Raw genomic sequence first — 62,610 nt, forward strand, 5'->3', positions numbered from 1 at the left:
TGGGGAAAGAGGAAAATGTCCAAAGTACCCTTAATAAAACACTAAAAATTTGTCACCCAGTTGTTATGGGTCACCTTACGAATCATAACGACTGACTACGAGTCATCCCCTAAACTCGTAGTTTGGATAGTGTCCCAAGCATACCTTCTACTGACCCTATGAGTTGTACCCTACGACTCATACATGGACCTTATGACTCGTAGGGTCCTAGTCATAACCACAATAGTAACATTAGACAACTATTCTTGTTTGGCTACGGAAAGCACAATATAACCTGTAAAAAGTCATTACGACTCGTGACATTCCAGTCGTAGTCACAACAGAAACATGGGCATTCCTCACTAGTCACTCTATGACTCAAGCCCTGCAACCCTTAAGGAGACCTTACGACTTATTAGGTCAGCCATATTCTGAGTAGTAGGCTCAAAACTAAAGAAATTTTCAGAGGCAAAAAGCTAGGGTGTTACATCTCCCAACCACAAAACATAAACCCTTTTTTCACATATTTACCATTTTTTTAATTTAGACAAAAACAAGAAGCTAACTAACATTTGATATCCTATAACAATACTTCACCCTAAATAACGGGAAGATTTACCACCCCACACTTAAAATCACACTTTGTCTCCAAAGTATAACTAAAAGCAGAGATGTAAATTCCCCTAAGGCCTCTAAGCTTATCTAGCACCATCTTTTACATCAATGAGGTCCAATGAACCCCACACCCAGGCTTTTCATGCTTCTTAGATTAGATTTTCGGTACTCAGACTTCCCTTCAAAGTGCGAATCAAACAAAAAATAAAAATAAACGTGAACTAAAAATTAGAATACAAAATAAATACCTATCTTAACTTGGGTTTCTTTCCTAAAAGTGTTTGATTTAGTGTTACGGCACGACCCACATCACTACTCTTCATCCATGTTCCTTTAACCTTTTCCTTCTACTCAGAGGTTATTTTCTTACACTTTTCAGACCTCTTGAGTGCTTACTCTGTCTGCAACTTTCTCAACACTTGACTTGTCAGACTCTTCTTTTAGCTTCTCAGTTTTGGGCTTAATATATGGCTTGGGCAACTCTATGAGATAGTCTAAAGAGGTTATTAGTGGTTACACTCTACCATCCCACACTCATCTACTTTCATAGTTGTAATCATGCATCAATCCTATAGTGTGAAGGTGGATTAAGTGGTTTGTATACTATAATGACCACCTCTTCATAATTAAATCTCATTGTTAGAGTGCCCTCTCTAATATTATTAAGTGCTCCACGATTGCCAAGAAAGGATAACCCAGTATGATTGGTATATCACCTATATCATAATCAAGAATAATAAAATCAACAGGAATAATGAACTTACCAACTTTAATAAGCACGTTCTCAATAATTTCTTCAGGCACTACTTTTGTTCTATCCGCCATTTGGAGAACCATAAAACATGGCATGAAATTTATTATCACCCTCAATTCACTCAAAGCATGGACTATATCACTTTCACTAATTTGTATGGGGAGGGTGAAGCTCTATGGATCCTCAAGATGTTTTTGCATTTTGCTCATCACCACTGAATTGCACTTTTCAGTAATTTCCACCGTATCAATATCACCCAGTCTGATCTTATTGGTCACCACATCCTTTAAGTACTTAGTGTACTTAGTTATACCCTATAAAATATCTAACAATGGGAAATTAATGTGAAGTTCTCTAAATGTGTTAAAGAACTTATTAAAATACTCATCCTTCTTATCCTTTTTGAACTTTTGAGGGAATGGTAGTGGTGATATTTCTTGTGCACGCTCAACTGCCTTTGTTTTTGGGTAGTCAAACTTTCCCAAATTTTCAACATCTTTGGCAGCAACTTGCTTCTCCACTACCTGCTGTGGGACTAACTCTGTTTGTACCTATGGCTTTATCTTTTAAGGCTTGTTAATGAGAACTCTACCACTCTTCAAAGTGATTGCCTTAACCTTTTTTAGATTCTCTATGTCACTTGGAAAATACCTTTGAGGTTTGGTATTCTAGGCCTAAGCTAACTGTCCCAACCATGTCTCCAAGTTTTTCTAGGCCAGTTGCTTATTTTTAATCTCTGCAGCATCTTTTTCAATGTCTTCTCAATATTACTAGAATGGGTATTCTGTTGCTGAAGTTGCTAAGTCTGAGCCAAATTGTTGCATTACGAGTAATTGGGTTGGCTCTTCCAATGATGATTGTAGGCATTACCATAATTTTGAGTACCCATCTGTGCATTGTTGATAATGGTAAATCACCACTCATTTACATCCAAATTCGTGCACACTACTATGGTTAAATGGTGTTAATGAGACAAATTTGTCATTTTTCTGCACTAATTCCCATGTTTTGTAGGCATACAGGTGATGGGAAGAAAAAAAGTAAAATGATCTAAAATTAGGTCAAAAAGGGAAGAGTTAATGAAAAAGCTAGAAAAGTAGTAGCAGGAACTAATCCTCAAATACTGCAATCGCGGTCTGAGGTTCACGATTGTGACAACCCCAAATCAATCAAAGATAGCGATCAGGATGAGTTCACCATTATCGCAATCAAGCACATTCAATCACAATGAAGCAGAAAATAGTTTGGGGCCAGATTTGTAATTTCCCATAGCTTGTTCCAATCTTTCAAATGATAAAAACCCTTTCACTTTGGGATATCTCCAACTAGAATTCAAGTTTTGGTTTTGTAAAACCCTACTTAATTAGGAAACATTATTGTGGTTAATTTTCCAAGTGAACTTAGTTGTAATTGAAGTTGAATTAGAGAATGCTCGTGCTTGTATCTTTAATGGAAGTATTGAATGACAATTTTGTTATATTTCTTTTCTCAAATTTCATAAGCAGCTAATCATCTATCTTAAGGTTATTTTGGAATAGCGTGAAAATATATGTGAGTTTTGATTACTAGTGTAGATTCTTTGTTAATGATGTTGGGTTTGACTAATACTTGTTTGTTGAATTGAAATTTGTGGGTGAAAACCCCAAATTCCAAAATTCTCACATAATCCTTGAAAGTGGGATATGAGTATGCTTTTAGATCCTATATCATCCTTGAAAGAGGGATATGGGTGACAAGGTATTTCAGAATAATCATTAGATATTAGCTTATTTCTTTACATTGTCTTAGAAATAAGGATAGATTGGGAATTTGCTATGTCTTAGGATCTTCCTAGAAATAGGTATGCCCAATTGAGGCTTTAGGTTGATTTTTTTGCCACACCCATGAGGTATCCAAAAGGGTCCATGTTTGATATTTTGGTGTTCGGTTGAAAATCTAATATCAAAACCCCTAACCTAGACTACCCATGTAGTCATTAACTAGAGTTTGCATTTTATTCTCATGTACTCATGCACTATTTTTCTCTATGAAAACATAATCCTAAGACTATTCTATTGTTAGAATCTTATCTATAATTGTTTCCCTTATTTGTTATTTCAAGTAGTTTTAGTTAAACAATCTTTCAAACCATACCCCCAATTTTAATTTTTGTGCTTTATTATTTTGCCTTGTGGGTATATACTTAGTAGCTTTCAACACCCATAGGATTCGAACACTAGTTACACTCCTTACGGATTCAACCTCAACTCAAGTTAAGTTATTATATTTAACAATAATTTCCTTGCCCATAAATCATAAAGTAAGTTGAGCATGTTCAAAATAGCACCATTGATGGGGAGTGGCACTTAGTTTTCACTCATGCGATGTTGATAGTATCTTTGAGTTTACCCATAGTGGTTTTATGTATTTTGGTTATTGTTTTTTGTTTTCTTAGGTGATTTTAATATTGTCCACGACATAATGAGTAATAATGCAAGTAATGTCGAAACCTTTGATGGGCCCTTTAATGATAAGAAGGAACTGCATGATATGAGATATGCGAAAGCTATCTGTATCACACCAAATCAAGAGAATAGGGTATTCCATGTCTCAAGCATTATGTTACATATGCTTCAAATGAATGGTCTCTTTGAGGGTCAAGCTCATGAAGACTCAAACTTTCACTTGATGAATTTTATGGAAGTATGCGCCTCTTTTGATATTGCTCACATATCACAAAAGTCCATACGATTTTGCCTCTTTCCATATTCTCTAACGGGTGAGGTAGTGTTGTGGAAAAGTTCTCTCCCTGTTAGGTCCATCACATTGTGGGATAAACTTACCGATACTTTCCTAGATCGATATTTCCTACAATCAATGATGTTGCAATTGCGAGATGAAATCACAAATTTTTGTCAACTAAATAGAGAGCCTATATATGAGGTGTGAAAAGATTTAGTAGGAAGCTTTTGCAATGCCCCAACCACAAGGTGCCAAAGAAGATGCTTTTCCAAATATTATATTGGGCTTTGGATCACCTAAATAAAACTGCGGTGGATAATGCAGCTGATGGGTCACTTGTGAAGCTGTCATATAGCGTGGCTTCAACCTTGCTTGAGGAAGTCACAAAGAAAAATAGAGGGTGGCACACCCAGGAAACCGAGGTAGCTAAAGGGTCCCTTATCACCTCCTATGTTGATAAAGAGTAAAGAAAGAAAGATTAAGAGAGGTAGGAAAACATGACCCAAATAATGACACAATTGGAACTCCTTACAAAGCATGTGATGGGTGCACCCACAAAAATGATAAATGTCGTGGCATCCAAGGGATATGATGAAGAATAAGACAAGAGGCTTGATTATTAAATTAGTTACTTGGCTAACTACCCGAAGGGTTCCCGCCTGACCTACCAAAGGCAAAGTGGGAACCAAGGTTGGACCGATCATGAAATAGTATAAGAATGGAATTAAAGGGATATAGGTCGTAATTAGAGGTACAAGGAAGGGAGTATGGTAGATATGTTCCCCCCATGACTAAGTAAAAAGAAAAGAGTCAAACCCCATTGATCCCAAAAAGTTCAAGATCGAGGTTATGTTAGCAAGAATCTTGATGAGAGTAGAGGAGATCGACAAAATGGTTCGAGAATTAAAAGGTGACTTTTCTCAGATCAATCAAATGTTTGTTACTCATTCCACCTTAATCATACAACTGGAGACTCAAATTGTCCAAATCTCCACTCAATTTAATGAAAGACAAAAAAAGAGCCTTCCCAGTGATACCATTGTGAATCCAAAAATTAATGACCAAGTATTGGCAATTGTCACTAGGAGTGGAAAAACCCTTGATTATAATATGGTTAACATTGAAAAAGATAATAAGGTTGAACAAACAAATGTGAAGAAGAAGCATATTATTGAGTCAAACAAGGAGGCTTCAAAGTCTCAAGAAGGGGATGAAGAAGAACCAATGACGATTGAAGAGATGTTTGATGAGGAGAAAGCTCCTATATTAGTTGAGAGTGATGAACCGCAACATGATCCATTGCTTACCATGAAGGTTCCTCCTCCATTCCATCAAAGAATCAAGAAAAAAGAGAATAATGTCAAATTCAAGACGTTCTTACAATCTTCCAATTAATATCCCATTGCTAGAGGTCATTCAAGAGATCCTTGGGTGTGCTAAGATAATGAAGAAGTTGATGTCAAAGAAACGCCTTGTTGATGGTGAAACCACAGAAGTTACCCACGGGTGTAGCACTATCATGACTAGTGCCATGGCAAAAAATAAAGAGGATCTTAGGGCATTTACAATCCCTTGCACAATTGGGACACACAAATTTAAAAAAACCTTGTGTAACCTTGGTGCTAGCATACAACTCATTCCCTATGCAGTTTATCGAAGACTTGGTTTGAGAACACCTATTCAAACAATAATAAGGCTATTGATGGCAGACTGATCTATCAAAAGACCGACTGGAGTCTAATTTGATGTTTTAGTGAAGGTTGATCACTTTATTCTTCTAACGAACTTTGTTGTACTTGATTGTGAAATCGACCAAGAGATACCTATTACCCTTGGGATACCTTTCCTTGAAACCATAAGAGAAATTGTTGATATAGAGAAAGGAGAAATTAAATTTTTGCTCCAAAATAATGTAATGTCCTTTTGGGTTTGCAAAATTAAGAAACAACTCATGGAACTATAAGCGATGTCCGTCATTGATGTGGTGGAAAAATAGGTGGATGAATGGTACCTCAATGATCTACCTTGAAAGTTGAAGAATGTCGTGCTACGATGATAAATTAGGCGCTGAATAGGAAGCAACCCATCAATGCCACGAAAATGGCCCGTATCTTTTATTTTTTATTAGAAGAGTAGGTTTTATTTTTTTTATGATTAATCCATGAAATTGTGCTACTATGAGGTATTTTGAATGAGGTTTAGTAAGGGAAAGTATGGTGCATTTGAGTAGTGGACTTAACAAGGGAAAATAAAGGACCAAAAATTTGGCCTTAGTTACAGCGATTGCGGTACGCGTGTGACCGCGATTGTGATTTGTATGTAAATGTGATTGTGGAACTGTGGTTGCGATCACAGTCAAGTCAGATTTAAAGATGAATAGTCCACTTATTTTTCCCCCACACTCCTTGAAAATTTTCTCTCAAAATTCACCCATTTTGGTCATATTTTGTGCACCCAATTGTACATTGCATCCTCCCCTGCATCCCCCAATTTGGTATGTGGTTCAAATTCTCTTTTTATGCGTATATATAGACCTTAGAATTCATCTCTTAGGAATGTCCTAAAATTTAAATTTTCATGCAAAATCTTTGTTTAATTATTTTTGCTTGGTGTGGTTAGTAGTTGTTATTTGTGTGCACATATTTGGGGATTTCTTGAATACCCAAAATTGTTCAAAATGATAGAAATAGAATGTGCACACCAAGTGTTTGATTAAATGCCCGAACAAAGTTCTTACTAGTTCTCCCATGTTCTAAGGGCATGATCGAACATCTAAGGACTAAGTTCACATTCATAATGTAAATTTTTAATTTAAAATACAAATGGGCATTGAAATTGGAAGTTTTGCATTTTGAAAACTTTTGTATGATATGCCACAGTTATCACGATCACTAAGTGGCTCGCAATTGTGGCATTTGAGGCTGTTTTTCAACCTAGATAAAAAATCTTTCAAGTCTATTTCTTATCCAGAAATTGCCAAGACACGACTTGATTGGCCTAATTGAATAACAAAGCATAGTTTTCACATATAAATATTGATAATTAATTCTTTTATGTTGTTCTCAGGTATCTAAAGCTCAAATTGGGAGACTTTAACCAAACTCACTTCATGGCCGCAGAGTTCCAAACTTTATACTATGTTGACCTCTTGAAGACAAAGCTACTTCTAGAGAGAGTTATATTCGTAGATAAAGTGTCGGAGAAGCTCCCGATATTTCATGAAAGACTTGTAGCCATAAGATGGAGGTATTTTACCCCGGATCCATGTTTGGTGAATGAACATTGGGTAAGGGAATTCTATGCTAACCTAAGTATAGTATCCTTCTCTGAATCAGTTGTAAGAATCTAGGGGAAGAATGTTCACTTTGGGGACGAACAAATTAATGATCTATATGGGCTACCGAATGAGGACATAGAACAATTCGAGGCAAAGGAGTGTGAACCAAGAAGTTGGTTAGTCAAAAATTTGTACCCTAGTAGAGAGGTCTCTTGTACTGCCACCAAGATGGGGATATCATTGCATAACTTTACGGCTGAGGCAAGGATATGGTTATCTATCATTTGTAGCCGGGTCTCCCGATGCACTCACATTACCTATGTTCTAAAAGTGGGATCATGGATGGTTTCATGTATCTTGGACAACATTTCTTTGAATATTGGACAACTTAGGCTCTTAGATATTAGAAGTTTCAAGAATCGAGGTGGATCCCTACTTTTGCTCCCTTCTTTGATCACAGAGTTGTGCAATAGAGTCAGGGTTGAGAAGTACCTCAAGGACACATTGGTATGCCCGAAGACCCCTATATATCCTCTTAAGATTTGGGGTGAGAGTATACCTAGTAAGATCAAGAAGAGGAAGATCGACTTAGGCAAGTTGATAGATGATAACACAGACTCTTGCAGGCATCCACAATAGGGCCTTTTAAGGAGATCTCAATTGAGATGAGAGAAATCAAAGATCCTATGGTTGGGTTGCCTATGGGGCCGAGAGATCCTTCCACCACCTTTTACTCCTATATTGCTCATTCTGATTAAGAGAAATACCTGAAGGACCAGAAAAAGTAGGAGGCCACTATTTCAAGGCTTGAGAGGGCCTACTCATCTTTTGCACAATCACACAGGGAGCTTAAGGACTCTCATAAGAAGATGAAAAAGAGGTAGAAGAAGAGAGATAAATTCTTCATGAAGATTTAGAAGGGGGTGAAGGGCCTTTAGAAGGTCCTAAAACCCAAAGACAGACTTTCTTCCCCTAGAGTTTATGGTAATGATGAGGTCCTAGCTGAGTATTGATAGAGGTGATGTTGAGACCAAGAGCGACAACAGTTTTTGATGCGGTTACAGGGAGCACCCTGTTACTCTCTTTATGCTTTCTTGATTTTCGGTGAGGTCACAGTAAGCTTTTATTTGGGGGTGCCTGTCTCCATATTCATTTATTTTGCCTTGGTCTATATTCTTGAGATATTTTTTGGATATTTTTATGTTGATTTGGATAATTTTTATTTTGGGTTGTAATAATTGAGCACCCCAATGATTCCTAGATTTTATGGATTAGTTGTTTGTTTCATTCTTAGATTTTTATTTTATCATTATCTTATTTATGATGATGCCAGATGAGCCTTCCCCTATGATAGATTGAGTGACAACATTCTTAAGGGAAAATCATCCTAATTGAATTTGGATCCATCGATGCAGGGGAAGTCTGAGTACCCATAGGATTGGAGTTTTGGGATCACCCTTATACCTATGGTGAAGTTGAGTAGCCATATGGTTTTCCCTGATGAGAGACAAAATGTGACACAACAGCTTGGTTTTGTGCAATCAATAAAAAAATTTGCGTGGTGTAAATGCAAAGTAAACACCCTCTTTGTCCAATTTTTTTTGAAAACCAAAGGCATGGACGTGAATAATTTTGTAACTATACTTTACCTATATTTGTGACTCCGAAGTCATTAATTTGTAATATATGGTAAATACCTCCTTTTGTATCTAGTAGGAAATGCAATTGAGCCTCCTTGAAAAGTTTGCATGACATATGCGGTGAGCATAGTTGTTTAACTCTCATACATACTTCTATCATCTAGAACATTCCTTGTTAGTTTCTCAAGGCTAATTGTGATTATGCTTGGTTGGTGAAATGATCTTAGGTCTTTTTTGTGAGCATAGGAAGCCACTTTAGCCTAGATAGCCTACCCATACATAGAATAGTATCCTTAGTTACCCATCTTGAGCCTAAACCACATTACAAGCCTTGAACCATTTGAAGTTTGTTCCTCTTTTGAACCCTACCATCCTTGAACTTATAAAAATGAAACATGAGGCCAAATTCCTAAGTTGGGGGTGGTAAGTCTTGGAAGAGGTGACCTTGGGCCATGATATTATAAGTGGATGACTAAAAGGCTAAGCAAAAAGACAAAGTGAAAAAGTGAAAAAGAAAGGAATCATCAAAAGAAGGAATGGCATAAATTATAAAAAATAGTCTAAAATAAAATGCTTTCAAAGAGATAGGTAAATCAAGGTAGCGTAAGTAGGTATGTGTGAATTTAGGAAACAAATAAAGTGGTCCATGGTAAAAAGTTTGGTTAAATGGTGTGATATAGATGTTAAAGGAGGGTGTAGACACTTTGTTCCTAAATGATATCATACCCTTTCCCGAACCTATGTTACAATCTTGAAAAAGCCCTTCGAGATATCCAACCAAATGTATTCTTAGTAGTGGCGATTGAAAATAAGGGCAAGCATATGGAATGGTACTTGTTAGCATAGAGAGAGTCTTTATGATAGTGAGTGTTTGCACTTAAATACCTTGTTGCATAATAGGTAATTTGGTGTGTTGGATTTTCTTATTATGAGCAAGCATGTTGACTAATTGAGGCGGGGGAAATTGCAATCTTTCGAGAATCAGGTATAGGAGAATAATTGAGTCACTATAGATAGGTAGTCACTTCTAGATAGTTTTTCTTTAAATTCTTTTGCATCTTTGAGATTGTGCTTTATGTTGAATGAAGTTGTGAGAATAGCTTTTACCATGTTTGAGAGCTACTTATTGGTGTTAACCAATTTTGAAGTCATTGTAATCATTTGGTCATATAAAGAGGCTTAAATTTGGATAGTCTCATTGAGTAAGAAATTGTGTTTCTTAAGGACAAGCAAAGGTTTAAGTTGGGGGTGTCGATGACTGGTAAATTTACCGCTCACTTATCTCCAAATTCGTGTACACTACTATGGTTAAATGGTGTTAATAAGACAAATTTGTTATTGGAATGCACTAATTCCTATGTTTTACAGGCATACAGGTGACGGAAAGAAAAGAAGTGAAATAAGCTTAAAAGAGATCAAAATAGGAAGAGTTAGTGCAAAAACTGGAAAAGCAGGAGCAGGAATTAAGCCTCTATTATCACAATCGCGGTCTGAGGGTCATGATTGTGACCAACCCAAATCTGTCAAAAATAGTGATCATGATGGCTTCACCGCGATCACAGAGGAGATCGTGATGAAGCAGAAAATAGCACAAAGGCAGGTTTGTAGTTTCCCACAGCTAGTTCCAATCTTTAAAATTGCACAGGGGCAGATTTGTAGATTTTAAAATGAATAGAGGTAGCATAAATTATTAATGTTAAAATATAATTTTAAAGTTATTGAGTAAATAAGTGATAATGTGAATGAAACTGACAACTCATGCCTCTATTTTCTCTTCTTTATCAAATTCTTTTGGCAAAATAATTTATTGGACCCTGTACTTGTATGTCTTTGTATTAAGGACCCTTCTACTCACCCTTTTACTACTGGATACATAAATTGAATAAGACATAATATTTTTAACCTCTTTTATGGCTACTCGGTGTGCATCTAGTACAATTGCTTACGTTTACATCATTTTTTAATACCACCTAAGAGATTAAATATTTAAAAAAATAATTAAATCACATACCCCTCACCCCCCAGTCCACTTCTTATGTTATTCATACCTACCATCTACTTTGTTCCTCTTTCCCTCATCTCTTTTTCTTCATTCACTAGGTCCCCTCTCATGCCCCCTCCCCAACATCCTCCCATCCACATTTTTTTCCTCTTCTTCATCAAACCCTCCACCCCACCCCACCCCCTCTTTTCTCTGTTATTCTTCTTCTTAGATCCCTTCTTCCTCCTTATTTCTTCTTCAGATTCCTTTTACTACAAAGTTAGTGAAACTTGGGGAAGAGATTATAAAAAAATTTCAAAGTAGAAATAATTTTATTATACTCTTTATTATTCGTAGTATTTGATGGTAGAAGAAGGGCTTGAAAGTTTTTTGTGATTTTATTTTGTTTTCTTTAATTTAGTTTCAAGGAGTAACAATATTTTCTCTTTAATTTAGTAAAGAAAAGATTTGTATTTTTTGATTGAAAATTTGGTTTAATTAAATATGACTTTCAAATTAGAGAGAAAAATAAAAAACACAAAATAAATTAAAACTTTGAAGGTCGTGAAAATAGAGGAAGAATTGAGGAAGGGTGGAATCGAAAAGTTTGATCGAGTGAACGAAGAACTATGAAAAAATTGGATTTTGGTGACAGGGCCAAATCAAAACATATTTTAGTTGAAGGGATTGAAAGGTGGGGTAAGGAAAAGAGGGTGGGGGTGGAAGAAAGAAGGTTGTCGGGCATTTTAAAATTTTTTGGTCCTTTTATTTATTTTAATTATTTTTAGTCAAAAATCTCACGTGTATGCGTCTTATATTCGTGATTTCAGTATTTATTCCAATGTAACCATTAACTTGCCAAATAAGCTTGTTCAACGGTCATAGGATTTAAAATATTGCATTTTAATGGGTTTAAGAGTTCAGCAAACAAAAAGATAAGTAAGAGGGTCCAGAATACAAACACAAATAAGTATAGGTCCAGTAGATATTTTGCCAATTCTTTTTAGAGCAAGACAAGTGGATCGCTTATATTAGTCATTATCGAATCAAATGTTGTAAATGCAGCTAGTCATAATCACATGATGAACGACTGATTTCTTTTGGGAGCAAAGCATGTGAAATATTGAAATCAAACATTGTCAAGTTAGGAAATAAACATATTTTTCAAATGGATTAAAATACCACATCCTACATATAGCATTTTAAAAGCAATACTCTTCATTTCCATAGTTAAATAACAAGTATTTATTCAATTTTGAGAGGATCATAAAAGTACAAGTGATGATGGAAGCCAACAAGGTGGAGATCATATCCAAAAAAATGATCAAATCATCCTTCCCAACTTCTCCTCTGCTTAGAATCCACAAACTATCATTTCTTGATCAAATCTCACCTCCAGTTTTCATCCCTCTAATTTTCTTCTATCAACTTTTTCGCAAATTAGTGTCTTTGAAGCAATCTCTATCTGATGCTTTAAGTTGATTCTTCCCGTTAGCTGGAAGGCTCGACGATAAAAAATATTTCATCGATTGCAATGATGCTGGAGCTGATTTTATTGTTGCTCAAGGTCATGGTTATAACTTCTCAGAGTATGTAGAAACTCCAAAAATGGAGAAACTAAGAGATTTCCTCCCAAAAGTAGAAAAGGATGATGATGATGATGATGATGATTATGATGATGTCCTTCTAGCAGCCCAAGTTAATTTATTTGATACAAGGCCACGGAGGGGACTCGAAAATTGTGCAACCTTATTTTAACCTGGCAACTACTCTTTTTCCACTGATAGACTTGTCTAATTCAAGTTTTAATACATCCTTAGGGATGAAAAAGGAAAAGTTCTAACAAAGAGGAGATTTGTTTTTTATAAGGAAAAGCTTGATGCCCTCAAGAAATCAGCTTCATCAGGATCACAAGAGAAAGATCCCACTCGCGTGGAAGCTCTATCAACCTTTATATGGGAGGAGACTTGGAAATTGAACAAAGATTCTAACAAGAAGATGTTCGTGCATGCAGTGAATTAAAGGTCGAGAATGAATCCAACCATACTAGACTACTTCTTTGGGAACTTATAGACAGCTGCGTTGGCATTTTCAGAAATGGTTGAAAGTAGTACAAGACACGATTTGATATACCAGCTAAGAAGTGAAATAAGGAAAATCAATAGTGATTACATTAGGAAATTAAAGAACAGACTAGACTTCTTGAAACATATGGGAAAGTTAGCTAAGATGTTTTTAAAAGGGAAGTTGAGTTTTGTAATTTTACAAGCTGGTGTAGGTTTCCTGTGTATAAAGTGGATTTCAGAAGGGGAAAGCCAGTATGGGTATGTACGACCATTTTTCGTATGAGAATATAATCATCTTTCTGCGCATAAAATACGGGGAAGGAATAGAAGCATGGGTTAACATGCTCGAAGATGATGATAACTTTATCGGAAATAACCTCTCTTACCTTCACAAAGTAGGAGCAAGATTTTTTGTTGGTAAATAAATATTTTATTTCACCAAAAGGATATTTTCAAGTTCCAAACAGGGTTAAACCCCCTGTTTCTCATACAGGAAATCAAAACTTTACCAACTCTAGGACCTCACCTATCAGTTAGGGATTCTAATCTAATAATAACTAACAAAGAGACGTTCTATCAAAATTACGATCAAGAAATTATAGCAACAATCAGGTGACTTCTTCATGGTACTGTAACTTGTTGTAGAGGAACTTCCCATTTCCTGTATGTTTGGCTTTGGATATTGACATGGATGGAAATTTCCCGATAAACCTGGTCCTAATTATACCTTCCCTATTAGAATAGGATAAGGTTCCTGGTTCTCCACATTGTATTGATCACCATCGCAAATATATAGCTAATGATGGAGCTTTTGGATAATCCTCCCTTTGTTTGTTTGGTCACCCACTTTAATTCAGTTGTCCAGTAACCTACATTCCTCTGTACTCCTATCCATTGCAGCAATCTGCTCTACAGTCTTCTAATGACATTACACTTCATGAATAGATGATCATGGGTCTCATCAGCATTTCGATAGAACACACATTCAACAGGTATTTGTATCCCAATTCTTGCTAGTCTTTCCACTATAGGGATCCTGTGGTGTAATGCTATCCATAATGTGAACTTATGCCTGGGATGTATACATGGGCTTAACATAATACCTTTCCAAGGGAATTTTGGATATTGAGGTGACAACGCATCATAAAGCTTTTTAATCAGGAACTTTGAGCCTTTGACACATGATGCCAGTCTAGTCTGCAAGTCTTCTTGTAATCCATGGGCCCTCATAATCTGTTGTATTGAATCAATGATCTTCCTGATAACCAGAGTAGAATTTTTTGGGCTTGCATAGGACTCTATAGAATTATTTTTTATGTAATAGATATGAACCCATTTAATCCAAAGACAGTCATTCTTGTCAGCAAGATCCCAGAGCTGTTTTGTAATAGCAGTTGCATTCCAAAGGTATAAGTTCATGACATTTAGACCCCCTGCGGCCTTTGGAAGGAAAATCTTTTCCCAATCCACAAGTGCTTTTTTAGAAGTCAGTATATTTCCAGTCTACAAAAAAAACTCTACACAACCTATTTATCATCTTCATAATTTTCTTTGGTAGCAAGAATATCTGTGTATAGTAAGTTTGGATAATAAACACCACAACCTTTATTAGCTGGAGTCTTCCTGCATATAAGATTAACTTTGCACTCCAATATGTCATTCTTTCAACAACCTTTTCCACCAAGGGCATGCGTTGATCTATAGTAATCTTTTTTGAGGAAAGAGGTACACCTAGATATTTAAGGGGAATACCCTCCTCCTTGTAGCCCAGATACTCAAGGATTTGTTGCTTTTCCTGAGGTTTACACTCGAGAAATAGACTGAGTTTTTGTCAATATTTGCTTGAAAGCCAGATGCCTTGTAGAACCTATAGAAAGCCTCCTAGATGAGAGTGATTGAGGGTAATTTAGCTTTACAGAATAGGAGCAGATGTGCTTAACCCTAAGTTTTTTGCATCTAGGGTGGTATTGGAAGCCCTTTTCTCTGTCTATGCAGCTTAAATCTATTTAAGTACTCCATAACTATCACAAAAAAGTAGGGTGACATGGGGTCACCTTGTCTTATACCTATTTTCCCTTGGAAAGGTTTTGTAAGTCCCCCATTTAGGATCAAGGAATAGGATACAGAACTTATGCACTCCATGACCCAGCTTATGAACTTCGTAGGAAATCCTAGCTTAGCTAGCATACCCTTGAGAAAGAACCATTCTACTGAGTCATAAGATTTTCTAAGATCCACTTTCAACACACACCTAGGGGAAAGACCCTTTATAGAGTACCGCTTGAAGAGTTCATGACTAAATAGGATATTATCAATAATACTTCTGCCTTCAACAAATGAAGATTGTGAGGGTACTATAATAGATCTTATAACCTTCTTCAACCTATTGGTGAGGATCTTTGCTATCAGTTTATAAAAGGTTGTGCAGCAGGCTATAGGTCTATCGTCTTTCACCATAGTAGGGTTATCATATTTAGGTATCAAAGTCATAGTTGTAAAGCTAAAAGATTTCAGCATTTTTCCTGACACAAAAAACTCATGAACTACCTTCAGCATAATATTTTTCAGGACAGTTCCAGCCTTCTATTCCTTTATCCTGGTTTCTACGCAACCTATTATATCTATCTTATGCTTCCTTAGAAAGACCTTCACCTCTTTATGTTTCAGGGGATGGTCTAGTCCCCTGACATTCTATGTGGATATAATCATACATTAGGAGCTTCACCAGGCAGCCTTGAAGGGTTCTCTTCAGCAGGGATGTGCAGCAAGGGGGGAAATTTATTTCCTGTGCTGGTACTAGGCATATCCTTATCAGTAATTACCACTACTTATGAGGAGTTTGGTTTAGTTCTTACCTCTTTCCCCAGGGGGTCCATGAAAGGATCAGCTATGGTTTTATTTATAGCTACTGCATTCACCTTTCTATGTTGCCATTGTTGTTATTGAGGTCTCTTTCATCTTTTATTTCTTCTCTTTTTTTTTGTGCTTCCTTGAAATCCTCTTCCTCATGTTTCTCAGTTTCTTCTTTAGTGCAGCATCCCTCATATGTGTGGCCAAACTTCAAATAGTGGCCACAATATTTTGATCTCTATTCATACTCTACCAATAGCTAAAAAACAACCGTTGGAGTGATCATCTCGATGACTTCAATTAAAGGTTGCGCTACATCAGTTTCTACCAACACCCTTGCATAAGATATTCTTTCCATTGTGGCAGTAAATTGGTCAGTGTGTTTAGATTTGCCTGTAGCACTTTCTATCTTACTCAGTGTTTCACAGGACCAATAACCAACAGGTAAACCTGGGAATGTAACCCATAGTGGGATGGTAGTGATACAGTTAGGGTCAAATTCAAAATCAATATCCCACGTTTGCACAATGAATGGTTTGTTATGGAAAGTATAAGGCCCTCTCATTAGTACTCTATCACACTTCTCAGCCGATGCAAATCTAAATATAAAACACCCATTGTCAAGACCGAGCACTTGGGGTTTCACCGGACACTTCCAGACATTCATAATGTAAGCTTCCATGGATTTCATATAGGGGGTATCCCCAATTACATAACCTATCAGTGAATGTTTCCAGTACTCTATTTGGATACATATATCATCCTTAACAATACGTACAGATATCTTACCTTGCTTCGAAGTTGGTGGAACATACGATAGCGATTTTCCTTTGTGGCTAGCTCGATTCTCACCATACTCCGGTTTGACTATAAGGGAATTGTTGGTAGAATTAGTCACTGTGGAAAATTAAAGGCATCGATTTGCTTGTGGCCCAATCGAGTCCCAAAAGTTTTGCATATGCAGCGACCTAGGTGAATTAGAATTTGTTGACGTATCCTCCTCTTTCTCAGGAATAGATTGAAATTTTGGGGGAAGGAAATTTCCAAAAGTGATCGATGGTAGATTGCAGCTAATTCCATCGTGTGGTGTAACTAACTTCACCAGAGATCTGGCAGAATTATTCAATCGAGTCATGATGTATTGTTCAGCAGCGGTGCGTATTAGCGTCCTTGCTAAAATGCTCTGAGAGAACCTTCCGTAGGAGCAAGGTTACGTAGACACCACTCTTGTCAAATACATTATACTGATATGTTAGTCTGTGTAACCACTATTTTGTATCGTGATTAATTATTACAGCATTACTTCTTCTATTAATTAACAAAAAAGGGTCAAAAATATCCTAAAACTATTTGAAATGGATCAAAAATATACCTCGTTAGTATTTTGGCTATAAAATATTTCTCCGTTAAATATTTGGCTCAAAAATACCCCTCTCTCTAACAGAATTCCATCAGGAATGCCTCAAAAATACCCCTCTCTCTAATAGAATTCCATCAGGAATGCCGCCTGAAATTAAAAAACCACCTCAATCTTCCATATCAGCATCCACATGTATAATTTCTTTTTAAAACTCATCAACCTATGACCCGACCCACTAACCAAACAAATAGATCCTATAACAAATAGAGGCACTACAAGAAAGAAGGCATTTCCCAACAAAATTTTTTGTTGCCATATATCGAATATTGTTGCCAAAATTTGACAACAATAAGAAAGTTGTTCGTTGCAATAAATGCCGATGCGAAAAGTTTTTGCAACAACAAAATATATTGTTGCCAAAAATGACTTAACGCAACCAAGATATTGTTGCCTTACATTCATATAGTTGTGACTTATAGAAGTTTTCACTACAAAATTTAAAGTTGCTACAAATTAACTTATTTACCAACAATATTAGTTGTTGCAAAAACTTGAGAAAAAATTAGTTAGTAGGCAATTAGAAAGTTTTTTAGCAACTATAATTTTTATTGCAATAAATTAAATATTTTCTATAAAGTTTTAGCAACAATTTGTGAGTAGTTGCTACATACACAAAACACATTTTAAATATAATTTTATAAAAATACTAAAAATTATATAATTTGCAAAGCTCAATAAATATATAAGATTGATGAACTAGATATTTTCTACTTTCAAAATATTAAGTACTATATGTCTTTAACTTGTAAAAAAAATATAAATTGATCATTATGATCCTATACTAAGTAATTGAAAAAAAAAAAAAAATCTTCTCCGATAGCACTTGTGTTATTACTTGATTTAAATCTTCATCTTCTTCTCTAGCTCTTCAATTTTTTACTCAAGCGATGCTTTTTCACTCAAAAGTCTCTTCTTTGTCTCTTATGCAGTACGCAACATAGAACGAACTTTCAACTCTTCTTGAAACTTTTCTAAGACCTGTCAGTGAAAGATTCATGAGTTTGTATTTTGCGGATTACAGACAAATTTGGACATAGGTCAAATTCATAGCTCTACCTGATTATTTGCTTCAACCAACTCTTTTGGATTTTTTTTTTCAAACCCTGAGGATCCAGCAACTATGAAAATCGCAATTCTAAGTTTCGCTTCTCTGTTAAAGCAACCTATCAAGAATGAATCAATAAAATGAGATGATTTTCGCTTTAATAAATAAAATTTAATAACGTTCAACAAATACCTGAAGCTCTGCATTTTTTTCATTGCACAAAGATCTGAATATATCACAATCACAATCAGCCACTTCTAAATTTTGCTTCTCAAAAGTCAAGTTGTCGTTTAAGCGATCCAGTTCTTTTTGCATCTCTGATTTTTGCTTTTGCTTTCCTTGTAAATCTTCCATCAACTGTTCACCAACACAGAGACCATAAGTCATAAGTAAATACATACCAAAAATATATTTCATTGTGCTTAATAAAGATCAGATGCATGGTATTACTGAGAATAATAAAGAAAAACAAGCGCAAGATTAGCACTTTTATTTCGTACTTTCTTTAAAAAGTGGACAAATCAGATATTTCTAGCTCAAAAACTTAATAAATAGTACGTCTGCCCTCTTATATGATGGCAAGCAGTTACACTCAAAGAAGTGTCATAATAGCCTAGTTCACTATTTGTCAAATTAGTATCATTAGGTTCATAACAAGCTATTTCTAAAAAATCACCCAGATTACAGTGGCAAACCCAAGCACAACGGCAGTAATTTTCTAAACCCCTGATAGCATTTCAATCCACATTGCACAGTTAATAAAATACCCACATGCTATACTTCACGAAAACACCATACTTAGCACAAAATAAGTTTTCTTCAGCCTTGACCACCACAATGACACAAACTTTTCACTAGAAGCACAACTAAAGAGAAACAAAAAAACTCCACTAGCATTTCAACCACATTGCCTGTTAAAAAAATATTCATACGCTACACTTCAAGATAATTTGAGGATATATGAATTTTACTTACCCGGCTGTCATCCATAAAACTTGCAGGACTTGTCTCATATGAAGTAGTTGACTTTGTAACCATACTGAAAATTGTAGCCAGAAGCGAAAGTCCATTCTGTTAAATATAGTACATAAATTAACTCAGTCCGTTGTAAAAAAAGATAATAGAACGAAAAAAAGGCAGAGATGCAAGGAGAGTGGAAAAAATAAAAGTAATAATGTAACATTTACTAGTTTAGCGCCGTATACTAAGCAAATACCTTAGAACTTTGCATATGAGAAACTAGTGCCATTACGCTCTTAGTAATGCATCCAACTTTTATCCATTATATACTTATTAGGTAAGTACCTACAGAGAGATCCATATCAATAAACATAAAATTATATGAATTTTTCTTAGTAAAAAAATAAATAAAATAAATTTTAGAAAAAGCCTTCATATTATAAAAAGTTAAAATAAAGGCCAAAAAGAGTTTCAAGACAAAAAAAATAATGATTCAAGTGGTTAAACTCAATATATAAAATATATGTTAACTAAAGGTGAGGATCCAGTAAGAATGAAGTTGCAAATATAAGTTACAGCCTTCCCAAACCTTAATGCTCTGAACATGTCACTAAATTTGCTTGAAGGTCCTATACCTTCTGATATTGGCGGCTTTCATTTACTAGCACTAGACCTATCTCATATTTTCTTATCTGGAGGAGTTCCTAGCGTTCTGGCGATTGGTTTTCCAACACTAACTTACCTTCGCTTGTCAAACAACAAGTTGACAGGGCAAATATTTTTGAAATATGTCATACCACGTCAAAATGTAAGAAAACATGATCTGGAAAAAAGTTTTCCTTCGTATCAAACACACCCAGAGACATTAAGTTCCTCAAATGTAATTCTTATGTTTGTTCGCTTAAGAGAAAGTACTTGAACCCATTATAAGTTTGGTGTGATCTATAAGTCAAGATGAATTAAATGAAAAGGCTTGGTGAAGTGAACAACACTCCAAAAAAAAAAGGTAATTTCCAGTGTCTAGCCATTGGGCTTATAGAATAATGAAATGTTTGCTTAAGAGGTAAGACAGACTTAAGAATTGAAATGGACTTTATTTTTGCAAAATCCATATAACCTAATATATCATGCCAAGCTAAGTCACGACTCAAATTATTAGTTGAATTAGATGAGTTCATAAAACCATTAGCAACAGGCACATTAGCATTATTAATAAGTGAAGAATTTGAAATAGAGGAAGTAAATTTATTTGATTAGGAACGGACAAGAATTCAGCAGTATTAGAGACAGTAGAACTGAAATTACCAGTAGAAATAGTATAACTAGGTTCAGTTCAGAACTTGCAAACAAGGAAAAGAAAAATTTACAGAAAAAGGTTCAATGTTGGCAGCAGAAACAAAAGTTACTGAAAGCTGGGAGAATGGTGGTTGGGAGATGTTGTAACCATTCACCTGAGGAACCCAACGTCTATTGGATAGTTTCAGTGTGAATAACAGTTTCAGCAATTTCCTTATCGAGACCATTCAGAACCCACACAATTACCATGTCCTTAAATATAATTCAAGCATCATATACAGCATCACTTGTAGGCGGTTTACATTGCTTATCGAGACATTAAGCAATGTAACTAAACCTAGTTATACCAAATACACCCAGAGACATTAAGTTCCTCACATGTCCTATTGAATTTGGCAATTGCCCTGTCAACGCATTTACATCAAGATGTAAGAACTCTAGGTTCTTGTTACTGCAGCTGGACAACCCTTCCACTAGTCGACTTATGTCTCCATTAATTTTATTCCGCTTTAGATACAACTCCAGCAGATTACTGAGTTTACCCCACTCAACATTTGACATTGGGCCTTGAATGTCACTGTTTTCTATATCAAGTGTTTCAAGGGTGGTGACATTTGACAGCCGTTAGGCAAAATAGAATTAACAAAGTTATTCTGCCGAAGGAAGAGATAAGAAAGAGAAGTCATATTCCAATATGGGAAGGAGGAAGGGATATAGTGAAGACTAGAGTTACCCAAACACAGTCACTAATGATGGCAGCTTATTACAAACTTCAAGCCAGCGTTTCACCAACGAAAGGTTCACATTAGAAAGATCAAGATACTTAAAAGAAGACAGACTGGAAACCCAATTCAAATCTTTGGCTCAACTACTTTCAATAGTATGGTAAGGATAGGAATACACGTTTAGGCTTAAATACTGCAATCTGATAGATTTCAAAGTGAAGGAGGAATACTAATAAGGGTTAATTGACTGAGGTTAAGATACTGTAAATTTTCAAGTGAACCCAAGAAACTGGGAGTGGAAAGTCCATGGAAATCATTTCCACTTGAGGACTCTTGGTATTTCTTATAACCTGATATACTGATATATGCATAGACAAAAGTATAAATTAGGAACTGAACATTCATTGAATGATACAATTACCACCATTGGGACTTCTAAGAACTTGGCTCTGTTGCACTATACATATAACTGCCAACACGTGAACAAAAACTGAATAACATTCTTGAAAATTAGCTGACCCCAGAAACACCCACCACACCTTTTGTAATGTTGCTTTGTCTAGACAAAAACCCCCCACCTCCACCCCCACACATGCAGACAAACACACACCATTATTAGTCTACCTTTACCTCTCCTGAAATCATCCATATACAACCTCTCATACATAAGAGTATAATATATGTTAAAAGAGAAAGCAACTAACAATATCAATCCCAATCTCTCTTTTCAAATCTGAAAACTAAAAACAATCCCAATAATATACTATCACTGTTATCAATTCGGAACTTCCTACATATCAAATATCAGGTAACAACTTGAATAAGAGCAATAGGAAGTGTTATTATTACCTTGTATGCTGTGGCAACAAACAAAAGCTCTAACGTCAACAAATTCTTCTAACTCAAACACTACTTCTCAAACTTCATAATCAAATCAGAAAGAAACAACCAAGGAGAACGGAAGGCAATATTAGTGACTCTCTAAAACAAGAAAAATCTAATAAAATTGAACAAATAAAATCTTAAAGTCAATAGAACTACAGGCCCTGCAGAATAAAATAGAGCCCATGCATCACTTGTTCAACTTCAACAAGCAGCTTCTTCACATCTCCAAGGGCCAACCGTAGGTCGACCTCTTATGTACAATATTTGCCTACTGATACGTTGTATTCCTAACTACAGAATGTGATGTATATCCTCCTTGTTATTGCATTGGAGTCAACTAGGCACTGTCATGAATCTGACAACTAGTTCTAGTGATACTTTGATTTTAAGGAGGTTTCAAACAAATAATAAAAGGTGGCATTTCTTGCTTATTCGGAAACAACCTTTCTACTTAATTTGAGCTAGTGGTATGGATTGTGGACACTTTACCCACCCCAAACCTTACTTTATGAGAATACACTGGGTATATTGTTGTGGGTAATCAATCAACCCCTCAAAGACTCTCCGTCACAGGATTTTCCTTTTAGCTGCAGAACGAGATTTCTTTGCAACTGATAATAGTGATGGCAACACATGTGATATTCATCTAAGAAGAAACTAATAAGATTGGGAGTTGGAGGAACTTACTGATCTATACAGGTTACGGACAGACTGCTCAATCCCAACTTTCAGACAACTTAAGGTGGGGGGAACTCAAAGAAAGGCTCTTCATAGTGAAAGCAGGCTACAATCACCTGAATGCAGCAGAGGGAGTGGCAATACCTTGGCCGTGGAAGTTGGTTTGTTATACAAAATTACCACCAAAGTTTAATGTTTCACTTGGACAGTCCTTCATAGTGCCATTTTAACCCAGCAAAACCTAAGGAAGAGAGAAATTCCAGTGGTGCACAGGTGCTTTGTGTGCCAAAACAACTTAGAACCTATAAACTGTTTGCTATTGCACTGCCCTGTGGCCGCTAATGTTTGGACTATGTTTTTGGCTATTTCTGGAATTAGTTTATGACCTTTCTCAACCTAAAGCAAGCAGTTGAAAGCTGGAGTTTATCGAAAGTGAATAAGACCATCAATAAGATCTGGCAGATACCCCAACTTGTACTTTTTGGTGTTTATGGTATGAAAGAAACTTCGGAGTGGAACACCCAATTATCACTTCAAATCGAATTAGCAACTTCAAATCGAAATTGAACATAAAATTCATAAAGAAATAAAATAATAAAGAGAGAACGTACCAAGGACAGTGAACTGAATAGATAAGGAATTGATTAGCAGAGAGTAACGAAATGTAAAGCCGCAATAGAGAAATCCTAGAAGAGATCGATGCAATGGAAAAAGAAAAACCTTATTTTGGAGGAGGTTTTTGAGGGATTTGCCGCCTTTACTGATTTTTTGGCGGAAAATTGAAAAAAAAAATTAATGAGTTTAACGCTAATTAAGAGGGTTAGTAATAAAAAAAATATTATTGATAAATATTTTATAAAAAAATAATAATTAAAATAAGTTGTTGTCCTTTTATTAAAATTAGGCAATAAAATTATGATTGTTGTGAAAAAATTGTTACAATTTTTTTCATATTAACTGTAGAATATAGCAACAAAATAAATTTTTTTGGCAACAATATAAAAATCGTGATTAAAAATTACAAGATGCAGCAACAATAAAATTAAGTTGTTGCCATTTATTGATTTAAGCCAACAATAATGTTGTCGCCACTTAAAAGTTGTTGCTACTTGTACATTTTCTTGTAGTGAGGGTATCTCGATCAGCAGCCATTTGCTCTCTCAACTATTTCACCATCATCTTTTGAAATTCAATTCCATCTAATGTGACTAGGCCCTGAATTTGGATCATAAAATCTTTGCAACAAAGAAATAACTATTGATTTTCTGCTCCCACTTACTCCCACGAGAACAACCATCTATCATGAAGGGATACATTTATTCATCACAATTATTGTCAAATCGCGTTATAAGACGGGAAAATATTTTTGTGAATAATGCACTAAAATTTACCTCACCAGAGCTAATGGCAAGGCATAGATCTTTTAGGACTTGAGCCTCAGATCGACTTGGATAATTGAAACTGACATGTTGAAACTCAATGTTTCCCTTCACATTGTCCAGTGTCATTTTCGAGTTACCACTCGAGTTTATCTTGGATTGACTATCAAGAAGTGCAAGATAGAAGATGCACCAGTTTTGGCTTTGGGTTCCGGAACAAGGCCGATTGATCGAGAAAGTGTGTTAACTGTAAAGACAAGACCATAAAAAACCCGAAATTCAAAACTAGGAAAGTCCAAATAACAGAGAAGGAACTTGTAAAGAGAGACTTGACACAAGTTTTATCTTTCCCTCTCGAGACTCACCCGAAGAACCTCAGCAAATGTGACCTTACCGGACTCAATCAATCTAGCAGCAGCATAAAAGCTGACGACATAAGCATAGTACCAACAGAACATTGAAAAACCAAAGCTTGCAGCACTCAATAGTCCTTTTATTCCAGCTCTAACTGGACCTTCACATTTTCTTTTGTACAATTGCACCACTTTCTCTTCTGCAGAGAAAAAAGCCACTATTCTAATACTTCCAACTGCTTCACTAGCAACTTATGGGCTAATGAATTTAAAAAAAATAAAAAAAAATTATACATGTGGATGTTGATGTGGAAGGTTGAGGTAGCTTTTTTAATTCAGGAGTGTCCTTGGTGAAATTTCGTTTGGAGGTATTTTTGAGTTAAATATTTAACGAAAGGATATTTTTGAACTAAAAAAGTAACGAGGAATATTTTTAATTTATTTCAGATAGTTCAGGATATTTTTGACATTTTCTGGTTAATTAATGTTTTTGGCATGAACTATGTGTATAAAAAAAAAGGACGCAGTAGAAGTATGAAATATTGTTGTCTATGCTTGTCATTCTTCTAGTAGCTAGAGATAGTAAAGTAATTAGGGAAAATAGTGAATTGGCTGAAGTGTTGTTTAATTCTATTTTTTATCCTTGTGTTGTTCGATATATCTCATCAAACCTTCAATTTAACTTAGTGTGCCTTTTTGGTCCCTAGCTAATCAAGACTCCGCTAGAATGTAAAATGAAATTTAGCTTTCTATTCATACTGATTGTTATCCATATTTTTCATTTAAAATAAGAGCAATTTAAAGCTTGAGATCAACATTAAAGGTGTTTTTAATAATGGGGTTTTCCAATTTTCCATGATTGGTCAAAATTTTGGTAGAATATTTTCTCCAGGAAAATTACTTAGTTAAAAATGAAGAAAATAACTCGCTAATGAAAGTAGTAAAAATAAGTTCCATAAGTGACATTCAATGTTAATCACGTCGTCCCCAACCTCTAATACCCTCATCTTCACCCAACCTTCCGCATTCTCTCCACCCAACAGCCCTATACAGAGGCGGACCTACATTCATTCGTGGGGTGCTCCGACACCCACTAAACTTGACGCAGAATAGTTAAAATTATATTAAAAAAAATACTAAAATAGATATATATAATATATAAAAACACCCACTAAGCAAAACATTGATTGAGTGTATTGGTATTTAGGTTGACTTTAAGTTTTTCCACTAGAAGGGATGTCCTGGGTTCAAACCTCATTGAAGTGAATTTATTTTTTTTAAATTTTTTAAGCACCCATTATCCTTAAATCTTGAATTCGTCACTGCCCCTATAACCACTGCACCACTTATGGTATCTATTTATCTAAATTATATATAAATATTTCTACAATAATATTCTCAAAAGACAAATAAATAATTAAGAAATTCATTTAGTTTTTACGAAAAACATTTTCGAAAAAATATTTTTCACAAAAAACATTTTTCTTCATAGCAAACAAACTAATTGTTGTCGTTCTTCATTAGTATTTAAGAAGATATTGAGTTTCTTGACTTTTCCACATAGTGGGTATTTGGATAGGCTTATATTTTGGTCTAAATAGCTTTTAAGCTATTTTTTATCTTTTAAAGTGCTTGGCAAGTTTCAAAATTGTTTCAAAAAAAATCAAAATTTACTTTTTATAAGCCAAAAACTAAAAGCTCCAATTTCCAACTTATTTTTTTGGCTTATAAGTCATTCTATTTTGACCAATTAAAAGATATTTTTGTCCCTCAAAATTCTCCCTTATTTCAAAATTACCCCTGTGTAGCCCCAAAATAACTTTTAATGCTTAATGCTTGTGAGTCCAGAACCAAAATATGTCATCAAACTAAAAAAAAACTATCAAAATATATCATGTATTTTAATTGTGAACAAAATAGGCTTAATTCATTTTTTAAGTGAGTTATACCTCTTTTTCTTAACGGTATATTGGCTAACGGCGTTACTTTCATAAGAAGTGTATAACTCACTTATTTATTGAGTTATTCATTTTATTTGTACATAACTTACAAAAAAGTGAGTTATGCCAATGGAAGTTATATAACTCACTAAAAGGGTGAGTTATCCTTTTTGGTTTATACATAACACACAAAAAAGTGAGTTATGCCATTAAAAGTTATATTACTCACTAAAAAGGTGAGTTATCCTTTTTATTTTATACATAACTCACCAAAAAAGTTAGTTATATTTATTTTTATAATTTATGTAAATTTTTATAAAACTCACATATTATGTGTGTTCAATTTATTATTTTTAATTGTTATTTAAAAAAAAAAAATCACATGTTTGTTTTCTTTTTTTAAATCTATTTTGATTTTTTTAAATCTACTTTTATCTTATAAAACTATTATATGACTCTATTTTTATCATATAAAACTCACTAATTATGTGATTTATTAAAATATAAAATAAGTAACTCACTTTTTAAGTAAGTTATCAATTGAATATAACTCTTAAAATATATGAGATAAGTGCATAACTTTATTAGTGATGTTAAATATGAATTTGGTGCTAAAAATGTATGAGTTATGCAAAACAAATTATATACTATACAATTAGACGTGAGGATGGAGCATATGCTCATTACTTGTTATATACTATACAATTAATTTTTATCTTTTTTTAAAGAACACATAGAGAAACTTGTTACATTTACTTTCGAAATATATCGTACAAAGTTGACATGTCCATCAAAAACTTCAATCAGTCACAAAAAGTATAACCATTAGTAAAAATGTAAACAAAGAATGTGAGCTTTTCTTTAAACTCACTTTTTTTGTTTACACTTTTACTAATGGTTATACTTTTTGTGATCGACTGACGTTTTTTAGGGACATATCAACTTTGTACGATATATTTCGAAAGTAAATGTAGCAAGTTTCTCTGTGTTCTTTTTAAAAAGAAAATGATTTTAGTTGTATAGTATATAACAATTAATGAGCATATACTCCATCATCACATCTAATTGTATAGTATATAATTTATTTTGCATAACTCATATATTTTTTGCACCATGTTCATATATCACATCACTAATAAAGTTATGTACTTATCTCACATATTTTAAGAGCTATATTCAATTGATAACTCACTAAGTGAGTTACTTATTTTATGTTTGAATAAATCACATAATTAGTGAGTTTTAATATGATAATAATAGAGGCATATGATAGTTTTATAAGCTAAAATAAATTTAAAAAAATTAAAATAGATTGTAAAAAAAGAAAAATAAATATGTGAGCTTTTAAAATAAAAAATAAAAAATGATAAATGAATGCACACATAATATGTGGGTTTTATAAAAATTCACACAAATTGTAAAAATAATTATAACTCGCTTTTCTGGTGAGTTATGTATAAATTAAAAAGGATAACTCACCTTTTAGTGAGTTATATAATTTTTATTGGCATAACTCACTTTTTTGTGAGTTATGTACAAAAAAAAATGAATAACTCACTAAATAAGTGAGTTATACACTTTCTTATGAAAGTAACACCGTGAACCAATATACCGTTAAAGATAACTCACTTAAAAAGTGAGTTAAGCCTATTTTGATCACAATTTAAATACATGACATATTTTGGTTCAATGCTTTTATTAATTGAATATTTTTCACTTTTTGTATTTATGGAAAAACTTAATTCTAATTATATTAGTACCTCTTTTGTATGAAACTTCTAATTTATGAAATATAATTTTTTATATATTCTTCTTCTTCTTTAATATATATTCTTTTAAATTTTTGTACAACATATGAATTTCTATAATAAAAAAATAACTCACCAACCAAAATATATGGAGAATACTCAGTGAAGATATACAACTTTATGGACGATTAGTGAATGATCCATCTATATTTCATGACACAATATTCGTATTTGCCAATGTTTTAATAGTGATAGTCATTACTCAATCAACGAGTATTATATTTTCTAATAAAGAGTTTTTTTATCAAACAAATAGTATCATTTGTGATCAACTATTAATCTATTAATGTAATTATAATGATTAGTAAAATTTATATTTTGCTTAATGATTTAAACTCTTTTAACAAAAAAAATATTTTTTTGCGCACAAATTAAGTCATTCATGAAAATATTTTTTTTTATATATATGTATATTAATTTTAATTTGAATCATTTTAGAAATAAAAATTAATAATAATCAACTCTATATATTGTTAAGAACTTTAAGGATATTTTAAATATTTTGACCAAAAAATTGCTTAAAAATACTTGTATATCAAACACATCAATAACCTTTTTTCAGTTTCAGACTTTCAGCACTTTTATCCAATACACATAACTGTTTTATTTTAAAATAAGTTCAGAACTTTCTAGAACACTGAACTTTTTAAAAGTTATTTTTTCGGCCTATCCAAACGGCCCATAGTTGCCTATTTAATTTCAATGGTGCAATAAGCATTCCCACGTTCAGAGCTTTTCATCCATTTAAAAGTTTCGGGAAACCTGAGCGAAATCGGGTACTTTCAGTTCTCCAATAATATCAAGAGCTGTAAATTTCACTCGTCCGCGGCAATTCAGTGAAAGACAGCAATCTAGTGAAAGCTGAACGAGCAGTAACAACAGGGTCGAAGTGTGCAAGCCTCTCGTTTTTTTTCTTGTTCGTTTAAATTATTTTCTGTTATTGACTTTTACTGTTTATGAGATTTTCTTACTTTTACTGAATTGCGTTTCAATTTCTATTTTGAAATGAGAACAAATTGAGTTGAAATAACGGGGGGCGCCTATTGAAAAATGCGCTCTTTGGGTGCCTATCATGGCTCATGAATTTGACTCATCATACCATCCAATCATCAAATGCATCTTTATTTCTAGCCTGTTCGATTAGTTTATACGTGACTCGAATCTCTAGGACGACCTACTAAACATTACTGTGTTTGCCAGTGCACCAAAGTGAGAATGAGAACTACTAGAAAATGTGCAATTCATAAAATAGTGTCCAAAGTTGCTGAACACTATACACAAGGGCATTGCAACATCGCCACCAGAGCAGCCAAGTTAGGTTACATTCTTTTCTCATTTCACAATTTGAGTATAACAAGTACAATGACACCAGCTAACTAGCTAGTAAATCAAATCAAATCAATAAAAAAATATCTCATAGATTTCAGTGCACTAAAAATAATACCACTGAAATAACAATACAATTTCGTGCAATGCTGGGCTGCTTAATGGTGTTTGAACTCATTGACCATCTTCAACTTGACTTACATCTCGATCGGGCTATGAAATAATCTGGATAACCAACACTTCTTTATTCTAATTAGTATGGCAAAGATACCAAAGCAGGGGAGATGGAGAATACCAACAGCAAAGTACCTGCAAAATCACACATTTGTGTGAAAAACAAGAAGGAGACGAATAAGCACATCAAACTCTGCATATACTAATTTGCTCATCTCTATTTACAAAGTGAAATCTGAATCATAGTCTACCACCACTATATTTTGTTTGAAACTATAGATGCATTTATAGAAGGAGTACAATTGTGACAAAAGTATTTCCTTTACTAAGAGATGTCTTGTTGAATGAAATTATCTTATGGGAAGTCAAAGTCATCAATTAGTTTTGAATGTATTGGAACAAGAAACTAGAAAGTCAATTGTTACAAGTATGCAATATGGAGTATAAAGAAGAGAAGAAAGCAAGAATTCGAGCTGAGCTGACATTGATTAGTTAAAACTGTTAAAATGATAGTTGTAGTTTAAAAATTTGTTTTTACTGTAGTTGTTACTGTAGCTGCATCCCATAGTTAGTTAAGACAGTTACAATTATCCAATTAAGAGTTTTAGCTATATAAACCATTGTACTGATTGTTACATCCATTGAATAACAACGAATCTCTTTTCTCTCTCAATTCTCTCTATTCTTAGCTAAATTCTCAGATATTCCCTGATTAGCACACCAGTTTTTCGAAGATAATTCCTAAAACTGCTTCACAATTGGCCTTCGATTATCAATTGTGCATCAATTGGTATCAGAGCCACTCGATTTTTGGCCATAAATGGTTAACAGAAGCAAATCTACTGAAGTCATGGAGGATAAGATGTCCCAGATGCAAGATCAACTTCAGAAATTGATGGAAGAAATGACTAGCGTCATGGACGGAAACACCCAAACTGATAAGGAATTGGGTGAGTTGAACAAAAGCTTAGCAAGATTGGGTGATGTTAGCAGGGACAAGAAAAAGGTCGAGCAGAATCCTCAACTGCTCGAGCTTGTTCTATGGATTTGCCCTCTCAGACCTAAGGAAAATATAAATCATGGTACATTTTTCACTCGATTCTCTAGGCTAGATTCCCCTAAATTTTCTAGTTCAGAATTATGCAATTGGTTATACAAGGTAGAGCAGTATTTTTGGGTGGATGATATTCGACCAAAGGGTTAGGATAGCTTCTGTGCACATGGAAGGGGAGGCTACAGCCTGGCATAGGTCCTACATGAAGTCTAGAAACTCAGGTGTGGAATTGAGTTGGTCAGAGTATGTTTTAGCTTTAACTGAAAGATTTGGGGAAGAGTTTGCGGAGGCTATGGAAGAACTCATGAAGTTGACTCAAACAAGTAGTGTAAAGGAGTACCGGGCTGAATTTGATAGACTATTGGGTTTTGTCAATCTGGCAAAGAACCAAATTAGTTGTTATTTGGGTAGATTGAAACCTGAGTTGAATAAGTCTGTGAGATTGCAGTCTCCAAGAACATTAATGCAAACCTATAAGTTGACAAGATTGCAAGATGAGGTATTTCAAGCTTAAGCTAGTTCTTGGGGTTTGAAAAATGGTGGGAGAATACAAGGTCATATATTACCTACTCCTACATATTCTAAACCACCTGTGTTCCAGAGACCAGCAGGAGCAAGCACTACTTTTAACAAAGCAGGGGAAGGCTACACTCACAAGAATTTCAAAACAAGTGGAAATAACACTGGAATGAGATTAACATCTGCAGAAATGAATGAAAAAAAGGGCTAAAGGCTTATGTTTTTCCTGTGATGAGAAATATGAATTGGGACATAAGTGTGCCTCTAAGAAACAACTTTACTTGATTGATGTGGTGGATGAAGATGAAGGGGATGAATTAGAATGTAATGATGCAGACCATGAAATTATCTTGGTCCATGAGGAGTTGATGACTATCTCATTACAAGCCTTTACTGGTGTGAATGGCTATCAAACTATCAGGGTGACCGGGTACCATGAAAAGCAACCTCTGCAAGTTTTAATTAATATTGGTAGCACACACAACTTTATAGATCAAGAAGTTGCCAAGAAGTTAGGATGGCACGCTAATAATATAGTGGAGCAGGCCGTCACTGTGGCTGATGGGAGAAAGGTAACTACAACAACAATTTGCAAGAATCTGCAATGGCTTTTACGAAACTACTTTTTCCTCAGATTTTCTACTACTTCCTCTGGTAAATGTAGACATTGTGTCAGGAGTGTAGTGGTTAAACATCTTGGGAAAGATTTTGTTTGATTTCCAAAAGAGAACCATTGAGTTCAAGTATCAAGGGAAGAGGCATGTCTTGAGAGGAGCAACTAATCAATTGAAAAATTCTAGCAGTAAGGCCTTAATCAAGCACTATGAGGCGGATGCTCAAGTTAACATGTTGTCCCTTATTCCTGCTGACTATGAGGTGGTTCATTGCTTTCACATTCAGGCTGACCAAGGTGATGCAGTACCTTCTCTTTTAACTCCTTTACTGGATCAGTTTAAAAGCATATTTGAGATTCCTTCAACCTTGCCACCACATAGGGGTCCCTTGGATCATAGAATACCATTGATGGAATCCGCTAATCCTATTAGTAAGAGGCCGTATAGATATCCTGGATTTAAGAAAGATATTATAAAAAAGTTGGTGCAAGAAATGTTGGATCAAGATGGGATACAACATAGCACTAGCCCCTACGCATCACCAATAGTTTTGGTTGGAAAAAATGATGGAAGTTGGAGGTTATGTGTAGATTACAGAGAGCTTAATCAACTAACTATTAAGGACAAGTTTCCCATCCCTATTATATAGGATTTGTTGGATAAATTGAGGGGTGAACGTGTGTTTTCAAAGATAGATCTCAAGGCAGGATATCACCATGTTCGAAGAAGATATTCACAAGACAACATTTAAAACTCATGAAGGTCATTATGAGATTTTAGTTATGCCTTTTGGCTTAACTAATGCCCCCTCATCCTTCCAAAGTCTTATGAACTCTGTGTTCAATCCATTATTGAGGAAATCAATCCTAGTCTTTTTTATGACATCTTGATCTATAGTAAGAATTGTACTAACCGTGTTGCTCATATATGCGCAGTCTTTAAGCTGATGCAGCAATTTCAATTATATGCCAAAATGTCCAAGTGTACTTTTGGTGTGTTGAAGGTAGAATACCTTGGTCATTTTATAAGTGCAGAAGGGGTTGCTACTGATCCCAAGAAGAATACTGCAGTTCAGCATTTGCCAATTCCTAGTAATCTTAAACAGTTGGGAGGGTTCTTGGGCTTAGATGGCTATTATAGAAGATTTATACAAGGATTTGGTGCTATTTGTCAACCACTCCATGAACTTTTAAAGGAGGGATTCATATGGTCGGATAAGGCTACTGCTGCATTCGAGAAGCTTAAGCAGGCATTGACATCTGCACCAGTACTGGCTTTACCTGATTATACTAGGACCTTCTTGGCGTGGAAACTGATGCTAGTGGGACAGGGATTGATGTTGTACTTATGCAAAAAGGCCACCCCATTGCTTTTATGGGCAAGTCCTTAGCACAAAAACATCAACTTATGTCGGTTTATGATAGAGAATTGTTGGCATTGATTTTTGCTATTACCAAGTGGTGTCACTACTTATTAGGAACATTTTTTGTTGTCAAGACTGATAAAACAACCTCAAAATATCTCTTAGAGCAGCATATCCATACTGATTTCTAGGTCGCTGGAATAACTAAATTGATGGCTTTTGATTTTACTATTGAATATGAGAAGGGCTCTAAGAACAAGGTTGTTGATGCACTCTCTAGGAAACCTGAGGCTGGGCTTTTAACTATTTCTTTGTTGACATATGATAAGGTTTTATACTCAAGAATTCAAGCATCTTGGCAAGCTGATCCTACATTGCAGAAAGTAATTAACAGGCTACAGGTTCATCTCTTTAAGTTTTTTACATGGATTAATGATCAACTAAGGTGAAAAGGCAGATTGGTTGTGGAAAATGATTTGCAGTTAAGAAAGGATATAATCAACCTATTGCATGCTGCTCCTCAAGGGGAACATTCAGGAATGGATGCTACTATTAGAAAATTGCAGGCATTGTTTTACTGGAAGTCACTTGTCTCTGACATCAGAGATTTCATTAACAAATATGATGTTGCTGCTTATCTGGGGTTATTATAACCTCTGTCTATTCCTGATGGGGGGATCTGGACTGTGCTATGTTTGGATTTTATTGAAGGCTTGCCTATTAGTGGTAGTTCACAGATTAAGCAAGTCTGGTCATTTTATCAATCTGCAGCATCACTACACAACTCAGACTGTGGCTCAAAGCTTTCTTGACAACATTTTTAAGTTACATGGGTTGCTAGCTACCTTGACAAGTGACAATATTAACACCTTTTGGTAGGAGTTGTTTGGCTTATTGGGAATTCAATTGCAACAATCTACTGCCTATCACCCTCAAACTCAAACTGATGGGCAAACTGAAGTGTTGAATAGAACATTAGAGATATATTTGAGGTGTTTTTGCTCAGACAAGCCTAAGGAATGGGTGTCTTACTTGCCCCTTGTTGAATGGTGGTATAACACTACCTATCACACTACCTTAAAATGCATACCTTATGAGGTCCTATATGGTCAAAACCTCTTATCCATCTTCCCTATTTGGCTGGTGAACCAAAGTTTGAAATGGTTGATAGATCATTAATTTCTAGAGAAGCTGTCATCCAACTCTTAAAGTTTCACATTCTCAGAGCTCAGCAAAGGATAAAAGATTTGGCTGACAAATATAGATCTGACTACTTTTGACTTAGGTGATTGGGTCTACTTGAAGTTTCAGCCTTACAGACAAGTTTCACTGTCAACAAGGCCTTTTGACAAGCTTGTCGCAAAGTATTATGGTCCTTACTTGATTGAGGCTAGAGTGGCTGTTGTTTCTTATAAACTATTGTTGCCTAGTGAGGTGCTTATTCATCCTACATTACATGCCTCTCAGCTCAAGAAATGCCATGAATTTCCTGTGAACATTGCACACCCTCCTGTTATTGATTTACCCAATTCCTACTGCTCTACCTCCGAGGGAGTTCTTGACAAAAGACTGGTTAAAAAAAGTAACAAAGCTGTGGAACAATTGCTTATTAAGTGAAGCAACTTGGATGAAGATTAGGTTATGTGGGAATTCTCTTCTGAATTTAATTTGAGATTTTCCTCTTTTAATCCTTGAGGTCAAGGAAGGATCTGCTGAAGGAAGGGGTATTGTTATATGTATGCAATATGGAGTGCAATATGGAGTATAAAGAAGAGAAGATAGCAAGAATTTGAGTTGAGCTGGCATTGATTATTTAAAGCTGTTAAAATGATAGTAGTAGTTTAATAATTTATTTTTACTGTAGCTATTACTGCAGCTGCGCCCCAAAGTTAGTTAAGGCGGTTACAACTATCCAATTAAGAGTTTTAACTATATAAACACTGCGCCCCAAAGTTAGTTAAGGCGGTTACAACTATCCAATTAAGAGTTTTAGCTATATAAACCATTGCACTGATTGTTACATCTATTGAATAACAACAAATCTCTTTTCTCTCTCTCAATTCTTCCTATTCTTAGCTAAATTCTCGGATTTTCCCTGATTAGAATCACCAGTTTTTCGAAGATAATTCGTAAAACTGCTTCGCAATTGACCTTCGATTATCAATTGTGCATCACCAACAATTAGATGTAAGATACCACGCCATATTGGCTGTCACATCTGTTACTGCTACAGTTTTTCAGAATACAATAATTAGTTGTTTAGTTGTACAAGAGTCTAATAGTTGATTTAGTAGAATATAAAGTTTCTTAGTTTTAATAAGAAACCAGAACATTGTTTATGTGGCTCAATAACGGCCAATGATTAATGAAAATTTATGACTCAAATTTTCATCCATATCCTCAACCTTGCTACTCGTCTCTATCCTCAAAAAATCATAATATGTCGTGTAAAAAGATCGTATGAGGTTGCACACATACCAAAGGGGAGCATATTGAGATGACAAATCTAGAAAGGGATACGGCCACCTGTTGCAACAGTAGGTAACAACTTTTTAGTAAAAAAACATAATCCTTAGATGAGTCAGGTATCTCATAAGAACAATAATAGATCCAAAAGAAAAAGATATACCTCAACGAGACAAAAACATGGAGGATCCACTGAAAAGTGACAAACACAGATGTCCAAATAACAAAGTATGCTATCCGGAAGAAAGGGAACCGCTGAAAAGGAAGCAAGAACGAATATTAACCACGCTTAGATGGAGATAACATGTAAAGCTTAAACAACAGGGAAGTTCAAACTTACTAGATGATTTAAAAACACATCACCTAGAAGGCAAATAGCATTCACGGTATGCACACAAGCAGCCAACTGCAGTAACACGTAGACTATCAGCTTAGGCAGAGATAGATGTATATAATACAACTGAAAAACCCAAAATATATGATAATTCAATAAATTTTAAAAGTGTGATAGGGGCAGTTGTTAGAACTAAAGGTTTAACAAAATCAGAGACTTAAGATGACACAAAAACGTCAAATGAACAAAGATGTGGAAATCCAAGGTAAAAAGGTAACAACAACAACATACCCAAGTGAGGTCTGGCGAAGATAAAGTGTACGCAGACCTTACCACTACTCGGGAGGTAGAGCCAAGGTAAAAAGGTTATTTAAAAAAAAAAAAAAGACAAATACAATCATGTCTTGAAAAAGTTTTCACTACCAAATGATAAATAGTTTTGAAATATCAACTACTCTCTTTCTAAATTTCTCAAGGACACTTCAAAAAGAATGCCTCGCTGGTCACCCATTAGGTCTCCAGCTTTTACTCAATTCCAACTCGTCAAGGATTCTCCAAGGAACATCTTTTAAGTATATTTTTTTAAATTATCTTTTGACTTAGTGTTGACAATCTATCTCTGGGAATTTGGAATGTTGACACTGCTTACACAAAATCTTGTGTATATCGCTGTGCAAACTAATGTTAAACTAATGTTTTGATGATTCATGCTTATAGATGTTGGGTTCAAGGTGTATATATGAATGGAAAATGGAGGGAAAATAGAGGGAAAGAAAGACACCCAAATTATAAAGTGTACTCTTAAATTGAAAAGTTCACTAATTCTCCCACGTTGGTGGAAGAAGGGAACTTTGGAGTGTTTTTAATAAGGAACAGTAACTCCACATGGATAGTGAGGCAAGAATAAGGTGGTGCCTCGCGTCGTTGTCATCATCGCTTGCTCGGCTTCGGAATCGAAAAAGGAAAATGATCGATCGATGAGATCTATCTTTTTAGACGAATTTTATTTGAAACTTGTTTTACAAGTGAAAGCATTTCGGACACCATGCAAACGCATATGCAATGCATCACGAAGGGATGAAACCCTTCGAGGGAAAAGGCACACTGTTTCGCGCTGTAGGGTGACCTGCGGGCGCAGATGCAGCACAGGTACGCGACCTGTGGGCGCAGATATAGTGCAGAAGCTACTGTATTTTGCGAAACGTCACCTGTGGCCGCAGAACAGGCACAGGTCCAGCACAGACTGGGCGCAGGGACGTGACTGCTACTGAATAGGTGGCCTTTCTGCTGAACCAATGCATCCTTTCTGAAAGGACACATTTAAGGCTAGAAATACCTGATATATTCCTCGGGTATAGACATGATTTTGACAGCAAAAACACTCTTCTTCTATACAAAAACTCTGTGTGATCATTAAGTTGTTGAGTGAGTTCGACTAATCTAACAATTTGAGGTACCGCTATTGTTCGGATTGAAAGCCATTTTATCCTGGGAGGAAGATTCTGCAACCTCGGGTACAGTGAGAAAAATTATTCCTTAAGGACACTCCGTGAAGTCGGGGGACTTGGCTTTACATTTCTGTTTCATCTCATTTCTGAAAAATAACACACTTCTTGGATAGATTACTTTTAATCTTGTGTTGAAGGTCTTAAGGAACTCCATAAGTGTTCTTGTCTTAGACTTGAACTTGTGTTGAAGTTATTGTTGCCTATATACAGATTTTTGTACCCAAAAACATTGAAAATAGCAATCTTAAGAAATAATCTTTCGAAATCTGTATTGTTTGTTTTCTGGAGATTAAAACTTTAAGCTTTCTACTCCGTTTGAACTTAACTAGTGATTTGAAGACATAAAATCTTCATCACAAGTTAAAGATCACTCGGTTGACGATTGAAAGTCATAAAAACTTCATCTTTAAACTAGAAACAAAAGGTGTTGAAAGTTTCTGCAACTTTTTAATAAGTATTTCGATATACTAAAGGTACTGTCTTGTGATGACAGGAAAATGAAGATTGATAGTCAAATGCATGATGCTGGAATGATTGTGGCGGCAACTAGTATAGCCACAACGAGTCGTACTAATGCTCCGCAAGCTATGGCACCGGCGGAGAAACCTGAAAAGTTCACGGGTATTGACTTCAAGAAATTGCAACAGAAAATATTTTTCTACCTCACAACTCTCTGTCTTCAAAGGTTCATGTTTGAGAAACCTCCAGAGGTGCCCGAGGGAACCTCTGAACAAGAGCGCTTCGTGATTGTAAAGGCTTGGAAACACTCAGATTTCCTTTGCAGGAATTACATCTTGAGTGGTCTCCAAGATGACCTTTACAATGTGTATAGTGGAATAAAGACTACAAAGGAGTTATGGGGAATGCTAGAACGGAAGTACAAGACAGAGGATGCCGGAACTAAAAAGTTCTTCGTTGCAAGATTCCTGGAGTACAAAATGATAGACAACAAATCTGTTGTTTCCCAAGTGCAGGAACTATAAGTGATCATCCATGATCTCCTTGCGGAAGGTATGATTTTAACAAATACCTTTGTTGAACAGTTTAAACATGTTCTTAGTATTCACATAACCTTTGTTGTAGGTTTGATTGTGAATGAAGCGTTTTAAGTAGCAGCAATAATAGAGAAGCTACCACCTATGTGGAACGACTTCAAGAACTATTTGAAACATAAACGTAAGGAGATGTCAGTCGAAGACCTGATTGTACGACTACACATTGAAGAAGATAATAAGGCTGCGGAATGAAGGTCAAGAGACAATTCTGCAATGAATGGAGCAAACATTGTAGAAAATGACCAAAACAATTCTAAAAAGCGAAAGAAAGCTGGAAATGAAAGCAATCAACCCAAGGAGAAATTCAAGGGAAAGTTGTAATGCACCGCACTTTCCTAAGCTAGAAAACAAACCGTTGTTCGTATATGTGAAAACCCCAATTTTGTAAGCCATATTTGGGCACCTAAATTACCAAGAGTACCCTAGTTATAAGAGAGCTTATAATGTGTTAAGTGTGGTTATATGAGTCACTTAAGGTAGTACAAGCTAAGAGTTTCGAAATCCATCAAGTTTTAGTGTTTGAATTCGCAAGGGTTATCTTTGAATGAGCATAACTTGATAAATATGTGGTATTTCTGCAAATTTCTACTCACAAAATTATAGAGAATCGAATTAGCTTTCCAACGATACCAATTTCACCAAAATCCGACACCCGAGCTAGGAGTTGTGGCTTTGTGAAGTATAGAGTGCGTCGCCTAACCAATCACACATGGCCACTGGAAAGCATATGCGGCGCCTATGTAAATATAGGCGATATCATATGCGGCGCCTATGTAAATATATGCGATATCATATGCGGCGCATATCTTATGGTTTCAAGTGACTTAAACACTCCCTTTTTGGGTTATTTTGAGGGCAATTAAGTCTTTTGGCACTCCTTACACACCCCTAAACTTAACCTTACGCATTTAATAGATTCTAAACACATCATAACCCTATTATCAGTCTAAGTTCATCATCCAAGAGCACTAAAGGAGAAAAACAACTAGGGTTACACAATCAACATTGAGGGTCCAATCTTTCAACGAATCCGTTACCATAAAGGTATGTGGGGTTATGAACAAGAACATCCTTTCGTTCTTGTGCCCAAAGTTTGCATTATTTTACAAAGATACATGATTTTTACAGTTTTATCATGAATTTGAAGTGATAAATCTTATCCTATGTTGTTGTTCAAGATACTATGATTATTTTGAATGTTTAGAAAATAAACTCCATGAGTTAGAGATTATTGTTATGATTAAAGACTGAAATTTTTCAGATTTCCGTATAAATTATGCATGCTTGTGATATAAAGCATAAATGTTGAAATGTTTTGATTAAGTATCGTTAACCCACATTGAGATTGTTGTTTTGAGAATTTATGTGCTACATGCGCCCATGTTTAGACTATTTTTGATGAAGTATAGAAAGATTTGACCTTTTGGTCACAACAGAGTTAAAATCCACTTTATGAAACGAGTTACCGATTTTATCATTTATTTAACTTAAGAAATATGAGATTACCCTTAAAGTGGATTTTTCTTGAGATTTTTGAGCATAGTATTGGGAGTAGTATTTAGCACCGAGTTGGGTATGTTACTACGGTTTCATACCCCAGAACTACGTGCCACCGTAGGTTGAGACATTGACTTCCACTATATGTGGAAAATTGAGATAGTAGTCACTGAGATGAGATTGTTCTACACCGATGGCTAGGGTAGGACAGCCCTAACCTTACGGGGAAAAGTCGTGGGACATCATGGGTGCTCACATGGTGTACATGTCGGTTAGAAAAACCTCCCAAAGAGTCGTCCCTCATTCTTAGATTGATTTTACTGATTTAAAAGAGATTTGAAATGCAGATTTATGGTGTATTCAATATTCTAGATTTCACTAAGATTGCTTGATGAGAGAATAAGAAAAGAATCTTGATATTTGGATTAAGTGTAATGGCTCATGATATCCAGATTGACATGTTTTACCATTCATTGTGTATGATTTCAGATTTTAGATTTTTTTCAAGCTTTATGAGCCATTTACAAATGTCCTGCATGATTTGGAAAGAAAACTTATGACATGATCGTTAAATATATATATATATATATATATATATATATATATATATATATGGATATAAATATGTTTATTTCATGCACCCCCATGTACTTGGTACATATTCCATGGTACTGACCCACATGTTCGCATGTGGGCTACATTTTCCCTATAATGTAGGTTCAGGTGCTCATTCCCAGATTTGACCGTGATTATCCGAGCACGTTGATCTACATCCTCTGCAGTGGTGAGTCCTCATGGTCCGAGGACTAGTCATTCAGATTTCCTCATTTACTTTGAGTCATTCAGTTTATTTCCTGAGTTCGGGTCAGTTGGGATTTGTCCCAATGGCTCATGAATATACAGTTTAGTAGAGGCTTGTCAGACTAGATGGATAGATTGATCAGATTTGTCAGAGATGTCATATTTTGTTACTTTCTGTATTTCATTCGTATTGCAGTATGATATTATGAAAAATGTTTAGATGTTTTGATTATGATGACTTTGATTATAAGTGTTGAATGGTAGAAAAACAGCTAAAAGGATTAGCTTAGGGCTACTTGTAGCCTTAAGCACCGTGTGACGCCTCCGGGCCTGTTTTCGGGGCGTTAAAAAAGTGCTTCAACTGTGGCAAGATTGGCCACAAGTCTACGGATTGTCGTGCCCCGAAGAAAGAGAAGAAGGATCAAGCAAATTTGGCTGAATCCAAGAAAGAAACGGATGATCTATTTGCTATGCTTTCCGAATGCAACTTGGTGGGAAATCCTCGCAAAAGGTGAATGGATTCTGGTGCCACCCGCCATGTTTGTGCTAATAAGGAGTTGTTTTCGACGTTCGCTCCGGCTCAAGTAGAAGAAAAGATCTACATGGAAAACTCCGCTACTACAAAAGTAGAAGGAACAGGAAAAATGTGCGTGAAGATGACTTCCAGCAAAGTGTTGACACTTAACAATTTCTTGTATGTTCCGGAGTTATGGAAGAACTTGATTTCTGTTTCACTTCTAGCAAAAACGGATTAAAATTTGTATTTATTTCCAAAAAAATTGTACTTAGTAAAGGAGAAATGTATGTAGGAAAAGGCTACCTCAATGAGGGCCTATTCAAAATGAATGTAATGAATGTTGAAATCAATAAAAGTTCAAATTCTTCTTACTTGCTTGAGTCTTACGATTTGTGGAATAAATCAAAGTGTCAAACTTGTGTGGAATCAAAGTATGCTAAGCATCAGTATAAGTCCGTTGAAAGGAATTCCAATCCCTTAGACTTAATCCACACTGACATTTGTGATATGAAGTCAACACCATCACGTGGTGGGAAAAAGTATTTCATAACTTTTATTGACAATTGCACTAGATATTGTTATGTCTACTTGCTAAATAGTAAGGATGAAGCAATAGATGTGTTTAGGCAATACAAACTGAAGTTGAAAATCAGTTAGAGAAAAAGATCAAAACTATAAGAAGTAATAGGGGCGGAGAATATGAATCTCCCTTCGCCGAAATATGTGTAGAGAATGGAATTGTCCATCAAACTATGGCCTCCTATTCACCTCAATATAATGGAATTGCGGAAAGGAAAAACGAACTTTGAAGGAAATGATGAATGTCTTACTTATAAGTTCAGGTTTACCGTGAAGCTTGTGGGGAAGGGCTATCCTCACGGCCAACCGAATACTTAACAGAATTCTCCATAGTAAGATACAATCAATTCCATATGAAAACAGAAAGAAAGGAAACCCAACTTGAAATATTTCAAAGTATGGGAGTGTCTAGCAAAGGTCCAAGTTTCTATGCCTAAAAGGGTTAAGATAGAATCTAAGATGGTGGACTGCATGTTCATAGGATATGCTAAAAGTAGTAAAGCATGTCGATTTTTTGTTCATAAATCCGAACATTTGGATATTAATGAAAATACGGTAATTAAATCAGATAATGTTGAATTCTTGAAAACATTTATCCGTATAAAACTAGACATGAACAATCTAGTGGGGGGTCTAAATGACCACGAGATGAACCAAGTGAGAATGTACATAATGATGATAATTTAAGACGTAGTACACGTCAAAAAATGTCAACTTCATTTGGATTGAATTTTGTAACATTTCTCTTAGAAAATGAGCTTCAAACATTTAAGGAAGCGATGGCGTCTTCAGACTCGTCCTTTTGGAAAGAGAGAGTCAATAGTGAGATTGACTCAATCTTAAGCAATCATACGTGGGAGTTGGTTGATCTTTCCTCCAGGAAACAAACCTTTAGGTTCTAAATGGATCTTCAAAAGGAAAATAAAAGCGGATGGTACTATTGACAAATGTAAGGCGATACCTATAGAAAAAGGCTTCAAACAGAAAGAAGGCTTTGATTACTTTGATACATACTCGCTAGTAACAAGGATAACGTTGATTTGAATGTTAATTGCCTTGGCGGCGGTATATGGTCTTGAAATCCATCAAATGGATGTGAAAACTACATTCCTAAATGGAGAATTGGAGGAAGAAATTTACATGGAACAGCCTGAGGGTTTTGTGGTTCCAGGAAAAGAAAATAAGGTGTGTAAACTTGTTAAGTCACTTTATGGACTAAAACAAGCACCTAAACAATCAAAGTTTGACCAAACCATGTTGGCAAACGGGTTTAAGATTAATGAATGTGATAAATGTGTTTATATTAAAGATACTCCAAATCACCAAGCCATTGTTTGTTTATATGTGGATGATATGTTGATCATTAGTAGAGACATTTCTGACATAAATGCAACGAAATGAATGCTCGAGAGCAAGTTCGATATGAAAGACCTTGGAGTTGCGGATGTGATCTCAGAAATAAGAATCCATAGAAATTCACAAGGATTGGCATTGTCACAGTCTCATTACATCGAAAAGGTACTTGACAAATTTAAGTATGTGGAATTTGGTATTGCCAAGACTCCATTGGATGTGAGCTTTGCACTTCAAAAGAATGAAGGTGAAAGTGACTCACAATTGGAGTACGCAAGAGTATTGGAATGTTTAATGTATATAATGAACTGTACCCGACCAGACATAGCATGCGCTATAAGTAAGTTGAGTCGGTACACGAGTAATCCTAATAAAACTCATTGGATGGCGATGAAAAGAGTTTTGGGGTATCTTAAATACACTCAAGACTATGCTTTGCATTATAATAAATATCCCGTAGTACTTGAAGGATATAGTGATGCAAATTGGATCACCGGATCGAACGAAGTAAAATTCACAAGTGGATATGTATTTACTATCGGTAGAGGAGTAGTCTCTTGGAAATCATCCAAACAGACCTGTATTGCTCGCTCTACAATGGAATCTGAATTTATCGCATTGGATACAGCCAGTGAAGAAGCAAAATGGCTTCGGAATTTCTTGAAAAATATTCCTCATTGGCCCAAACCAATGGCACCAGTATGTATACATAGGGGTGTGCATCGGTCGGTTCGGTTCGATTTTATATATTATCGGTTTGGTTTATCAGTTTTCGATTTTTAAATATGTTAAACCAATAACCAAACTAATAAGATATTTTTTATCGATTTTCGATTTATCAATTTTTAGTCTTTAACGGTTCGATTTTCGGTTTAACCAATAAGAAAATATTCATAAAATAAAAATAGTAGTGACTAACATGAAAAAAAATCGAATCTTAATTGCCACCAAAAATCCTACATGATGTGTTTTAATTTATAAGAACCTTCAAATTTGAACTAAACGTTGTTAGGAGAAATTAAAAGTTTGTATAATTGAAATAATAAGTTTCTTAATTTGTAGAAATTAAAGAGAAATTAAGAGAAATATATAATAAGTCATATATATATATATATATATATATATATTCTTATTAGGTTATCGATTTACCCAATAACCCAATAAGAAAAAATCGAACCGAACCAATAACCCAATCAATTTTTTTATAAAACCATTAAAAAATCGTTAACTCAATAACCCAATAACAATAAACCAATAACATTTTTATCGGTTCGGTTTATCAGTCGGTGCGGTTCTTGCACACCCCTATGTATACACTGTGATAGCCAAGCGACAATAGGTAGGGCAGGAAGCATGATGTACAACGATAAATCTCGTCACATAAGACGGAGACATAATACCGTTAAAGAACTTCTCTATAGTGGAATTATCACTGTGACTATGTAAAGTCAAAAGGATAATGTTTGGATCCACTTACAAAAGGCCTATCCAGAGAATGAGTGGAAAGGACATCCAAGGAAATGGGTTTAAGGCCTAAGACAAGTCAACGTGGCGGTAATTCTACCTAGCAAACTGGAGATCCCAAGAGCTAGGTTCAAAGAGATCAAACAAAGTTATGTCTGACAGGTTCAATATTGTTAATTACTCAATCTATTCTCATGATGTAGACAATGTGTAGTAAACAAGGATAAGACTTAAGGTAAAAAGTCTTTTAATGATTATCTAAATTTGGCAGATTTGCCCAAATAGTTTAGTTTACAGGATTGAACGTTTAGAAATCACCTATGTGAGGGCGAAGTGGAAGCTGCTTCAAGGAGAATGTTAGTAAAGGCCTATTCTCTAAGCTCTCATGAAACCGGGACGTGTTCATGGTAGAAAAGAACAAACCCGTGAGAACCATATACAGTAAAAGGCTGGCTGTGTGACGTGTTGTCTAGGTGTACATCAAAGCTCGACAGTTCAAAGATATAAAATCTACCGATTGACCGAATGCATCCGATGCATGTTCACTACGAAAAGTTCAAAGGAAAACATGCATCCGATGCATGTTCACTATGAAAAGTTCAAAGGGAAACCTACTTATCCAGATGAAATCAGTCTTTGCTAAATGATCACATGTTTGTCCGTATCTTTCTTTAAAGGATAGCCATTCCCCATTCATGTGGGGGATTGTTGGGTTCAAGATGTATATGTCAATGGCAAATGGAGGAAAAATGGTGGAGGGAAAGAGAGACACCCAAATTAGAAAGTGTACTCTTACATTGAAAAATTCACTAATTCTCCCACATTGGTGGGAGAAGGGAACTTTGGAGTGTTTTTAATAAGGAACACTAACTTTACATGGATAGTAAAGCAAGAACAAGGTGGTGCCTCTCGCCGTCGTCGCCGTTCGCTGCTCGGCTTTGGATTTGAATTTGTCAAATAATCGATTGATGGGATCTATCTTTTTAGACGTATTTTATTGAAACTTGTTTTACAAGTGAAATTTTAATCCAAAAATCAGATAGAATTATTTTTCTCCAAGTGCGGGCGCATTTCGGATGCCATGCAAATGCATATGCAACACATCACGAAGGGATGCAACTCTTCGAGGGAAAAGGCACACTATTTCGCGCTATAGGGTGACCTGTAGGTGCAGATGCAACGCAGGTACGCGACCTGTGGGCGCAGATGTAGCACAAAAGCTACAGGATTTTGCGAAACGTCACCTGTGGACGCAGAGCAGGTGCAGGTCCAGCACAAACTGGGCGCAGGGACGTGCAATACCTGAAATATTCCTCAGGTATTGTAATACCCCGATCGTTTCTTAAGCCTAAATCCATCTTTTGAGTGAATAGGGATGACTTCCAAATTGATTGTTGTTTATATCATGTTGTATTTCCCTAAATTCTACTTTCTATCATGTGGAGAATTGGATAAGCTTTCCATCGACATAAGATTCACCCGAATCGGACACCCGGTGAGGAAGTTAGAGCAATTTTGTAATTTCCCGAGACTCTAACCAATAGTGCAACCATGAATCAAGCTCTTGAGAAATAAATTATAGTGCTTTGGTTGTTTTCTAATCGAGGATGGTGTATATTAAGGCCTTAAAGATGTCCTAACGATTGGGCGAATCAAAACATTCCTTACCGACTGAATTCTTGGGAAGGATATTGGTATAGTCAACTTCAAACGAGCATATCTCTCATTATACTTGGAATTTTTGAGCTCATGACTTATCAACAGATAAATAATTGAATTAGCTTTCCAACGATACCAATTTCGCCAAAATCCGACATCGGAGCAAAGAGTTATACCCATTTTACTCCAGCATGGTCAAGCTGGAAAACGGTGACGACGGTTTTGACGGGCTGTCACGTTTCTGATGCCATTTTTGACGACGTCGTCACTTTTTTACGACATTTCTGAAGACGTCGTCAGCCCTGGGCAGAAAATCAAGAATTGAACCCCTTTTTGTGACGACCATTCGTGACGGCCTGTCATGGATGGCGTCAAGTATATTTTTCCAGCAACTCAAGCACGTTTTTAAAAGGGTATTTTGGTCTTTTCCACTCATTTTTAGCCTCTATATATATACTAGTAGTGGAGAAAACCTTCATTATCTCATTCTCTTCCAAGAAATAAATCAAGAAACTAGGGTTTTCTTCTAAAATCCTAAATCAAATCTTCTCCAAGAACTTTAAGAATCTTCCAAAGATTTCACCAAGTTGTCCAAGAATCAAATTTTTTCAAGTCAAAGGCATCAATAAACTTAGCTCAAAAGTGTGAAGAAGAGTTCCCAATCAAGCTTGTTCATCTTAAATCCATAATCCAAGGTATGTGGGTTTTGAACAAGAACACCTTCTTTCGTGTGCCCAAAGATTTAATTTCTACTATTGAAGTTCATGATTTTTGCAAATTGGGTTTACACCCAAATTACTTTATTAATGATTTATGATATTTGAGCTATTCAAGATTGATACATATGACTATTTCATCATTTATTTCTTAAATTGATAACTCATGCCATGAGTTGAATATCATTATTATGAGTTGATGATTTCCGAATGATTTGAGATAAGAGTCATGATTTAAGCTTTTCTATGAGAAGTTGATTATTGAATATATATATTAATATTTGAGCTTGAGAGTCAAGAATGAGTCCTATGATGTTTTCTTGAAGTTTTCGATACATGATTATTTTAAAATTTCCAAATTTTGACTTGATATTTAATATTGTGAATTTTATGTTTCTACCATGAGTTGGTATTTCAAGTGCTTTCAAGACATGTGTCAAGTTTTAAACTTCCTTATGACAAATTAGATTATTGAGTATATTGATTTATAAGATTGAGTCGTTATAATGAGTCTTGATATTTCCTCAAAGTTATTGATGTTGCCATGACTTAATGAATTAATACATCTTGATGTTGAGAAAGATTGTTTGATTTTGAGTCGAGTTAGGGATCCACAAAGTATGTGATTTATAGATGAGATATATATATATATTTATGTTTTGGTCTTTATAATAGACCCATGAGTTGATATTGATTAAGGTGGATTCCCTAACGCGTTCTGAGCTGAGTCTGGGAGGAGTATTTAACACCGAGCGGGAAATTTGGTATTTCTCCGAAACTACGTGCCACCGTAGGATTGATGTTGATAATTGTGGGCCAAAGGCCGAGTATGGGATTGTGATTGTGAAATTGAGGTTGTACTCCCTGGCAAGAGTACAACGCTCCCGCCAATGTAGGGTTCTCTCCTTAGGAGGGCAATACGTTGGACTCCATGCGGCTCACATGGTGTAGTTATGTCGGTTATAAGAAACTTCCGAGTCCATAATAGTCCAAGTTTTCATGAGTTACCGAGTCAGTCATGATTTAAAGAGTTTGAGTTGAGTGTAATGATTTATGAGATTTATAATGCCTGTACTATTATTGATGATTTACAAGGAATATATTTCAATTAATTCAAGCAAAGAAAGTCGTTATCGTCAGCATGGATGATTTTCATAATCATTTATGATATTATTTATAATGTTGCATTGCACCCCCGCATACTCAGTACATTCCTTAAAGTACCGATCCCCATATATTTCTATATGCTACAGTGCCTTATAATGTAGGTACAAGTTATAGCGCAGATACCGTATTCAGTCAGTTTGCAGCTTCCGGTCAGCAGGTGATGAGTCCTTTTGATTCGAGGGCTTGAGTCAGTTATACAGTTCGAGAAGTGTTGTATTTTTTCTTACTTTAGTCGTATTGAGATTAGTTAGTTGGGAGTCATGACCCATCTATCTGAAGTCAGTACCAGTAAAGGCTTCATAGACAGTCAGTAGAAGTTGATGTATTCAGTTTCAGTTTCATTTGTAAAAGTAGAGTTGTAATCTTGTAAAGTTCATATTTGTATTGAGCAAGTTCGGATAAGTTCTATGTTTTCACTGATCTTATATAGATTTAAGCATTTTATCCGGTTGTTTACGAGTTATGCCAGTAGGAGGGTTAGCTTGGGGTCACTTGTGCCCCTATGCACCGTGTGACGTCTCGGGACCCAAATTTCGGGGTGTTACAGGTATAGACATGATTTTGACAACAAAAACACTCTTTTTCTATACAAAAACTCTGTGTGATCATTAAACTGTTGAGTGAGTTCGACGAATTCAATAATTTGAGGTACCGCTATTGTTTGGATTGAAAGTCATTTTATCCTCGGAGGAAGATTCCACAACCTCGGGTACAGTGAGAGAAATTATTCCTTAAGGACACTCCGTAAAGTCGAGGGACTTGGATTTACATTTCTGTTTCATCTCATTTCTGAAAAACAACACACTTCTTGGATAAATTACTTTTAATCTTGTGTTGAAAGTGTTAAGGAACTTCACAAGTGTTCTTGTCTTAGACTTGAACTTGTATTGAAGTTTTTGTTGCCTATATACAGATTCTTGTACCCGAAAACATTGAAAATAATAATAGAAACTATATTAGAAGAAACTAAAAGAAAATACTAAAAACTGAAAACTAAGAAAGTAGGGGAAGCAAATCAAGGTCAGGATAAAAATGAGTTTGTTGACTTCTGATGGCAAGAATGGATAAATGGTAAACCGAAGATTACGACAGTTGGATAGCAAGCAATAGCTGCACCAAAAATCTGGTCCTTGTAATAAATCCAACATCATTAGGAAGAATGCTCAAGCTTGATTTCATTAACACTAGCCCAGATGAGCCATGAATTGAAGCAAACGATACGAGACAATCAAGCAAAAGTTATGCAACCAAAAGAAGATTAAGATAAGAACGCAAAAGTTCTCATACTTACAAAATGTAATTTGTAATTCTTGTCAGTAAGGAATGGATAAATAAGGAGCCAAAAAACACCATCTGTAAGCACAACAGCACCTGTAGTCATCTACAAATTATTTGGGGGGAGGAGGAACAATTAGCCAAATATCCATAAAATGCAGCTTGAAACGTACTAAACCATTTCTATGAATCTTTATTTAATGCCACACAACATCTTCTCAGACATTTACTTTAGGAAAGTAATATCATTAATTAAAGGTATACGCCGGTGATAAAAAGATGACTGCTCCAAAAAAATCTTGCTGGTGGGATTGAACAGACATGCAACACTAACTAGTGGCAACTATGGGGGATGCCTACCAAGACCCAATATGTTAGACTAGACCGAAAAGAACTAAATAATCAAACATTTGTGACAAATGTGAGAAATTATAGAAGATTCAAATATTCTATATACCACATGGAAGTAGATAGACTCTCTGCGCCTTTACTCAAGCAGCAAAAATGAAAGAAAAGAAAAGGATTCACATAACTGGTTGTATAACTTGCAAACAAGGTAAAGTAAATGGGTCTAGAGAGAATATACCTGGAAAATTATTTGAAAGGCGAGGAACAAAGAATCTGCTTCTTCTCTAACATGTGGCTCACCATGGGAATTCAAGCCACTGTGTACAATACGTACACTTGCATTTTCAGGAACTGGAGCAGAGTAAGTGCCTCTCTCTGTATCAACACCATCAGTGCCAACACCACTACCTCCCTTTTGAGATTGGAGACAGCCATGGATGGACATTGATAATCCTAGCTAGTAAATTAGCTGAGAGCATTACCAACTTATATAAGAAATACAATAATCATAAGTTATACGGGATGGGGACAAACATGACCGGTTGTGAGAATGACAAATTCTTTAGCTGTTTACTGAAGGATAATTAATAGATAGTTTGCCTGGCAGGGGGTGGGGGGTGGGGGGGTGGGGTGAGATGGGGGTGGGGGTGGGGGGCTAAACACTGAAGTATTTATTTCTTGGTATCTCTTCTTTTCCCCTGTCCATTCTCAAACTGTGGACTCATTTAAAGATGGTCATAGATGAGTAACATACCCCAAAGTAGACCGTAACCAAGATGAATGTCCACCTGTTCAGTACAAAAAGAAAAATGAAAAGAAAAAGATAACAGTGATGATATTTCAATCAAGAAAACAGATTGTCAACATACGTTGAAGTCAAAATTGACATTTAGTAGACATAATTATTTTTAAATTTTGAAGTTACTGTTGCTGGGACATTCAATTTCTATTGAGGTTATTTGTGTATTAAAGGGAAATAATTGACATTATAGCACTTCAATACTTCAAGCGGGACATCACAAGAACTTGAAGGTAAACATTTCAAGTTTTTTATCAAGAGATGCTGGTTTTGAGGAATGACTGGATACAGCAAAAACTAATCTGGCTTTAAAGAGGACTTAATAGAAAATGCAGTTTTGGAAACTGGAAAGGACCTAATCAGAAGACAATGATATCCACATAACAAAAATGTGAATTTCACCAGAGGCGGATGCAGCCTATCTACAACCTATTCAACTAACGGAAATTCCCGCTGCGAAACATGGACATTTATGTATAAGAACACTAAAGTTTCAGCAAGTACTAAATTTTAAATCCATAATTTCAAAGCTAAGTTGTGTTCAGTGCTAGAACCTTAAAGGTTGATCACATAAACAAGTTCACATCATGGATCCAATGGATCGGCTTCTGATTATTATCCATAAAGTAAACACAAAACAAACTAATGCCAAGATGAAATGTGAAGCAAAAGAACATGGAGAAATATCCTTACTGGGTATAGAAATAAAGTATGCGTATGCCATGGAGAACTACATCTGCGATGAGTAGAGACAGAAGCAGGGAAAAAGCAATCAGTCTATAAGCAAGCAGCCAATTAGGATGTATTGCTTTATAACATGTCTTCCAAACATCATCCTTGCACAAAACCCATGCTTTCTTTTGCCCATTTTCTCTTAGCTGGCTTCTCGACTTTGTAGAACCTTCATACTTCCATATAAGGAGAACTGAAATCACCATAGCTGCTAATATCAATATTGCACATATTAAGAATCTCCAGTTCAGCCAATAACTTGGAGTTGTTGTGTCTGGTGTCATAATTGGTGGCCAAGTATGATTTGAAGGTCCTGTTAAAAAGCTCATTATATGGAGGAAAATATTTTATTCAATAAACTCAAATAAATTCTCCTTACTCTCCCTACATAATATACTAACAAAGCATCCCTATTTATAATACTAGTTTAACCGCAAGACCTTTAATTATTTAAAATAAATGACTTTTTCTATTGCGAAATTTGTAATGAAGTGCAAAAAGTTCAAATCACTTCTCAAAATCCTTCCCACTTTAAAATAATAATGTAAACATAACACATATTTTATTGTAAACACATGTATATTTTATCACCAGAAGATTCAAGTGGTTAATGAATCCTCACTTTTGCGTATGTCGTGTAGTATCTTTTTTCCTTGCTGCTAGAGGCTAAGAAAGACGCATCGATTTGAACCATATTTCTAGTACAATTATTTTTTTTATTTTTTCCACATTTAAAATCTTTTCTTATTTTTAAAGTTAAATCTTTAGAAAATCTTTGATTACTTACTTAAAACTTTTAAAATTTTGGTACTTCTTATATTTTTCTTATTCTAACATTTCCATATTTATTTCTAGATTTTTCAAATCTTCTTAAAACCAATTGATTTAGAATCATTTTTAGATTTTTCAAATCTTTTTAAAACCAATTGATTTAGAATTCTTAAACTAATGAAAAACATATTAGTTGTCATTAATTTTGATAAAGGTTTCAATATTAATATTTAATTAATTTTCAACTCTTAAATATTAGGAAAATGGTGAAAAGACAATTTTGTGTAAAGCATAAACTTTTAATGAAGGACAAAAAGTTCAAATAATATTTCTAAGGCCTTTCACACTTTTAATATATACTAGTTTAGGTGTACGCGCCTTGTGCATGTACCTCACTTTGATGTGTTCAAACATTACACTAAATGGAATATTTGTTTAAATAATAAAGATCAATATAATAATTAAATTTATTATCTTTGGAGTATGTAAAGATGAAAAATTTATTTATTAAACCTATCATTTACCAATAATATTTTTAAAAGTAAATCAACATTCATCTACCATATGTAAATTGCAACAAAATAATACAATGATAGAGACATCAAAATAATACAATTAAACATAAAAAATTTCTTAAAGTCGTCCAACACTCATCTACCACTCGTAAACAATAACAAAACAATACAATAATAGAGATATATATGTGAGGTAGATAAAGAAGGTTAGTTATGAGAAGTAGAAAATAAAATATATTGAGCTAACATGACATATTAAGCTAAATTAAACTAAGCAATTTAAGTTGGCATAACAAGTAATATTGTGTTTAAATTAATCATGTAAAAAGGGAGAGATGATATAACGCCAAAAAACTTGAAAATAAAATTGGTAAAACTGTGTTGAGACGAAAAACAATGAAAGATTGCAGATGTTTATAACAATGAACAATGGAAAAAAAGTTCAAGCGTTTATATAGAAGGAGAGGAAAAACTCGGTGTTTCTTGGTTGAAAGAAACCAAGTAGAAATTAAATAGGATTAAAAAAATAATGGGTGTTTTAATCGTAGGGGAAAAAGAAAAATTTTAAGTGTGTTTTTTTTGGAAGGAAAATTTTGAGTGTAGAAATCAAAGAAAATTTTGAGCGTGTTTTTTTTTTTGTTGGAAAAAAAAATAATGGTTATTTTCATCATTGGGGGAAAAGGAAACTTTTGAGCATTTTTTTTTTTGGAAGGAAAATTTTGAGTTTTTTTTTTTTTTTTGGTTGAAACAACGGCTATTTTCATGTTGGGGAAAAACGAAACTTTTGAGCTTTTTTTTTGGAAGGATAACTTTGAGTTTTTTCCTTTTTTTGAAGCAAAATTTTGAGCGTGTTTTTTTGGTTGAAAGAAGGAGCTAAATTTGGGTAGAATTTAATTGTAGGAAAATTTTAATCTATTTATTTTGTAGAATTTAATTATAGGGAGAAGGGTAAAAGACGGTTTTGTTTAAAGCGAATAGTTTTAATGAAGGGAAAAAAGTTTAATTCACTTTTCTAAGGGGCTTCACACTTTTTAATATATTATAGATATAGATATATATATATATAGACATCGAAATTTTGTGGACTCTACAAGAAGAATCTAATTTCCGTTAGAGTTCTTAGAGACTACTTTACCTAAACTTAGTTTGGCGGCTAATCTACCTAAAAGCCTAAATTATGCCTATATAAAGGGACAAATATTCCCTGAAAAAGAGATCTCTAATATCCCACAAAATCATGGGATATTCATAAAGAGATCATCCAACGTTCAAGAAATACGCCACAAACGACCCTCGAATTACGGAGAAAATCAAGAAAGAGGAATCAAGGGAGGAATAGATTTGTATCCACATTGTTTATCAATAAAATTCTTGTTTTTTCATATTTTCTTTGTGATTGTAATTTGTTTCTATAAAATTTATTGCAAACAAATTGACATACTAGTAGGACCAAGACTGCCCTTCATATCTTTTCTCATAACTCAAATATGCAAATCTGTAGTCGCAAGGCCATTAAGATTGAAGCTCTATGAGTACTTCAAGACTCGTCTTTGAATTTCATCAAGTCTACAGTCCAACGAGCCTTGAAGTAGGAGACATTTGTAGACATCAAAATTTTGTGGATTCTACAAGAAGAATACAATTTCCATTAGAGTTTTTGAAGGCTAATTTATCCTAAACCTAGCTTAGTGGCAACTCTAACCTAAAGCCTAAATTATACCTATATAAAGGCGCAAATATTTCTTCTTCGGAGGTAGCGTTATGAACTGCGTACATCTTACCCTCCCCAGACGCCATTTTATGAGATTACATTGGGATTGTTGTTGTTGTTGTTGTATAAAGGGGAAAATATTTCCTGAAAAGGGCATCTCGAATATCCCATAAACTCTTGGGTATTCGTAAAGAGATCGACAAATTCAGGGCAAATATTTCTTGAAAAGAGTATCTCCAATATCGCACAAAATCACGAAATATTTACAAAGAGATCAACCATCTCTCGATAATTTCATAAAATCATGGAATATCACAAAGGGATCAAAACCTTCTCTATTTGATGATCAAATCTATCAAGAAGATTCACAAACCCTTCTTTCATGGAGATCAAATTAAAATATTCCTATGCTCGAGAAATATGCTACTAATGGCCCCTAAATTATGAAAAAAACCAAGATAGAAAAATCAAGAAACAAAATCGTACCCATATCGTTTAATAATAAAATTCTTGTTTCTTCATAACTTCATATTTTGTTTATGGTTTGAGTTTATTTTCCATGAATTAACATTTGTTGTAAGCAAATTGGCACGCCTAGTAGACCAAATCTACCTTTCATCTCTTTTCTTATAAATCAGCTATGCAAATCTATTGCCGCAAGACCGAAAGATGGAAGCTCTATGAGTACTTCAAGACTCATCTTAGAGTTTCACCAAGTCTACACTCCAACAAGCCTTGAAGTAGGGGCATTTGTAGACATCAAAATTTTGTGGACTCTACAAGAAGAATCCAATTTCTATTAAAGTTCTTGGAGGTACCCAAAACTTAGCTTGGAGACTATTCTACCCCAAAACCTAAATTATGCTTATATAAAGGGGCAAATATTTTCTGAAAAGGACATCTCCAATATCCCACAAAATTAATGGCATATTCATAAAATTAATGAGATATTCATAAAGAGATCAAACATCTCGAGTATCTCTTGATAATCCCAAAAACTCATGGAATATCACTCATGGAATATCACATCGGATATAAATCCTCTCTTTTTAATAATCAAATAATCAAGAAGATCCGCATACCCTTTTTTCATGAAAATCAAATTCAAATATTCCCACATTCAAGAAATACACCACTAATAACCCTCGAATTATGGAGAAAATAAATATTCAAATCTTACTACAATCGAAAAATATGCTACTAATGGCCCTTGAATTACAGAGAAAATCAAGAGAGAAGAATGGGAGGAATAAAATTGTACCCATATATTTATTAATAAAATTCTTGTTCCCTCATATTTTATGTGATTGCAATTTATTTCTATCACTATAAAATTTGTTGCAAACAATATAGACTAGAACAAAACTAAATTAAACTAGGACTAGAAAATCTATCCGTATATGAATAAGGACAAACAAATCATAATACTAACTAACATGAATTAAATAAATATCAAATATTAAATCCTAAACAACTAAGGATTCCTATTCAACTTTCGGTTATTATTTCCAACATTGTAACTACTATGTAGCAAAAGCTTCAAAAAAATTCAAATAGAGCAGGTAAATTCAAATTGATCAAATAATCATATTCTTAAATTGTAACTTTCCTTTCCCGTTTTCTGCAAAATAAAAGAAAAGTACTTCAACTTTCCAACTTTAAAAAGGAACTCTATGAAACTACGTACTAGTAGACTTGTGACAAAGTGTTGTAACACTATTTAGGAAGTTCACTTTCACTATTTATTGGAACATGTTGAATATCCGAGGAAGAATATTGTATTACCATAATTAAGATAAGTAGTCTATTACCATGAACTTAGACTTTCTTTAAGCTCAAGAGAGGCTAAAATATATTCTTGAGTTTTAAATTTTTTATAATTTTGATTACAAATTAGGAACGATAATGGCGGTTGAGTACGATAAAGAACAAAAAGAAAAGAGAGAAAAGCAAAAACATTTTTCAAGATTCGTAAAAGCATAATATGAGACAGAATCCTATTAAGAAGATAAAAAATACTCACAAATTTAGACACAAATAGTACACCATTAACCAAGCATTAAAGATGGCATACCTTAGAACCTAAGCAGAAAAATATTCCTTCAAGAAACGGTCATATTTTTTATTTTTCTTTTAAATAATACTATGAGCTGAAAATATTTCTGTTTGTTTGTGTGTTGTTTGATGGAAAAAATGAAACCAAAGGGGTGGAATATGCGTGGTTTGAATTGAGGAATGGGTTAGTTGAGGATTAAGGTGATGGGTCCAGAGAGGTTGTCATAGGATAGAGAAATGAAATGAGAAGAATCTTATAAAATGACCACGTGGATGTCAATCTGGACAATATTAAACCATATAGAACCTTTTTGTCCCAAAAATACAATTACAATTTCCGTTCCTTACGTCTCCTCTTTCCTTCTAAGCTACTCAGTCAAATATCTTTTTTAGAAATTTATTTTTCTCAATTTACAAAATTAATTAAATATATTTTTTATCATATTTGAGGTCATATTTGTCCTTGCCGACATACTTTACGGTCAATTTTACCTCATACTTCATAAAATTATTTTAATATATTATTCGTCATACTTATGGGCCAAATTTTCTTCAATGTCATATTTTGAGATCAATTTTACCCCCGTTGTTTAGAAACTTTTCACTCATATCCTTTATTTAATGAAAAAACCTAAATCAATGTTCAAATATTTTTTTTTAAAAAAAATAAAATACACCGTAATCTAAATCGCTCGACCCCACTCGATCCACAAAAAGCACACAATCTATCCATCATCTCAGTTCTGTTGGTCAAATTTTCCTAACAAGATTAAGCCACTGGATATTTATCAATGTACTGTAGAGAATAACATAAGAAAGGTGTAACTGGGGAGACCTTCTGCTAGCCCAAGATTGTTAATTAAGATCGAAAGATTCAACTAAAAAGAGGAAGCTAGAAAGGAACTTGAATTTGGAAGAGACTACTTGAATATGCTTTGAATTTGTTTTTGGATTGTTACAAATGTATAATGTGCCTCCTATTTATACTTGTCTATGAATGATTCCAGATATTGTTGTAGATACATCTACAAGAAAAATCTATTGATCCTTATCTTCTACTACTCTAGAATATCTAGATAATTCTGTAAAAAAAATCCAGTAATCTTTATTTTCTACTACTCTAGAATATCTAGATAATTCTACAAAATATTTATTCAAGATACTACACTAGGATATTCTAGAAAAACATATTCCAAAAAATCATCTTTAACTTTTTTCACACTCCCCCTTAAAGTAATTTTTTGAAAACTACCCTAAACTTGTCACGGAAGAACTCAAATGAAGCTTTAGGAAGTAACTTGGTGAAAATATCAGCAATATTCTCCTGACTTCGTACTTCTAAAGTATTTATAGTTCCATCAAGAACTTTTTCTCAGATGAAGTGATGTTCCACCTCAATGTGATTGGTTCTTGCATAAAATATTGGATTGGTTGCAAGCTTGATGGCACTTTGATTGTCTCTCAAACCTGCAGTTAGCTTTGACATAGATAGTTGCAAATCTTCAGCAAGTCTTTGGAGCCATACACATTCTTGAGCAATAAGAATTGTTGCTTTATATTCTGCCTCCGTAGTTGATAAAGAAACAGAGTCTTGCTTCTTGGTGCACCAATGATACAATGCTAAGTGTCTATCAAGAGATTCCAACCAACACAAGAACAACAAGATGAACAACAAAGTGCTAGTGAATCAAAAATGGCCACACACGGTTTCACTAGGCTTGCAACACTTGTTTGAACTAGAAAAGTGAGTTTAACAACAAGAACAACAGAGACAATATTGCTAGTGAATCGAAAGAGCCCCACACGGCTTCACTAGACTTTTATATTCAACAACACAATGTTAACAATGTTAACAAGATTTACAAAGAAAGAGATAGAAACTTGACACACAATATTCATTAATCTAAGAACCCTAACAAGAAAAAGGACCCTAAGACTAATAAATATCAATACCAAGTTTTTACTTGGACCAAGAGGAACTCAAAGAACCTTAAGAACCTAGTTCCTAGCCAAGATACAATACTAGTATCACTCTACTAGTGAGAATTTGGTTTTGGCCTCTCCAAATGATGAGAAAGAGAAGTAAAAAATTTACAAGTCTTTGTTTCTTGAATAATAGGAATCAACTAAAGCAAGAATAGCCCTATTACATGGTTTATATAGTCACTTAGAAAAGAGGGACAAAGACCAAATTACCCTTGACATTTAAGTGGGTGGGTTTGGGGTATCTTGGTGGGCCTCTTTACATTTTATTAAATATTGGCCCTTAGATGGGCTCACAAAGGCCTCACACATAGCCAAGAATGTGAACAAGGCTTGGAGTAGTTGCAACTCACATTCTTGGCTTCGTGTGAAAGGTCTCGAGCTAGGAATTCCCGTATCATCCTCTCCATCTTGAAGGGAATTTGTCCTCAAATTCGGATCATTGCCATCCTCCACCGTTTCCACCCGAGAGAGATCACACACGTTGAAAGTGTTGTGCACTTGATATTCTGGGGGTAGATCAATCTTGTAGGCATTGTCGTTGATCCTTTCTAATACTTAGAATGGGCCATCACCCCGTGGCATCAACTTAGCATTCCTTTGAGACGGGAATCTATCCTTCCTTAGGTGCACCCACACCCAATCTCGGTTCAAGAATGAGCTTTCTTCTTCCTTTGTTGGCTCGCCTCGCAACTTCTTGGTTTTTCTTCTCCAACCGCAACCTCACCTTATTATGTAGTTTAGAGTTGCTCCTTTGAGCTTTTCGCTAAAGTAGGCAATAGGCTTCAATTCCTGTATTAAAACTGCGCCTATGCCGACTTTGCTTGCATCACATTTGACCTCCAAAGTCTTATCAAAATTCGACAATTATAGAAAAGGGGCCGAGATGAGCATAGCTTTCAAGTCCTAGAAGGCCTTAGTTTGTTCATCTCCCCACTAGAAAGGCCGATCCTTTTTAATCACTTTGGTCAAGGGGGCAGCAATGGTGCTAAATCCTTTGACAAAACGTCTATAAAAACTAGCCAACCCATGGAAGCTTCTCACTTTACCTACGGTTTTGGGTGTTGGCCAATTTTTAATGGCATCAATCTTAGATTCATCCACTTCGACCCCTCTTGAGCTTACCACAAACCCAAGAAATACAACCTCATGGACACCAAAAGAACACTTTTCTAGATTAGCATATAACTTCTCCTTTCGGAGGACATCAAAAACACATTGTAAATGCTTTACATGCTCATCTAAGGACTTACTATACACCAATACATCATCAAAATAAACAACAACAAACTTTCCGATAAATGGCTTCATCACATGATTTATTAGCCTCATGAAAGTACTTGGAGCGTTTCTTAGTCTGAATGGCATAACCATCCATTCATAGAGACCGAATTTGGTCTTGAAGGCGGTTTTCCATTCATCACCCGGTTGTATACGAATTTGGTGATAGCCACTCCTCAAATCAATTTTAGCAAAAAACCATGAACCACTCAATTCATCAAGCATATCATCTAACCTAGGAATAGGGTGATGATATTTTACCATTATCTTATTGATGGCTCGGCAATCAACGCACATACACTAAGTCCCATCTTTCTTGGGAACTAGTAGCACCGGAACAGCACAAGGGCTCATACTCTCCTTGATATATCCTTTGTTGAGGAGTTCCTCAACTTGGCGTTGCAATTCCTTGGTATCCATCGGGTTGCTCCTATAAGCTGATTTGTTGGGCAATTGTGAACCCGACATAAAATCTATTTGGTGCTCAATTCCTCGAAGTGAGGGAAATCCTTGCGGTAATTCCTTTGGGAAGACATCCTCGTAATCCTGCAAAACATAAGAAATAGGAGGAGAAATGGAAATGTTAGTGGCGTTAGTGTTAATACAATGAGCCAAGAGGAGCATTGGAGTATCCTCGTCATGATCCATAAATAATTCTTTCCTCCTAGCGATCATCACCACACTTCCTTGCCCCTTAGAAATTAGGAGCCCCTCGGTTTCCCCTACTCCCTCACTCTCGGGTTCCTCTTTTTTTCCCTCACTCTCGGCCTTCTTTTCCTTTTTCCTTAATTCCCGCATCTTTTGGTATAATTCATTTACTTGGAAAGGCAATAATGGATGAAGAGCGACCTTTCGACCATCCTTCTCAAGTGTATACCAATTGGACCTTCCATTATGTTTGGTCGACCTATCATATTGCCAAGGACTTCCTAACAACAAGTGACAAACTTGCAGTGGTATCACATCACAAAACACCTCGTCATGGTAGTTGGCTACCTTAAAATGTATCACACATTTCCTTGTGACCTTTAACTCGCCGCATTTATTCAACCATTGCAACTTGTAAGGACTAGTGTGAGGTGTAGTCAGCAATTTCAAGAAGTTCACCATTGCAACACTAACAACATTCTCACAACTTCCACTATCTATCACCATAGTACACACACTTCCCTTTAGAAGACCTTTAGTATGGAATAAAATTCTCCCATTGGATAGGGTCATCTATCGCCTTACTAATCATGACACGCCTCACTACAAAGTTTGGAACCATGCACTCCCCTTCTTGCAGATAAGCATCCTCACAATCATCATCATCATGTGGCTTATTTTCGGGTTTGTCTCCATCTTGAGGCTCGGCCTCATTCTCTTATTTTTTAAGACCCACTTCCTTACAAAGGTAATACAATCTCCCTTCCCTTAGGATCACATTGCTCTGGTTTGGACATTCATTGGCTTTATATCCCCAACCTTGGCACTTGAAATATTGGAACCCTTTAGGATTAGGATACTTGTGAGCTTCTTGCCGGGGAGGAAATTTATGGACTGTTTTAGGCTCAGATATCCTTGTAGTGGCGGGTTGGTCCTTCTTTTTGGGCCAACCCGAAGATGGTTGAACTATATCTTTGCTCCTCGGCCAACCCGAGGTTGATGGTCCTTTTGCCTTTAACGACGACCTCTCTTTAAGCTCCCTTTCAATCTCAAGAGCTTCTTTGAAAATACCTCCAATGGTATCAAACTTATGAAGCATCAAATGAGTGGAGATCTCTTTGTTCAACCCACACTTGAACCGAATGATGTCATGGCTAATTTAATCTCCCCGATGATCAAGCTTTAACATGAGTTGTTGAAACTCATCATAGTATGCCATAACACTTCGATTCCCTTATCGTAAATTGTACAACCTAGAAAGCAACTCATGACGATAACTTTTGAGAAGATACCGTTGCCTCATTAGGTACCTCAACCGAAACCATGGTGGTGGTTGTCCCTCTACCAACTTGTTGTAGAACGACGTATTCCCACTAAGTGTTAGCATAGCCTTCAAAATGAGTTATGGCATAACAACTCTTCTTCTCTTCCGAGATATCATTCACTTGAAATACTTTATCACACGCCGACTCTTAAGCAAGATACACCTCGGGGTCACTTTCACTCTTAAAGATAGGTAGGCTCAATTTTATGGTATTGATGCTTACGTCTCTCTCTAGGTATCGGTTTCCCCTTTCTCCATACCCTCGGTATCTCCTTGGATCCATACGACCTCCTCTTATCCCTTTCTCCCTCATGTAGGCATTGTCAAAGGCTCCATACCCTTCATAATCCTCTCTACCATATTCCTCAAGATGGATGGAATGATTTTGGACATTTGGAACTTGATTCGTAGGAATTGGATTTTGTGGAGGTGGTGGTCTTTGGTTTAGTGGAGCTTCGAAAGGGGGTTCAGATTTTGTGGAGGCATTTGACGTTTGAGTACCTCTTGCAGAACTTGAGATATTTGGGAATGGGTTGGTCTTTTAGAGTCTCGATTTAGAGAGTTATAAGTGGTTTGGCTTGCGGCATTTAGTGGAGCTAGTGAAGGATTTGGCAATTGTGGCCATGTTTC

The 62,610-nt window shown here is 35.2% G+C and overlaps 2 protein-coding genes across 5 annotated transcripts; both read right to left on the reverse strand.

Moving 5' to 3' along the window:
- Window positions 1–18,182: 18,182 nt before the first annotated feature.
- LOC107873228 (kinesin-like protein KIN-14I) lies at window positions 18,183–23,699 on the reverse strand. 3 transcript variants are annotated; one of them, XM_047414821.1, is made up of 7 exons: window positions 23,504–23,696; window positions 22,179–22,250; window positions 19,565–19,653; window positions 19,324–19,419; window positions 18,541–18,705; window positions 18,360–18,466; window positions 18,183–18,281 (listed from the first exon to the last, which is right to left on the reverse strand). In XM_047414821.1, the coding sequence occupies exons 3-6, from the start codon at window positions 19,595–19,597 to the stop codon at window positions 18,422–18,424; spliced, it is 339 nt and encodes a 112-aa protein (XP_047270777.1). In that variant the 5' UTR covers window positions 19,598–19,653; window positions 22,179–22,250; window positions 23,504–23,696; the 3' UTR covers window positions 18,183–18,281; window positions 18,360–18,421. The 3 variants fall into 3 exon arrangements, with proteins under 3 accessions (XP_047270777.1, XP_016575474.1, XP_047270778.1); XM_016719988.2 differs by lacking the exon at window positions 22,179–22,250 and having other exon boundaries at window positions 23,504–23,690; XM_047414822.1 differs by lacking the exons at window positions 19,565–19,653; window positions 22,179–22,250 and having other exon boundaries at window positions 23,504–23,699.
- A 5,626-nt stretch (window positions 23,700–29,325) lies between these two features.
- On the reverse strand, window positions 29,326–56,949 carry LOC107873229. Of its 2 annotated transcripts, XM_016719990.2 has the most exons (9): window positions 56,764–56,949; window positions 51,654–52,005; window positions 50,916–50,949; window positions 50,400–50,618; window positions 49,830–49,919; window positions 36,229–36,294; window positions 36,052–36,143; window positions 35,901–35,948; window positions 29,326–30,007 (listed from the first exon to the last, which is right to left on the reverse strand). In XM_016719990.2, exons 2-9 carry the CDS (start codon window positions 51,974–51,976, stop codon window positions 29,896–29,898), a joined length of 984 nt encoding a protein of 327 aa, XP_016575476.1. In that variant the 5' UTR covers window positions 51,977–52,005; window positions 56,764–56,949; the 3' UTR covers window positions 29,326–29,895. The 2 variants fall into 2 exon arrangements, with proteins under 2 accessions (XP_016575476.1, XP_047270779.1); XM_047414823.1 differs by lacking the exon at window positions 56,764–56,949 and having other exon boundaries at window positions 51,654–52,083.
- Between the last annotated feature and the right edge of the window lie 5,661 nt (window positions 56,950–62,610).

The sequence above is a fragment of the Capsicum annuum genome, chromosome 6 (genome assembly GCF_002878395.1).
Source record: "Capsicum annuum cultivar UCD-10X-F1 chromosome 6, UCD10Xv1.1, whole genome shotgun sequence".
Taxonomy (NCBI): Eukaryota; Viridiplantae; Streptophyta; class Magnoliopsida; order Solanales; family Solanaceae; genus Capsicum; species Capsicum annuum.

What these genes read in the sequence shown, in the direction of transcription:
- LOC107873228 (XM_047414821.1), bottom strand. Translation starts at nt 19,597, where the DNA reads ATGGCACTAGTTTCTCATATGCAAAGTTCTAAG. An exon ending in CTCATATGCAAAGTTCTAAG is followed by an intron (nt 19,420 to 19,564) that starts GTATTTGCTTAG and finishes TATATTTAACAG; the next exon opens with AATGGACTTTCGCTTCTGGC. An exon ending in AAAAAAATGCAGAGCTTCAG is followed by an intron (nt 18,467 to 18,540) that starts GTATTTGTTGAA and finishes CATTCTTGATAG; the next exon opens with GTTGCTTTAACAGAGAAGCG.
- LOC107873229 (XM_047414823.1), bottom strand. Translation starts at nt 52,021, where the DNA reads ATGAGCTTTTTAACAGGACCTTCAAATCATACTTGGCCACCAATTATG. An exon ending in TGGTTACGGTCTACTTTGGG is followed by an intron (nt 50,619 to 50,915) that starts GTATGTTACTCA and finishes CTAATTTACTAG; the next exon opens with CTAGGATTATCAATGTCCAT. An exon ending in ATGTGTTTTTAAATCATCTA is followed by an intron (nt 36,144 to 36,228) that starts GTAAGTTTGAAC and finishes CTTCCTTTTCAG; the next exon opens with CGGTTCCCTTTCTTCCGGAT.